The sequence below is a fragment of the Nesoenas mayeri genome (assembly GCF_963082525.1).
Source record: "Nesoenas mayeri genome assembly, contig: SCAFFOLD_151, whole genome shotgun sequence".
Taxonomy (NCBI): domain Eukaryota; kingdom Metazoa; phylum Chordata; class Aves; order Columbiformes; family Columbidae; genus Nesoenas; species Nesoenas mayeri.
Genome location: NW_027660031.1, coordinates 1 through 62,101, shown reverse-complemented (window position 1 = coordinate 62,101; position 62,101 = coordinate 1). Strand labels below are relative to the sequence as shown.

At 64.8% G+C, this 62,101-nt stretch overlaps 4 protein-coding genes across 4 annotated transcripts; 2 read left to right on the top strand and 2 right to left on the bottom strand.

The window, feature by feature from the left end:
* Window positions 1-5,402: 5,402 nt before the first annotated feature.
* On the top strand, window positions 5,403-20,308 carry LOC308052364 (cyclic AMP-dependent transcription factor ATF-6 beta-like). Its single transcript, XM_080364445.1, is given in 17 exon segments — window positions 5,403-5,514; window positions 6,156-6,232; window positions 6,368-6,449; window positions 7,519-7,598; window positions 8,725-8,899; window positions 11,493-11,632; window positions 11,635-11,658; window positions 13,434-13,619; window positions 15,231-15,313; window positions 15,407-15,452; window positions 15,455-15,595; window positions 16,805-16,887; window positions 17,545-17,662; window positions 18,333-18,406; window positions 18,591-18,720; window positions 19,294-19,378; window positions 20,050-20,308. Coding segments are annotated over 17 exon segments (1,743 nt in total). The 5' UTR covers window positions 5,403-5,429; the 3' UTR covers window positions 20,184-20,308.
* Window positions 20,309-24,899: 4,591 nt separating this feature from the next.
* TUBB (tubulin beta class I) lies at window positions 24,900-30,928 on the bottom strand. Its single transcript, XM_080364446.1, has 4 exons — window positions 30,776-30,928; window positions 28,538-28,646; window positions 27,595-27,705; window positions 24,900-26,086 (listed from the first exon to the last, which is right to left on the bottom strand). The coding sequence occupies exons 1-4, from the start codon at window positions 30,830-30,832 to the stop codon at window positions 25,029-25,031; spliced, it is 1,335 nt and encodes a 444-aa protein (XP_080220572.1). The 5' UTR covers window positions 30,833-30,928; the 3' UTR covers window positions 24,900-25,028.
* Window positions 30,929-31,286: 358 nt separating this feature from the next.
* MDC1 (mediator of DNA damage checkpoint 1) lies at window positions 31,287-36,747 on the top strand (the record flags this gene model as incomplete). Its single annotated transcript, XM_080364444.1, has 9 exons — window positions 31,287-31,292; window positions 31,559-31,595; window positions 31,703-32,242; window positions 32,324-32,454; window positions 33,179-33,253; window positions 33,881-34,066; window positions 34,897-35,022; window positions 35,822-35,932; window positions 36,559-36,747. The coding sequence occupies exons 2-9, from the start codon at window positions 31,562-31,564 to the stop codon at window positions 36,745-36,747; spliced, it is 1,392 nt and encodes a 463-aa protein (XP_080220570.1). The 5' UTR covers window positions 31,287-31,292; window positions 31,559-31,561.
* A 12,311-nt stretch (window positions 36,748-49,058) lies between these two features.
* On the bottom strand, window positions 49,059-60,930 carry GTF2H4 (general transcription factor IIH subunit 4). Its single transcript, XM_080364443.1, is given in 18 exon segments — window positions 49,059-50,203; window position 51,609; window positions 51,611-51,631; window positions 51,633-51,688; window positions 51,936-51,987; window positions 52,218-52,283; window positions 52,285-52,349; window positions 53,124-53,172; window positions 53,174-53,257; window positions 53,905-53,988; window positions 54,804-54,872; window positions 54,977-55,085; window positions 55,909-55,997; window positions 56,098-56,194; window positions 56,847-56,978; window positions 58,712-58,816; window positions 59,612-59,756; window positions 60,751-60,930. Coding segments are annotated over 18 exon segments (1,437 nt in total). The 5' UTR covers window positions 60,791-60,930; the 3' UTR covers window positions 49,059-50,030.
* Window positions 60,931-62,101: the final 1,171 nt, after the last annotated feature.

Sequence of the window (62,101 nt, the reverse complement as noted above, 5' to 3'; positions counted from 1 at the left end):
GGGGCCGGGGGGTGTGGCCTGACCCCCCCCCCCCAATATGTGACCCCCCCCCCAGGTGCGCACGGCCGTGGCGCGGGGGGACATCGTGTCGGCCGAGATCGCGTCGCGGGAGGCGCGGAACTTCTCGTTCATCAGCCTGGCCGTGGGCATCGCAGCCATCGTGCTCTGCACCATCCTGACCGTCGTCATCATCATCGCCGCCCAGCACCACGACAACGACTGGGAGCCGTGAGGCCGCGGCGTCGCCATGGCAACGCTGGGTGTCTCCTAGCGACGGCTTCCGGGGTCGCCATGGCAACGCTGGGGATGCTGGTGGTGTCCTAGCGATGGATCGGGTATTGGGGAGCCGAAGCGTTGCCATAGCGACCACCACGGGGACCCACCCACCACACCTTAACAACCCTCAGCGTCGCCATGGCAACGCTGGGTGACTCCGAGCAATGGGCTCGGGTGTCGCCATGGCAACGCTGGGGATGCTGGTGGTGTCCTAGCGACGGATTGGGTACCGGGGAGCCTCAGCGTTGCCATGGCAACCACCATGGGGACCTGCTCACCACACCTTAGTGACCCTCAGTATTGCCATGGCAACGCTGGGCAGCTCCTAGCGACGGCTTTTGGCGTTGCCATGGCAACACTGGTAATGCTGATGATGTCCTAGCGATGGATCGGGTACCAGAGCCCCGCAGCGTTGCCATGGCAACCACCCGCCCACGTCCCCCAGGCTCCCATTGGTCCAGCGTCACCATGGCAACGCTCTTTCCCTCCAGCCCCGCCCCTGGTTCCGCCCCCAGGGCTCCCGCTGGGCGGGGCCTCCCAGGATGCTTTGCGGCGGGGGCTCCGCCCCCTCATCTGCATGTCAAGCCCCTACCCCTCCCCCCGCCAGGCCCCGCCCCCCGAGACGCTGATGCCGGTTCAATAAATCTCTATATTGATACGGGGGAGGGGCCGCGCGGTACCGGAGGCGGGGGGGGGAAGGGGCTGTGTTTCCATGGCAACGGGGAGGGTGTTAATGAAGCGGGACCATCGTTACGGGCTGTTAATTGGGGGGGCAATTAACACGACGACACGCACAGCCCGTTTCCCCCATCCCCGTCTCCATGGCAACAGCATCGCAGGAGCCACATTCCCCCCCCAACCCCTTAATTAACCACTTTTAATTAATGTCACTTTATCTTAATGCACGGGGGGGACGACCCCCCATCGTCACCACCTCCTCGATCCTTTAATTAACCGCTTCTCATTAGCAATCCCGTCTATTAGCAACCCGAAACTTTCCCCGCCTGAATGCACCCATCCCGTCTCCATGGCAACAGCGTCCCCAGTGCCCTGAACCCCTTAATTAACCGTCATCACTAATGACCCGCTATTAACGGGCTGTCAGGCGAACCCGTTAATTGACCCCCCCTCACTAATGACCCCGCACATTGATAAGGGATCAGCGAACCCGTTAATTAACCCCCGTCACTAATGACCCCGCACATTGATAGGGGATCACGCAAACCCGTTAATTGACCCCCCTCACTAATGACCCGCTATTAACGGGCTGTCAGGCGAACCCGTTAATTGACCCCCCTCACTAATGACCCCGCACATTAATGGGCTGCCACGCAAAGAGCCACATCCCCAACCCATTAATTGATCCCCGTCACTAATGACCCCGCAGACTGATAAGGGATCAGCGAACCCGTTAATTGTCCCCATCACTAATGACCCCGCAGACCGATAAGGGATCAGCGAACCCGTTAATTGCCCCCGTCACTAATGACCCCGCAGACTGATAAGGGATCAGCGAACCCGTTAATTGATCCCTCTCACTAATGACCCCGCAGACTGATAAGGGATCAGCGAACCCGTTAATTGATCCCCCTCACTAATGACCCCGCAGACTGATAAGGGATCAGCGAACCCGTTAATTGCCCCCATCATTAATGACCCCGAAGACCGATAAGGGATCAGCGAACCCGTTAATTGCCCCCATCACTAATGACCCCGCACACTGATAAGGGATCAGCGAACCCGTTAATTGCCCCCATCACTAATGACCCCGCACACTGATAAGGGATCAGCGAACCCGTTAATTGCCCCCATCACTAATGACCCCGCACACTGATAAGGGATCAGTGAACCCGTTAATTGCCCCCCCCGTCACTAATGACCCGCTATTAACGGGCTGTCAGGCGAACCCGTTAATTGTCCCCCCCCTACTAACGACCCCACCCATTAATCATGCGAACCCGTTAATTGACCATGAACAGGCTGTCAGGCGAACCCGTTAACTGCCCCTCCCCCACTAACGACCCCACCCATTAATCATGCGAACCCGTTAATTGACCATGAACAGGCTGTCAGGCGAACCCGTTAACTGCCCCTCCCCCACTAACGACCCCACCCATTAATCATGCGAACCCGTTAATTGACCATGAACAGGCTGTCAGGCGAACCCGTTAATTGCCGCCCCGTCACTAATGACCCCGCACACTGATAAGGGATCACCGAACCCCTTAATTGATCCCCCTCACTAATGACCCCGCAGACTGATAAGGGATCAGCGAACCCGTTAATTGCCCCCGTCACTAATGACCCGCTATTAACGGGCTGTCAGGAGAACCCGTTAATTGCCCCCATCACTAATGACCCCGCAGACTGATATGGGATCAGCGAACCCGTTAATTGACCCTGTCACTAATGACCCCGCAGACTGATAAGGGATCAGCGAACCCGTTAATTGCCCCCCCCCCCCCACTAACGACCCCGCCCATTAACTCCGCGCCAATTCCCCGCGCCCGCCGCGTCACGCGAAGAGCCGGCCGAGCCGCCCCGCCAGCCGCCGGTCCCGCTCCCGCGCGGCCCCGCGCACCCTCCGCAGCTCCCGCCGCGCCCCCTCGTGCTCCGGCCGCTCCCGCAGCACCCGCGCCAGGTCCGCGGCCGCCGCCTCCAGGTCCCGCATGGCGGCCGCCGCCAGCCCGCGCCGGTACCGCGCGTCCAGCAGCCCCGGCCGCAGCGCCAGCGCCTTCCCCGCGCTCCCCGCGGCCGCGGCCGGCAGCCCCACGCGGAGCTGGCACCGCGCCAGCGCCGCCAGCAGCTCCGCTTTGGCGTGGGCGCGGGCGGGGGGAAGCGGCGGGGCCCCCCCCGCCAGCACCGCGTGGCGCAGCGAGCGCCGCAAAACACGCGCGGCCGCCGCCGGGAGCCCCCGCGCCAACAGCGCGGCCGCGCGGGGCCCCCCCGCCAGCGCTTCCGCCCACGCCGCGTCACCCGTGTCACCCCGCGGGGCGGGGGGGGTGAAGCGCGCCAGGAGCACGCGCGGCCCCGCCCCCGCCGGCCCGGCCCGCGCGCGCAGCTCCGCCCACTCGCCCGCCGCCATCGTCTCCAGCGCCGCCTCCAGAGTCTCCGCCCACCGGCCCTCGGCCCCGCCCACACGCAGCCAGCGCCAACGGCCCGGCAGAGCGGAGGCGGGAAGGGGGGCGGGGCCGAGGGGGAGGCGGTGACGACATAGCCCCGCCCCGGAACTGGACCCGCCCCCGAGAGTGGCTCTGCCACTGGCCCCGCCTCCGCCACTGACCCCGCCCCCGGACCTGACCCTGCCCCCAATACAGGCTCCACCCCCATCGCTGACTCCGCCCCTGAACGCGGCTCCGCCCCCAGCCCCGACTCCACCCCCAGCCCTGACCCCGCCCCTGAAGGTGGCTCCGCCTCCAGCCCTGACTCCGCCCCCAGCCCTGACCCCTCCCCCAGTATGGACCCCACCCCCACCCCTGACCCCGCCTCCGAGTGCAGCTCCGCCCCCTGCCGGCCTGTCTCCGCCTCTAAACCCAGCTCCACCCCCTCTCCTGGCCCCGCCCCCCCGCGCAGTGGGCGTGGCCCGTCCACCTTGACCCGGCACCACGACCCCGCCCCCGGGCGGTCCAGGCCCCGCCCCCTCCTCAGCACCCGTTTGGCGAAGGCGCCATCAGGGCTGAACCACCAGCCCGGGGGGGGCGGGGCCGACCAGGGGTCCCCGCCCCCCTCATCATCCTCCTCCTCCTCCTCCTCCTCCTCTTCAAGCCCCGCCCACTCCTCCACTAGCCCCGCCCCCTCGGCCCCAAGCTCCGCCCACTCTGGGGTCCACAGCCACGCCTCCTCGCACGCCCAGTCCCATGGATCTGCCGCCTCATTGGCTGGGCGCCAGGAGGGGTGTGTCCTCATTGGACGGCTCCGCCCGACGAGGCTTCGCCCCATTGGATGGGTCTCTGAGGGCTGCATGCTGATTGGAGGGTTCCACTGGATGAGGTGGCTCCTCATTGGTTGGTTCTCGGGGGGCTGGGGTAGCATTGGCTGCATCGTAGTGTCCTGCACTCTCATTGGTTGGGGTTTGGAGATTCTCATTGGTTGGGGTGTCAGGTGCTGTGTCCTTATTGGTTGGATCATGTGGTGTTGCTTCCTCATTGGCTGCGGCTTCCGGTGCAGCGCCCTCATTGGTTTGGGCTTCAAGTGCTGCGTTCTCATTGGCTGAGTGTTCATTGGTCTCATTGGTTAGGTTGGGAGGCTTCACCTTCTCATTGGCTGGCTCAGGGCATCCTGCAATCTTATTGGTCAGTTGTTGAGGCACAGTGTCCTCATTGGCTGGGCCCTGCAGGCCCCCGCTCTCCTCATTGGCTGAGTCTCCATCCACTCGCTGCCCATTGGCTGAGCCAGGGATCACCTTTCCCTCATTGGTTGATCCGCGCAGTGCTGCATTCCCATTGGATGACTCACTCTCCGCACAAGCTCCCCGGGGCTGTTCATTGGCTGGAGCTGGGCTCCCTCCTTCCTCACTGGACGGACCTCCAGGCTCTCGCTGCTCATTGGCCGGCTCCTCTACAGCGGCTGCTTCCCCATTGGCTGCTCCCTGGGCCGCTGCCTCTCTATTGGCCGATTCTCCCGCCTCCATTTCTGCCTCAGCCAATCACCTTGCTCACTGGCGACCTATGAGGGAGAGGGGGGGGCGGAACCTGAGCAGGGGGACCCAGGCGTCCGGGTGAAGGCCCTGGCGTCCCCTAACCCCGCCCCCTCGCGTCACTTCCGGCCACGCCCCCCAGCAACCCCGAGCGAGGCTGCCATGGAAACACCCGCTCTTTCCCCTCCCCCCTGAGGGCGGGGCAGGTCCTACCGGGGGCAGGGGACCCAGGCGTCCGGGAGGAGGGACCCAGGCGTCCCGGGGAAGGACCCAGGCGTCCGGGAGGAGGGACCCAGGCGTCCGGGTGAAGAGCCCCGGCGTCCTCCTCGTCGCGGTCCCTTTAAGACGCCGCCGCCGGGGCCGAACCGGAAGTGGCGGCGGCGCTCCCGCCTCCCTTCCGCGCGGTGGGCGGGGCCAGAGGCAGAGCCTCGCTGCTATTGGTCCTCGTCGGCGTCGCGGGGCGCTCGGGATTGGCTGCGGCGGCGGGGGGGGCGGGCCCGGGCGGGCGGCCGGGGCGATGGCGGCGCTGGCGCCGGAGCTGCTGGTGCCGAGCGACTCCGGGCGGTTCCGCGCCGACAACCTGCTGGGCGCCGAGGACTGGGGTGCGCAGGGGGCGGGGGCCGGCGAGGGGCGGGGCCTGCGAGGGGCGGGGCCGCGGCTGGGGGCGGGGCGGAGCCGCTTCCGCGTGCGGGCGGGGGGGGGGGGGCGGAGGGCGGGGCCGTTGCGCGGGTGGCTGCGGAGGGGCGGGGCTTAGTGGAGGGGGGCATGGTCTGCGCGTCGGGGCGGGGCGGGGGGAGCGATGAGGGGGCGTGGCTAAGCCCCTGGGGGGTGGAGCTAAGCAGGTTGGGGCGGGGCTAAGATGCTGGGGGCAGGGCTGATCTCTGGGGGTGGAGCTAAGCAGATGGAGGCGGGGCTAAGATGGTTTAGGGCGGGGCTACGCCTCTGGGGCGGAGCTAAGTGGCTTGAGGCGGGGCAAAATTGCTGGGGGGTGGGGCTATGTATTTTAGGGGCAGGGCTGAGCATTTTGGGTGTGGGGGAAGCCCCTGTGGGCGGGGCTAAGCCTCTTAGGGGCGCGGCTCAGCAGCTGGGGGGCGGGGCTAAGCCCCTAGGGGTGGGCTTAAGCCCTAGGGGGCGGGGCTCAGCCTCTAGGGGGTGGGGCTAAACAGCTGGGGGGGTGGGCTTTATGACCCGGGGGCGGGGCTAAGAAGCTAGTGGGCGTGTCTTCCCGTGACCCCGCCCCCAGATGCCGCCTTGTACCGTTGCCTTGACGACCCGCTGGACCCCGCCCTCCTCTTCCCCGCCCTGGACCCTGACCCTATGGTAAGCCACGCCCCCCTCGGGCAAGCCCCGCCCCCCAGCAAGCCCAGCCCCCTCGGGGGGGGGGATGTCCAGGCCACGCTCCCCGCTGGCCACGCCCCCCGAGGGGGTCCCTGATCTCCCCCCCATCCCCCCCAGTTTGACTGCGGGTTTGGGGGGGGCGAAGCCGCCAGCCCCCCTGACCCACCCTGGGAGCTGGAGCCCCCACCGCTGACTTCCGGTGAGGGGGGGGGACTTGGGGGGTGGGGAGGGATATAAGGGCTGGGGGGACATGGGGGGCTGGGGGGGAATGTGGGTTGGGGGGATATAGGGGGTGGGGGGGACATGGGGGGCTGGGGGGGAATGGAGGTTGGGGGGATATAGGGGGGTGGGGGGGACATGGGGGGCTGGGGGGGAATGGAGGTTGGGGGGGGGATATAGGGGGTGGGGGGGATTTGGGGGGCTGGAGGGGAATGGGAGGTGGGGGGGGATATAGGGGGTGGGGGGGATTTGGGGGGCTGGGGGGGAATGGGGGAGGGGAGGATATAAGGGGTGGGGGGACATGGGGGGCTGGGGGGGAATGGGGGTGGGAGGGGATATAGGGGTGAGGGGGACATGGGGGGCTGGGGGGGAATGGGGGGTGGGGGGGGATATAGGGGGTGGGGGGGGATATGGGGGGCTGGGGGGGAATGGGGGTTGGGGGGATATAGGGGGTGGGGGGGGTCTGGGGTGGATTTGGGGGGTGAGGGGGTGTTGGGGGGTCTGTGTTTTAATGGGGAGTCAGGGGTGGTTTTGGGGGGGGTCTGGGTGGTTTTGGTGGGTCAGGGGGTGTTGGGGGTCTGTGTTTTAATGGGGGGTCAGGGGTGGTTTTGAGGGGGTCTGGAGTGGATTTGGGGGATCAGGGGGTGCAGGAGTCTGTGTTTTACTGGGGGGTCGGAGGTGGTTTTTGGGGGGGTCTGGAGTGGTTTTGGGGGGTCATGGGGTGCTGGGGGGGTCTGTGTTTTAATGGGAGGGTCAGGGGTGGATTTGGGGGGTCAGGGGGTGTTGGGGGGTCTGTGTTTTAATGGGGAGTCAGGGGTGGTTTTGGGGGGGTCTGGAGTGGTTTTGGGGGGTCAGGGGGTGTTGGGGGGTCTGTGTTTTAATGAGGGGGTCAGGGGTGGATTTGGGGTGTCAGGGGGTGTTGGGGGGGTCTGTGTTTTAATGGGGGGGTCGGGGGTGGTTTTGGGGGGTCAGGGGGTGTTGGGGGGGTCTGTGTTTTAATGGGGGGGTCGGGGATGGTTTTTGGGGTGCTCACCCCCCCATCCCCCCAGAGCTGCAGCTGAAGGCCGAGCCCAGGTCCCCATCCCCCCCCCGCTGCCAGAGCCCCCCCGCAGAGAGACCCCCGGGCACGGTACGAGGGGCCTGGCACCCCATCCCCCCACATGGACCCCCAATGTCCCCCCATGTCCCCCATGTCCCCATGTCCCCCCATGTCCCAATGTCTCCATGTCCCCCCATGTCCCCATGTCCCTCCATGTCCCCATGTCCCCCATGTCCCCCCATGTCCCCCCCATGTCCCCATGTCCTTCCATGTCCCCCATGTCCCCATGTGCCCCCATGTCCCAATGTCCCCATGTCCCCCATCCCCATGTCCCCCCATGTCCCCCCGTGTCCCCCCGTGTCCCCCCATGTCCCTCCATGTCCCCATGTCCCAATGTCCCCCATGTCCCCCATATCCCCCTGTGTCCCCCCATGTCCCCCCATGTCCCTCCATGTCCCCATGTCCCAATGTCCCCCATGTCCCCCATATCCCCCTGTGTCCCCCCATGTCCCTCCATGTCCCCATGTCCCCCCATGTCCCCATGTCCCCCCATGTCCCCATGTCCTTCCATGTCCCCCATGTCCCCATGTGCCCCCAGGTCCCAATGTCCCCATGTCCCAAATGTCCCCCATGTCCCCCATATCCCCCTATGTCCCCCCATGTCCCTCCATGTCCCCATGTCCCCATGTCCCCCCATGTCCCCATGTCCCTCCATGTCCCTCCATGTCCCCATTGTCCCCATGTCCCCATGTCCCCCCATGTCCCCCATGTCCCCCATGTCCCCATGTCCCCATGTCCCCCCATGTCCCCCATGTCCCCCCATGTCCCAATGTCCCCATATCCCCCCATGTCCCAATGTCCCCCATGTCCCCCCATGTCCCCCATGTCCCCCCATGTCCCCCATGTCCCCATGTCCCCCATGTCCCTCCCATAGCCCCATATCTCCATGTCCCCATGTCCCCCCATGTCCCCCCCCATATCTCCATACGCTCATGGCCCCTTATCCTCTATGTCCTCATGTCTCTCTGTCCCCATGTCTGTCCCGTGATGTCCCCCTGTCCCCCCATATCCCCATGTCCCACTGTCCCCATGTCCCCCCATCTGTCCCCCTGATGTCCCCATGTCCCCCCATCTGTCCCCTGACGTCAATCTGTCCCCATGTCCCCCATGTCTCCCTGTCCCCCCATCTGTCCCTAACGTCCGTCTGTCCCCACAGGTCCCCCCCCCCGCATCCCCGGGGGTGAAGCTGGAGCCCCTCCCCCCGCGCCCCGTGAAGGGGGAGGGGCCGCCCCCCCGCCCCCCTCCCCCCATCCAGCCCCGCCCCCCGGGGGGGGCCCCCCCGAGCCCCCCCCAAACCATCCTGCTGCAGCCACTGCCCGCGGGGGGCGCCGGTACGGACGGGATATGGGGGGACATGGGGGGCACTGGGGATATGGGGGGACTAGGGGAATTGGGGGGCACTGGGGACATGGGGGGATATGAGGGGGATATGGGGGCACGGATTTGGGATATGGGGGACTGGGAGGGATATGGGGGACTGGGAGGACATGAGGAGATTGGGGGGACTGGGGGGTTATGGGGATATGGGGGGTCTGGGGGGACTGGGGATATGGGGGGACTGGGGAGACATGGAGGGACTGGGGGGATTTGGGATATAGGGGGACTGGGAGAACTGGGGGTCACTGGGGATATGGGGGGACTGAGGGGACTGGGGAGATTTGGGATATGGGGGGACTGGGGGGACATGGGGGGACATTGAGGGGACATGGCGGGGCACTGGGGATATGAGGTACATGGGGGGACTGGGGGGATTCAGGATATGGGGGGACTGGGAGGACATGGGGGATTGGGGGGACGAGGTTATGGGGATATGGGGGGAATGGGGGGGATTGGGACCATGGGGGGGGTTGGGGGGATCCTGGGGTTCCCCATTGGTTTTGGGGTTGGGGGGGTCACTGTTGTTTTGGGGTGAGGGGGTCACTGGTTTGGCGGGGGTCACTGTATGGGGTTGGGGAGTCACTGTTTTGGGACTGGAGGGGTCACCGTTTTGGGGTGGGGGTGGTCACATTTTGGGATTGGGGGGGTCACCGTTTTGGGGTGGGGGGTCACCTTTTGGGGTGGAGTGGTCACTGTTTTGGGGTGGGGGGGTCACCTTTTGGGGTGGAGTGGTCTCTGTTTTGGGGTGGGGGGGTCACCTTTTGGGATTGGGGGGTCACCTTTTGGGGTGGGGGGGTCACCGTTTTGGGGTTGGGGGGTCACCGTCTTGGGGTGAGGGTGGTCACATTTTGGGATTGGGGGGCCACCGTTTTGGGGTGGGGGGGGTCACCTTTTGAGGTGGAGGGGTCACCGTTTTGGGGTGGGGGGGTCACCGTCTTGGGGTGGGAGTGGTCACAGTTTGGGGAATTGGGGGGTCACCTTTTGGGGTGGGGGGGTCACGTTTTGGGTGGAGGGGTCACCGTTTTGGGGTGGGGGTGGTCACATTTTGGGGTTGGGGGGGTCACCTTTTGAGGTGGGGGGGTCACCTTTTGGGGTGTGGGGTCACCGTTTTGGGGTGGGGGTGGTCACATTTTGGGGTTGGGGGGGTCACCTTTTGAGGTGGGGGGGTCACTGTTTCGGGGTGGGGGTGGTCACCGTCTTGGGGTGGGGGTGGTCACATTTTGGGATTGGGGGGGTCACCTTTTGGGGTGGAGGGGTCACCGTTTTGGGGTGGGGGGGTCACCGTCTTGGGGTGGGAGTGGTCACAGTTTGGGATTGGGGGGTCACCTTTTGGGGTGGGGGGGTCACGTTTTGGGGTGGAGGGGTCACCGTTTTGGGGTGGGGGTGGTCACATTTTGGGATTGGGGGGGTCACCTTTTGGGGTGGAGGGGTCACCGTTTTGGGGTGGGGGGGTCACCGTTTTGGGGTGGGGGTGGTCACAGTTTGGGATTGGGGGTCACCTTTTGGGGTGGGGGGTCACGTTTTGGGGTGGAGGGGTCACCGTTTTGGGGTGGGGGTGGTCACATTTTGGGGTTGGGGGGGTCACCTTTTGAGGTGGGGGGGTCACTGTTTAGGGGTGGAGGGTTCACCGTTTTGGGGTGGGGGTGGTCACATTTTGGGATTGGGGGGTCACCTTTTGGGGTGGGGGGTCACTGTTTTGGGGTTGGGGGGGTCACCGTCTTGGGGTGGGGGTGGTTACATTTTGGGATTGGGGGGGGTCACATTTTGGGATGGGGGGGGATCACTTGGGGGGGGTCACTGTTTAGGGGGGTCACTGTTTTGGGGGGGTCACTGTTTTGGGGTGGGGGGGTCACTGTTTTGGAGGGTCACTGTTTTGGGGGGGTCCCTGTTTCGGGGTGGGGGGGGTCACATTTTGGGGGGGAGGGGGTCACTGTTTTGGGGTTGGGGGGGTCACTGTTTGGGGGGGTCACTGTTTCGGGGGGAGTCACTGTTTTGGGGGTTCTCCATTGTTTTTGGGGTGGGGGGTCACTGTTTTGGGGGGTCACTGTTTTGGGATGGGGGGGTCACTGTTTTGGGGGTGGGTCCCTGTTTCGGATTGGGGGTTCACTGTTTCGGGGGGGTCACTGTTTCGGGGTGGAGGATCACTGTTTTGGGGGGATCACTGTTTTGGGGTGGGGGGGTCACTGTTTTGGGGGGTCACTGTTTTGGGGGGATCACTGTTTCGGGGTGGGGGGGGTCACTGTTTGGGGGGTCACTGTTTTGGGGGGTCACTGTTTCGGGGTGAGGGGGGTCACTGTTTGGGGGGTCACTGTTTCAGGGTGGGGGGGTCACTGTTTTGGGGGGCTCACTGTTATGGGATTGGAGGGGGGTCACTGTTTCGGGGTGGGGGTGTCATTGTTTTGGGGGTTCCCCATTGTTTTTGGGGGTTTGGGGGGGTCACTGTTTTGGGTGTTCCCCATTGTTTTGGGGGTTTGGGGGGGTCTCTGTTTCGGGGGGGGTCCCCGTTTCGGGGTGCGGGTGCCAAGATGGGGGTGTCCGTGTGTCCAGCCCCCGCCGTCCTGCTGTCCCCGGGCGAGCTGCTGCTGCCGGGGCTGCTGTGCCTGCCCCCCCCGCGCGGCCCCCCCCGCGCCCCCCCGCCGCCCCCCAAGCCCGAGGCCAAAACCATCGTCCCGGCCCCCGCGCCCGCCCCCCCCCGCGCCCCTTGCAGCTGGACGTGAGTGACCCCCCCACCCCGGGACCCCCCTGAATCCCCATAATGCCCCTGGGACCCCGGAATGCCCCTGGGACCCCTGAACCCCCATAAGGTCCCTTGGACCCCCCTGAACCCCCTGGGACCCCTGAACCACCATAAGGTCCCTTGGACCCCCTTGAACCCCCTGGGACCCCTGAACCCCCATAAGGTCCCTTGGACCCCCTTGAACCCCCTGGGACCCCTGAACCCCCATAAGGTCCCTTGGACCCCCTTGAACCCCCTGGGACCCCTGAACCCCCATAAGGTCCCTTGGACCCCCTTGAACCCCCTGGGACCCCTGAACCCCCATAAGGTCCCTTGGACCCCCTTGAACCCCCTGGGACCCCTGAACCACCATAAGGTCCCTTGGACCCCCTTGAACCCCCTGGGACCCCTGAACCCCCATAAGGTCCCTTGGACCCCCTTGAACCCCTGGGACCCCTGAACCACCATAAGGTCCCTTGGACCCCCTGAACCCCCATAGTGCCCCTGGGACTCCCAGAACCCCCTGGGACCTCTGAACCCCCATAACCTCCCTGGGACCCCCCTGAACCCCCTGGGACCCCTGAACCCCCATAATGCCCCTGGGACCCCTGAACCCCTATAAGGTCCCTTGGACCCCCTGAACCTCCATAATGCCCCTGGGACCCCCCTGAACCCCCATAACCTCCCTTGGACCCCCTGAACCCCCATAATGCCCCTGGGACCCCATGAACCCTCATAAGGTCCCTTGGACCCCCCTGAACCCCCTGGGACCCCTGAACCCCCATAAGGTCCCTTGGACCCCCTAAACCCCCATAATGCCCCTGGGACCCCTGAACCCCCATAAGGTCCCTTGGACCCCCTGAACCCCCATAATGCCCCTGGGACCCCCCTGAACCCCCTGGGACCCCTGAACCCCCATAACCTCCCTGGGACCCCCCTGAACCCCCTGGGACCCCTGAACCCCCATAATGCCCCTGGGACCCCCCTGAACCCCCATAACCTCCCTTGGACCCCCTGAACCCCCATAATGCCCCTGGGACCCCTGAACCCCCATAAGGTCCCTGGGACCCCCCTGAACCCCCTTGGACCCCCCGGGATCCCCATAACCTCCCTTGGACCCCCTGAACCCCCATAATGCCCCTGGGACCACCCCCACAACCCCCTGGGACCCCTGAACCCCCACAATGTCCCTGGGACCCCCCTGAACCCTCATAATGCCACTGGGACCCCCATTGCCCCCATGGTCCCCACTGTCCCCATTGTCCCCATGTCCCCATCATCCCCATTGTCCCCATCACCCCCATCATCCCCATTATCCCCATCATCCCCACTGTCCCCATGTCCCCCATTGTCCCCGTCATCTCCATTGTCCCCATGTCCCCATTGCCCCCATCATCCCCACTGTCCCCATGTCCCCATTGTCCCCGTCATCTCCATTGTCCCCATGTCCCCATTGCCCCCATCATCCCCATTGTCCCCATGTCCCCATTGCCCCCGTCATCCCCATCATCCCCACTGTCCCCACTGTCCCCATCATCCCCATCACCCCCACTGTCCCCATTGTCCCCACGTCCCCATCGTCCCCATCACTCCCATCATCCCCACTGACCCCATTGTCCCCAATGTCCCCATCATCCCCACTGTCCCCATTGTCCCCATGTCCTCATCGCCCCCATTGTCCCCATCATCCCCACTGTCCCCATTGTCCCCATGTCCTCATCGCCCCCATTGTCCCCATCATCCCCACTGTCCCCACTGTCCCCGCGGCGCAGCCGCAGCAGCTGAAGCGGCAGCAGCGGATGATCAAGAACCGCGAGTCGGCGTCGCAGTCGCGGCGGCGCCGCAAGGAGTACGTGACGGCGCTGGAGCTGCGCCTGCGCGCCGCGCTCAGCGACAACGAGCGCCTGCGCCGCGAGAACAGCGCCCTGCGCACGCGCCTCGACGCCCTGCGCACACAGGTCACCGCCACCCCTGAGACCCCCCCAGACACCCCCCCAGACACCCCTGAGACCCCCCTGAGACCCCCGAGACCCCTGAGACCCCCCTGAGACCACAGGGACGTCCCTGAGATGACAGGGACACCCCAAGACCCCTGAGACCACAGGGACCCCCCTGAGACCACAGGGACACCCTGAGACCCCTGAGACCACAGGGACCCACAGGGACCCCCCAAGACCCCTGAGACCCCCCTGAGACCACAGGGACCCACAGGGACACCCTGAGATCCCTGAGACCCCCCAGAGACCACAGGGACTCACAGGGACACCCCAAGACCCCTGAGACCACAGGGACACCCTGAGACCCCCCTGAGATCCCTGAGACCACAGGGACACCCTGAGACCCCCCTGAGATCCCTGAGACCACAGAGCCCCCCATGAGACCACAGGGACATCCCTGAGATCACAGGGACACCCAGGGACACCCCAAGACCCCTGAGACCCCAGAGACCCCCCTGAGACCACAGGGACATCCCTGAGATCACAGGGACACCCCAAGACCCCTGAGACCACAGAGACTCCCCTGAGACCACAGGGACCCACAGGGACACCCTGAGACCCCCCAGAGACCCCAGAGACCCCCCTGAGACCACAGGGACCCACAGGGACACCCTGAGACCCCCCAGAGACCCCAGAGACCCCCCTGAGACCACAGGGACCCACAGGGACACCCTGAGACCCCCCAGAGACCCCAGAGACCCCCCTGAGACCACAGGGACCCACAGGGACACCCTGAGACCCCTGAGACCCCCTTGAGACCCCCCTGAGACCACAGACACTCCCTGAGACCCCTGAGAACCCCCAGAGACCACAGGGACCCCCCTGAGATCACAGGGACCCACAGGGACACCCTGAGACCCCCCAGACACCCCCCTGAGACTCCTCTGAGACCACAGGGACACCCAGAGACACCCCCGGGACCCCTGAGACCCCCCTGAGACCACAGGGACCCCCCTGAGACCCTCCTGAGATCCCTGAGACCACAGGGACCCGCAGGGACACCCTGAGACCCCCCTGAGACCACAGGGACCCCCCAGACCCCCCTGAGACTACAGGGACACCCTGAGACCCTGAGACCACAGGGACCCCCTGAGACCCTCCTGAGATCCCTGAGACACCCCAGAGACCCCCCTGAGATCACAGGGACCCCCCTGAGACCACAGGGAAACCCATGGGCACCCCAAGACCCCTGAGACCCCCCCGGGACACCCCCAGGACAGTCTGTGCTCCCCCCGCCTCCCCAATGGTTCAGCTCATGGTAGCGACTCGGGTTGTACCATTATGGGTGAAATTGGGGGGGGTGGTGGGGTGGTGCCTGTAGTTGGGGGAGGAGTCAGAACGTACCATTGGGGGGTGGGGGGGGGGTGTGTGGGATGTACCATTATGAGGGGGGGGTACATACAATGGCAGGCACTGGGGATGTCCCATTGCAGGGGGTTGTCCCATAGGTCTCTCCCATGGGCTGTACCATTATGGAACGGCCATGGAGGGGTTGGGGGGGATACCCCATTAAGTGGGGAGCACAGAGGGGCCCGATTCTGCCCCTCAACCCCATATTTCCCCCCCCCCCAGGTCCCAGCCCCCCCCGGGCCGCGCCGCTTGGCCTGTGTGGCCGCGCTGCTCCTCTTCCTCGCCTTCAACCTGGGCCCTCGCAGGTGCGTTTTAGGGGGGGGGTCGAGGTGGGGGGGGTGTGAAAATGGGGGGGCCCAACCCCCCCCCCTCACCCCCCCTCGCCCCTCCCCCCGCAGCCTCTCGCCCCTCCCCCCCGCCGAGCCCCGCGGCCCCGCCCCCCCCGCCCCTCCCCCCCCGCGGGGGCAGCGGCACCTCCTGGGGGTCAGTGGGGGGGGAACCCCCGGGGACCCACCAACGCAAACTTGGGGACCCCCCCGGGCCGGGCGGCGCCAACAGCAACAACCCCCCGCTGGGAACCAATTCAGGTAGGTGAACCCCCAAAAATGGGGGGGGGGGACCCCAGACACCCCCCCCTCCCGGACACCCCCTGACCCCCCCCGACCCCATTGGGACCCCCTGACCCCATTGTCCCCCCAACAGTGTCTCCCCCGACCCCCCCCCAAACGTCTTGGGACTCCCCAATGGACCCCAATGTCCCCCCCCCGGCCCCATTGGGATCTTCTGACCCTATTGTGTGTCCCCCCCAAAATGACCCCCCCGTGACCCCAGGGGCCCCCCCAGACCCATTGGGACCCCCTGGGTCTATTGACCCCTGACTCCCCATGACCCCCCTGGCACCCCAATCCCATGAACCCCCTATACCCCAATGTCCCCCCCAACACCCCTGAACCCCTGACCCCAATGGCCCCCTGACCCCGTGACCCCAGTGTCCCCCTGACCCCCTGGGACCCCCTGACCTCAATGTCACCCCCTGACCCCAATGTCCCCCTGACCCCTGTGACCCCCTGACCCCAGTGTCCCCATGACCCCCTGTGACCCCCTGTGACCCCAATGTCCCCCTGACCCTGTGACCCTGACCCCAATGTCACTCCCTGCCCCCCTGTGACCCCCTGACCCCATGACCCCCTGACCCCAATGTCCCCCTGACCCCCTGACCCCAGTGTCCCCATGACCCCCTGTGACCCCAATGTCCCCCTGACCCCAATGTCCCCCTGACTCCCTGTGACCCCCTGACCTACCCTGACCCCCCCCGAACCCCCTGTGACCCCCTGACCTCAATGTCACCCCCTGACCTCAATGTCACCCCCTGACCCCTGTGACCCGCTGACCCCAGTGTCCCCCCTGACCCTCTGTGACCCCTTGACCCCCCCGACCCTCTGACCCCCCCCTGACCCCAATGTCCCCCGGACCCCAATGTCCCTCTGACCCCCGGTGACCCCATGACCCCAGTGTCCCCCTGACCCCCCGTGACCCCCTGACCCCCTGTGACCCCATGTCCCCCCGACCCCCTGTGACCCCCTGAAACCAGTGAGCCCCTGACCCCCCCTGACCCCAATGTCCCCCGGACCCCAATGTCCCTCTGACCCCCCTGTGACACCCTGACCCCTGAACCCCCATGACCCCCTGACCCCAATGTCACCCCCTGACCCTCTGTGACCCCCTGACCCCCCCGTGACCCCCTGACCCCCCATGACCCCCTGACCCCCCGTGACCCCGTGCCCCCCGTTTCGCAGGAACGCGTCTCTGGGGCCGGTACCACTGGGGGGGCTGTTCCGGGGGGGCGACTGTCCGGCTTCAACCGAACAGAGTCGCTCAGGTGGGGGAGGGGCGGGGAGGGGGGGTGGGGGATGGGGGTTATAGGGGGTCAGGGGGGGTGGGGGTTGTAGGGGGTCAGGGGGGGTGGGAGTGGGGGATGGGGGTTATAGGGGGTCGGGGGGGTGGGGATGGGGGATGGGGGTTATATGGGGTCAAGGGGGTGGGGGTGGGAGATGGGGGTTATAGGGGGGGATGGGGGTGGGGGATGGGGGTTATAGGGGGTCAGGGGGGTGGAGGTAGGGGGGGAGTTTATAGGGGGTCGGGAGGGTGGGGGTGGGGGATGGGGGTTATAGGGGGTCGGGAGGGTGGGGGTGGGGGATGGGGTTTATAGGGGGTCGGGGGGGTGGGGGTGGGGGATGGGGTTTATAGGAGGTCGGGGGGTGGGGGGGGGGTTTATAGGGGGTCGGGGGGGGTGGGGGTGGGGGATGGGGGTTATAGGGGGTCAGGGGGGATGGGGGGGGGCGGTTTATAGGGGATCAGAGGGGTGGGGGTGGGGGATGGGGGTTATAGGGGGGATGGGGGTGGGGGTGGGGGATGGGGGTTATAGGGGGTCAGGGGGGATGGGGGTGGGGGATGGGGAGTTCCCAGGGGAGTGGGGGGTGGGGGTTATGGGGGTCATGGGGGGGTGGGGACCCCCTGACCCCCCCTCCCCCCCCAGGCTGGCGGACGAGCTGAGCGGGTGGGTGCGGAGGCACCAAATCGAGCGGCAGAAACCGGGGACCCCCCCCCGGCCCCCGACACCGACAGCAACTGCACCCACTGACCCCCCCGGGACGGTGAGGGGGGGGCGGGGGTCACTGGGGGGTCACTGGGGGGTCACTGGGGTCATGGGGGTCAGTGGGGTCACTGGGGTCATGGGAGGGATGGGGGTCATGGGGGTCTAGTGGGGAGCATGGGGGTCACTGGGGTCACCGGGGTCAGTGGGGGGGATGGGGGTCGCTGGGGCCAGTGGGATCATTGGGGTCACTGGGGGGGTCAGTGGGGGGGTTGGGGGTCACTGGGGGGTCACTGGGGTCATGGGGGGGATGGGGGTCATGGGAGTCAGTGGGGGGATTGGGGGTCACTGGGGTCACTGGGGGTCAGTGGGGAGCATGGGGGTCACTAGGGTCACCGGGGTCAGTGGGGGGAATGGGGGTCGCTGGGGCCAGTGGGATCATTGGGGTCACTGGGGGGGTCAGTGGGGGGGTTGAGGGTCACTGGGGTCACTGGGGGGGATGGGGGTCGCTGGGGTCACTGGGGGTCACTGGGGTCAGTGGGATCATTGGGGTCACTGGGGGGAGTCAGTAGGGGGGTTGGGGGTCACTGGGGGGTCAGTGGGGAGCATGGGGGTCACTGGGGGGGTCACTGGGTGCAGTGGGATCATTGGGGTCACTGGGGGGTCAGTGGGGGGATGGGGGTCACTGGGGGGTCAATGGGGGTCACTGGGGTCACTGGGGGCACGTTCAGGTCTCCCCCCCCAGGAAAGTCTCGAGCTCCCCCCGGATGCGGATGGTTCCGCCCACCCCCCCCCACCCCGACAGGTGAGACCCCAGACCCCCCAAAACCACCCCCCAGCCCCCCCATGTCCCCCCCACACCCCCCTGGACCCCCTGAACCCCCAAACCCACCCACAGCCCCCCCCCATGTCCCCCCCACATCCCCTGAACCCCCAAACCCTCCATTCCCCCCCCCCCCAATTTGACCCCTTATTCTCCCCCCACCCAGGGCCCCCCCGGGGCAGCTGCAGCTCTACGGGCGCCCCCCCCACAGCGACCCCCCATTTTTGGGGACCCCCCATGTCCTGGCCGCCATCGCCCCCCGACCTGACACCTTCTACGTGGTGTCGTTCCGACGGGTACGGGGGGGTTTGGGGGTACGGGGGGGGGGGTTTGGGGGTACAGGGAGGTCAGGGAGGCTCATAGACCTTCTATGGGGTTTGGGGGGCACATGGAGTTTGGGGGTACAGGGGGGTTTGGGGTCATGGGGGTTTTGGGGTATGGGGGGGGGTCCTTGGGGGAACCCCAAGTCCTGAGGGAGGGTCCCCAATATCCCATGGAGGGGGTCCCCAAGTTCTGGGGGGGGTCCAGGGGTGGATATGGGGTGAGGGGGAATGGGGGGTTTGGGGTATGGGGGGGTTGGATGGGAAATGGGGGGTTTGGGGTACAGGGGGGGATCAGGGGGTTTGGGGTTATGGGGGTTTTGGGGTATGGGGGGGGGGGTCCTTGGGGGGACCCCAAGTCCTGGGGGAGGGTCCCCAATATCCCATGAGGGGGGTCCCCAAGTTCTGGGGGGGGTCCAGGGTGGCGGGGTGGGCGGGATATGGAGTGAGGGGGAAATGGGGAGTTTGGGGGTATGGGGGGGATCACAGGGAAGTTTTGGGGGGCTGGGGGGGGTCAGGGGGGTCCCCCAATAATGTGCCCCTCCCCAGGACCACCTGCTGCTCCCGGCCACCAGCCACAACAAGACATCGCGCCCCAAAATGTCGCTGGTGATGCCGGCGGCCGCGCTCAATGGTGAGGGGGGGTCCCCAATGTCGGGGGGGTCCCCAATATCGGGGGGGGGTCCCCAATATTTGGGGGGGATCCCAAATATCCTGGGGGGGGTTATCCCCCAAGTCTTGGGGGGGTCACCCATGTCCTGAGGGGGGTTCCCAAAGTCCTGGGGGGGTCCCCAATATCCCAGGGGGGTTCCCAAAGTCTTGGGGGGGTCACCTAAGTCCTGGGGGGGTCCCCAATATCTGAGGGGATCCCAAATATCCTGGGGGGGGGGGGGGGGGGTCATCCCCCAAGTCTTGGGGGGTCACCCATTTCCTGAGGGGGGTTCCCAATATCCTGAGAGGGGTCCATGAGTTCTGGGGGGGTCCCCAAATTCCAGGGGGGGTCCCTAAGTCTTGGGGTTCACCCATGTCCAAGGGGGTGGTTCTTCGTATGTCGAGGGGGTCCCCAAGTCCTGAGGGGGGGTCCCCATATCCCATGGAGGGAATCCCCAATTTGGGGGGGGGGTGGGGTGTCCCATTATTCTTAGTGGGGGGGGGGGAGCATCATCTCCCTGGGGTCCCCAGTGTCCCCCCCCCTTTTCCTGGGGGGTCCCACATGTCCCGGGGGGGGGGGGGGGTGTGCGGGTGTCCCCTCATTTTGGGGTCCCACCCGACCCCCCCACTTTGTGTGTTCCCCCCCCCCCCCAGAGAGCCTGCCCGGGAGGGGGCGGGGCCTGGCCATGATGCAGGTGGATTGTGAGGTCATGGACACGCGCGTCATCCACGTGCCCCGCCCCCCCCGCCGCCCGCCACGCCCCCTTTACCTGGGGACAGGTGTGTAGCCCCACCCCCAAGCCGCAAACCCCGCCCCCCCTCCCGGCGGCAAACCACGCCCCCCGGCGGCAAACCACGCCCCCTTCCTTCCGGGATTCGCCCGTGGCTGGGAAGCCCCGCCTATTGGGAACAAGCCCCGCCCGCTCATGGAGGCCACGCCCCCAAAAGCACTTACTCCGGGAAGCCCCGCCCCCTTGTTCTCCCTTAAAGGGGCAGCGCCCTCGCTCCGGCCCCCCCCCCCCCCCCCAACCCGGGGCTGTTTTTTACACAGAATCATTAAAAAATGGGTAAAATTAAAACGGCTTGGGGGGGGCGGGGGGGGGTGACAACCCCAATTTGGGCTTATTTTGGGGTACAAAATGGCTCCAATTAGACACAGTGACCCCCACCCAGGGACCCCCAACCCACCCCCTGTGGCCCCTCAGGAACATGAGGGAGGGGACATGGGGACAATGGGACAGGACAAAGGGTCACACAGGGACACAAGAGACATGGGGGGGGACATGGGGGACAATGGGACAAAGGGACACATAGGGACACAAGAGACATGGGAGGGGACATGGGGGACAATGGGACAAAGGGACACATGGGGACACAAGAGACATGGGGGGGGACATGGGGGACAATGGGACAAAGGGACACATGGGGACACAAGAGACATGGGAGGGGACATGGGGGACAATGGGACAAAGGGACACACGGGGACACAAGAGACATGGGAGGGGACATGGGGGACAATGGGACAAAGGGACACATGGGGACACAAGAGACATGGGGGGGGACATGGGGGACAATGGGACAAAGGGACACATGGGGACACAAGAGACATGGGAGGGGACATGGGGGACAATGGGACAAACGGACACATAGGGACACAAGAGACATGAGGGGGGACATGGGGGACAATGGGACAAAGGGACACATGGGGACACAAGAGACATGGGGGGGGACATGGGGGACATTGGGGGACACAGGAGGGACATGGGGGACAATGGGATGGGACAGAGGAACACGCAAGAGACATGGAAGGGGACATGGGACACGGGGGACAATGGGACGGGACAAAGGGACACACGGGGGACACAGGAGGGACATGAGGGGACAATGGGATGGGACAAAGGGACACATGGGGACAAGAGACATGGGAGGGGACACAGGGGACAATGGGACGGGGACAAAGGGACACACGGGGACACAAGAGACATGGGGGGACACAGGGGACAATGGGACGGGACAAAGGGACACACGGGGGACACAGGAGGGACATGGGGGGGACAATGGGATAGGACAAAGGGGACACATGGGGGACATGGGAGACACGGGAGACATTGGGGACACAGGAGGACATGGGGGACAATGGGACAGGACAAAGGGCCATGAGACATGGGAGGGGACATGGGGGGACACAAGAGACACGGGAGGGGACACGGGGGACATTGGGGACACAGGAGGGACACAGGGGACAATGGGACAGGCCAAAGGGACACAGGAGGGGACGTTGGGGGCCACAGAACCCATGGGACACAAAGGAGGGGACACAATGGGGACTCAAGGGGGCACAGGAGGAGACAGATGGACCACAAGGGACAGGGGGACACAGGATGTGGGGGGGACGGAGAGGACGTTGGGACAGACAGAGGGACACAAGAGACACGGGAGGGGACACAAGGGACATGGGGGGACACGGGACAATGGGACGGGACACACGGGGGACATTGGGGGGACAATGGGAAGGGACAAAGGGACACAGGAGGGACACAGGGTGGGACAATGGGGGACAATGGGGGGACAATGGGGGACAATGGGACAGGACAAAGGGCCATTGGACATGGGAGGGGGACACTGGGGGGACAATGGGGTGGGACAGACAGAGGGACACAAGGGACACAGGAGAGGACACGGGACACAAGGGACATGAGGGGGACACAGGGGACAATGGGACAGGACAAAGGGACACGGGGGACATTGGGGGACAATGGGAAGGGACAAAGGGGACACATGGGGGACATGGGAGACATTGGGGACACAGGAGGGACATAGGAGGGACATGGGGGGACAATGGGACAGGACAAAGGGCCATGAGACATGGGAGGGGACACTGGCGACAATGAGGGGACAATGGGACGGGACATTGGGGGACACAAGAGACACAGGAGGGGACATTGGGGACACAGGAGGGACACAGGGGACAATGGGACGGGACAAAGGGCCATGGGGGGGACAATGGGGGACATGGAGGGACAATGGGACGGGACATTGGGGGACACAAGAGACACAGGAGGGGACATTGGGGACACAGGAGGGACATGGGACACAAAGGAGGGGACACAAGGGCCACACATGGGGACACAATGGGGACTCAAGGGGGCACAGGAGAGGACACAGGGGACACTCAAGGGGACACTGGGGGACATTGGGGGGGACAAAGGAGGGGAAACCCCCCAGGGAGCTTTGGGGACCCCAAGAGTGACACAGAGACCACCCCCCCCCCCCACCATGGGGCCGCCGAGGTGACAAAGGAGGTGACAAAGGTGACACTGTGGTGGCTTCAACCCGGTTTATTCCCCCAGGGGGCGGCGTTTTCCATATAAAAAAAAAAACCCACACGCAAAATGAGGCCAAAAAGGGTGAAAAATGAACCCAAAGGGGGACGGAGTGCGGGGGAGGGGACGCGAGGGGACACGAGAGCCCGGGGGAGGGGACACGGGGGACACTGCGAACCCCCCGCGGCCGGAGCGGCGGGTTTGGGGGCAAACGGGGGGAATTTGGTGCCGCGGGGCTGTTAATAATTTAGTGATGATGTCATCACCCCGGGGGGGGGGAGGGGCAGGGGTGACAACGGGGAGGGGACGATGATGAAGGTCAAGGGCTCTTGGGTGACCATGATGAAGGTCAACAGGGTCTTGGGTGACCATGATGCTCAATGGGGTCTTGGGTGACGATGATGAAGGTTTGGGGCTCTCAGGTGACGATGATGAAGGTCAATGGTTCTTGGGTGACCATGATGAAGGTCAAGGGCTCTCCAGTGATGATGATGATGAAGGTTTGGGGCTCTCAGGTGACCATGATGAAGGACAAAGGGTCTTGGGTGACCATGATGAAGCTCAATGGGCTCTTGGGTGACCATGATGGTCAATGGGCTCCTGGGTGACGATGATGAAGGTTTGGGACTCTCAGGTGACGATGATGAAGGTCAAGGACTCTTAGGTGACCATGATGAAGGTCAACAGGGTCTTGGGTGACGATGATGAAGGTTTGGGGCTCTCAGGTGACCATGATGAAGGTCAATGGGCTCTTGGGTGACCATGATGAAGGTTTGGGGCTTTCAGGTGAGGATGATGAAGGACAAGGGGTCTTGGGTGACCATGATGAAGATTTGGGACTCTGGTGACCATGATGAAGGTCAATGGCTCTTGAGTGACCATGCTGAAGGACAAGGGCTCTCCAGTGATGATGATGACGAAGGTTTGGGGCTCTGGGGTGACCACGATGAAGGCTCCGGGGTGACCATGATCAATGACAAGGGGTCTCGGGTGACTGTGACAAAGGTTTGGGACTCTCCAGTGACGATGATGAAGGTCAAGGGCTCTTGGGTGACGAAGGCTCTTGGGTGACCATATAACCACTTGGATTCTCTGGTGGCCATGAGAGACGCCAACGGGCTCTTGGGTGACGATGATGAAGGCCAAGGGCTCTCCAGTGCCACCGAGGATGATGTGACGAAGGCCACGAGCTTCTGGTGACGATGGTGATGGCCACTGACCTTCATCCCCCTTGGGGACCTTCAACCCAACCTTGGGTTGGGATGGACCCAAAGCACCACCAATCGTCCCCAAAACTGCTCTGGTGGTCTCCTCCCGGACGCCTGGGTCCCCTCGGAATCGACCCAGCGCTTCACCCCTCCCAAGGAGGAAGCTCCGCCCCCTGTGAAGATGATGATGATGAAGAGCGAGTGCTCTTCATTGAACTTGATGAAGACCAAGAGCTCTTTGAGGATGATGATGAAGACGAAGGGCTCTTCATTGACCCTGATGAAGACCAAGGGCTCTCCAAGGATGATGAAGACCAAGGATGACGACATCGAAGACCAAGAGCTCGTTAAGGATGATGATGATGAAGACCAAGGGCTCTTCGTTAACACTGATGAAGGCTGAAGAATTATGTCTCAGACCAAGAACTGAGGATGATGAAGACCAAGGATGACAACATCAAAGACCAAGAGCTCGTTAAGGATGATGATGATGAAGACCAAGGGCTCTTCATTGACATTGATGAAGACCAAGGGCTCTCTGAGGATGATGAAGACGACCAAGGGCTCTTCATTGACATTGATGAAGACCAAGGGCTCTCTGAGGATGATGAAGACCAAGCATGACGGCACTGAAGGCCAACGATGACCATTTTGAAGACCAAGGGCTCTCTGAGGACAATGACGAAGACAAAGGGCTCTGCGAGGATGATGAGACCAAGGGCTCTCCAAGGACAATGACGAAGACCAAGGGCTCTCCAAGGACAATGACGAAGACCAAGGGCTCTCCAAGGATGATGATGAAGACCAAGGGCTCTCCAAGGATGATGACAAAGGGCTCTCCAAAGATGATGACGAAGACCAAGGGCTCTCCAAGGACAATGATGAAGACCAAGGGCTCTCCAAGGACAATGATGAAGACCAAGGGCTCTCCAAGGACAATGATGACGAAGACCAAGGGCTCTCCAAGGACAATGACGAAGACCAAGGGCTCTCCAAGGACAATGATGACGAAGACCAAGGGCTCTCCAAGGACAATGACGAAAGGCTCTCTGAGGATGATGATGAAGACCAAGGGCTCCATGAGGACGCCGCCGGGGCCACCTCAAGCCTCCTCTTCGGCCTCCTCGCCGAAATCCTCCTCCTCCTCGGCCGTGGCGTCCTGGTACTGCTGGTACTCGGACACCAGGTCGTTCATGTTGCTCTCGGCCTCGGTGAACTCCATCTCGTCCATCCCCTCGCCCGTGTACCAGTGCAGGAAGGCCTTGCGGCGGAACATGGCCGTGAACTGCTCCGAGATCCTCTTGAACAGCTCCTGGATGGCCGTGCTGTTGCCGATGAAGGTGACGGCCATCTTGAGCCCGCGGGGCGGGATGTCGCACACGGCCGTCTTGACGTTGTTGGGGATCCACTCCACGAAGTACGAGCTGTTCTTGTTCTGCACGTTGAGCATCTGCTCGTCCACCTCCTTCATGGACATGCGGCCGCGGAAGACGGCGGCCACCGTGAGGTAGCGGCCGTGGCGCGGGTCGCAGGCGGCCATCATGTTTTTGGCGTCGAACACCTGCTGGGTGAGCTCGGGGACGGTGAGCGCGCGGTACTGTTGGCTCCCGCGCGACGTGAGCGGCGCGAAGCCCGGCATGAAGAAATGGAGCCGCGGGAAGGGCACCATGTTGACGGCCAACTTGCGGAGGTCGGCGTTGAGTTGGCCGGGGAACCTCAAGCAGGTGGTGACGCCGCTCATGGTGGCCGAGACCAAATGGTTGAGGTCGCCGTAGGTCGGCGTGGTCAACTTCAAGGTGCGGAAGCAGATGTCGTAGAGCGCCTCGTTGTCGATGCAATACGTCTCGTCCGTGTTCTCCACCAGCTGGTGGACGGACAGCGTGGCGTTGTACGGCTCCACCACCGTGTCCGACACCTTGGGCGACGGCACCACGCTGAAGGTGTTCATGATGCGGTCGGGGTACTCCTCGCGGATTTTGGAGATGAGGAGGGTCCCCATCCCCGAGCCGGTGCCGCCGCCGAGCGAGTGGGTCAATTGGAAGCCCTGGAGACAGTCGCAACTCTCCGCCTCCTTGCGCACCACGTCCAGGACCGAGTCCACCAGCTCGGCGCCTTCCGTGTAGTGGCCCTTGGCCCAGTTGTTGCCGGCGCCGCTCTGGCCTGGGGACGCCAAGGGGACGTTGTTGAGGGGTTGTCCAAGGGGGTTGGGGAGCTTGGGGGAGAGTTGGAGGGACCTGCGGGGACTTTGGGGACCTTCAGCCCAACCTTGGGGACCATTGAACCTTCATTGGGGACCTTCATCTGACCTTGGGGACCTTCAATCCAACCTCAGGAACCTTCATCCCAACCCTTGGGGACCTTGATCTCCTCATTGGGGACCTTGATCCTGATCTTGGGGACCTTCATCCGACCTTGGGGACCTTAAATCCAACCTTGGGGACCATTGAAGCTTCATTGGGGACCTTGATCCCAACCTTGGGAACCTTCATCCTAACCCTTGGGGACCTTGAAATCCTCATTGGGGACCTTGATCCCAACCTTGGGGACCATTGAACCCTCATTGGGGACCTTCATCCCAACCTTGGGGACCATCAAACCCTCATTGGGGACCTTCATCCGACCTTGGGGACCTTCATCCCAACCCTTGGGGACCTTGAAATCCTCATTGGGGACCTTAAATCCAACCTTGGGGACCATTGAACCTTCATTGGGGACCTTCATCCCAACCTTGGGGACCATTGAACCTTCATTGGGGACCTTCATCCGACCATGGGGACCATCAAACCCTCATTGGGGACCTTCATCCGACCTTGGGGACCTTCAATCCAACCTTAGGAACCTTGATCCCAACCTTGGGGACCTTGATCCTGATCTTGGGGACCATTGAACCTTCATTGGGGACCTTCATCCCAAGCTTGGGACCATTGAACTCTCATTGGGGACCTTCAAACCAACCTTGGAGAGCATCAAACCCTCATTGGGGACCTTCATCTGACCTTGGGGACCTTGATGCCATCTTGGGGACCTTCAATCCAACCTTGGGAACCTTCAATCTAACCATGGGGACCTTCAATCCAACCATGGGGACCACTGAACCTTCATTGGGGACCTTGGTCCCAACCTTGGGACCATCGAACTCTCATTAGGGACCTTCAAACCAACCTTGGGGACCTTAAATCCAACCTCAGGGACCACTGGACCCCCATTGGGGACCTTCATCCCAACCATGGGGACCTTAAAACCTATCTTGGGGACCATCAAACCCTTATTGGGGACCTTAGTCTAACCTCGGGGACCTTAAATCCAACCTTGGGGACTATCAAACCCTCATTAGGGACCTTGATCCTGACCTGGGGACCATCAAACTCTCATTGGAGACCTTGATCCCAACCTTGAGGACCTTTGAACCCTCAATTGGGGACCCTGATGTCACCTTGGGGACCATCAAACCCTCATTGGGGACCTTGATCCTGACCTTGGGGACCTTCAATCCAACCTTGGGGACCTTGAACCCAACCTTGGGGACCTTCAAACCCTCATTGGGGACCTTGATGTCACCTTGGGGACCTTCAACCCAACCTTGGGGACCCCAACCCAACCTTGGGGACCTACTGTGACCTCGGAGCCCCCATAGATGACATTTGGGGACAGGAAGTGACATCACTCACCGAATACGAAGTTGTCGGGCCGGAAGATCTGCCCGAAGGGTCCCGAGCGCACTGAGTCCATGGTCCCTGGCTCCAGGTCCACCAGGATGGCCCTGGGGACGTATTTACCCCCTGGGGACAATGGGGACAATGAGGGGGGCACCAGGACACCCCAAAAATGGAGCCGGTGCCCCAGAAAACCCCAAAATCGGCCAAAAAACGGCGAAAATCGGCCAAAAAACGGCCAAAATTGAGCCCCAAATTGCCCCCAAAGCTCCTCCACAATTGGTCCCAAAATGGACAGAATTGGCCCCAAAATGGCTCCGCAAACACCCCAAATTGCCTCATTTAAACCCAAAATCCCCAAAAGCTCAAAAGTGCCCCCCAAATTGGTCCAAAAATGGGGAAAATTTGCCCTAAAATTGCCCCAAATTGGGGTGGGGGATGTGGGGACATTTTGGGGGAATTTAGGGGGTTTTGGGCTAAAAATTCTGATTTGGGGCCAAATTCAAAGCCAAGATGGATTTTGGGAGCCAGGAGCAGATTTTGGGGGGCAATGGGGAGATTTTGGGGGAAAACAATGAGGATTTATGGGCAGATTTTGGGATGAAAAATGCAAATTATGGGGCACATAGAAACTCTGAGTCAGCAGATTTTGGAGCATAGAAGGTGGATTTTGGGGTGAAAAGTGGCCATTTTGGGGCAAAAAATAGCCATTTTGGGGTTCAATCAGCAAGAGGTTTTTGGGGTGGTATCAAGCGTTTTTGGGGGGGATTTTGGGGTGAAATGATGCGATTTTAGCCCGGCCGGACCCACCGGTGCAATGGAAGGGGTGGGGGGGGTTGGGGATTTGCTGTCATTGTCAGGATTTTGGGGGGAAATTTGGGGTTTTTGGGGGTGGGGATTGAGAGGGGACCCCCCGGGGGTTAGGGGGGTGTGTGATGATGTCATGATGACGTCATACCGGTGGCCTCGTTGTAGTAGACGCTGATGCGGTCGAGCTGCAGGTCGCTGTCCCCGTGGTAGGTGCCGGTGGGGTCGATCCCGTGCTCGTCGCTGATCACCTCCCAGAACTGGGCGGGGCCACAGAAGGGGGCGTGGTCAACAAGGGGGCGTGGCCAGCAAGGCTCCACCCCCTACCCTCCAGCCACACCCACCCTCAATGAATCCTTATTGGGGAATGTGCAACCAAACCCCTCGCGGTTACAAGTGGGAGGGGCTTAAAGGGGCAGGGCTGAGCGTGATTGGACAAACCCACCCACCATTGGTGCATGGGGAGTGAGGCCACGCCCCCAAAGGGGTGGAGCCTGCGCTGAAGTGGGCAGAGACTCATTGAGACCGAGCCTTGAATCTGATTGGGCGAGGCAGCCCAGTGGGCGGGGTTTTGAGGCCCGAGAGGCTGATGCGCTCTCGGGGTGGAGCCAACTACAGGAGAACCAATGGGAAGGCGGGACATGGCAAAGTGGGCGGAGCCAACCTGAGGGGGGCGAGGCCCCGCCCCTCAAAAAAGGGCGGGAACCGGAAACCGTTTGAATTTCAGCGACAGCCCCAAATTCGCCCTTTTTTCCCCCCCAAAAAACCCCCCCCCATCGGATTTTCCCCAATTTTTGACTTTCTTCACCCAAAAAAGGTACCGGGGTGCGAGGGGGAAGGAGGGACACGCCCTGAGTCAGAAAATGGGCCAAAACCGCACGATTTTGGGTTAAAATGTTGCATTCCGGCTTAAAATATTAATTTTGCACTGAAAAATGTGTTTTAGGGCAAAAAGCAGCGATTTTGGGGCTGGAAAAGCTTTTTTGGGGGTAAAAATGGTTGAAAAATGGGGTTTTGGGGTCAAAAAGCTGCTTTTTGGGCATTTTAGAGAATAAAGATGCTGCTTGGGGGCGGATTTTGGGGTCAAACCATCGATTTTAGGGACAAAATTGCCCCCGTGCGGCAAAAAAAAAAGGTGATTTTGAGGTGAAAAATACGAATTGTGAGGTAAAATTGAGAATTTGGGGCAAAAAAAGGGCATTTTAGGGCACAAAGAGTTGATTTTTGAGGGGAAAAAGCTGCATTTTGGGGCTGAAATAGCGTTATAAAGGGAAAAAAACCACATTTTAAAGCTGAAAAAATGATTTGGTGGTTCAAAAATTGTATTTTCCATCTAAAAATCCCCAACAAGACCCAAAATTCCGATAATTTCCCGTTTTAGGGCAAATTTCAGTGAACAAAACGTTTATTTTGAGGGTGAAAACTATTTTGGTCCCAAAATCCTTTATTTTGGGACTTTAAAACCTTTGGGTTTTAATTCCCGCATTTTTAGGTCTTGAAGAGAAAAAACCGCCATTTTGAGGCGTTTTTTGGGGTGAAAACGGCCAATTTTGGGACTAAATAATCCCACGGGGGCAACGCATCAGTATTTTGGGTCTAAAAACCCCTATTTTACCTCAAAACCCTTTTATTTTGGGTCGAAAAAGCCTCATTTTGTGTCCAATTCGGGCAGCACCACCCGATTCGAAACGCATTAAAAATAATGCTATTTTACGCTAAAAAACCGCATTTGTAGCCTAAAAAAAAGCTAAATAACCGAATTACGCGGCGCGAAGTCGTTTTTTAGGTGTAAAATGCTGCATTTTGGGGCGGTTTTGAGGGAAAAAAGCGCTTTTTGCGTTAAAACCCCATTTGGAGAAGCGGCGGGAAACAAAAAGCCGCATTTTGGTGGGGGGGGATCCGCCCTTTTAGGGTTGAATTTATGACTAAAAACCCCGCAATTGAGGCAAAAAATAGGGGGATTTTGGCACCGAGCGTCGCGCGAAGGTTTTTAGTGGGTGGGGGGGTGAGGGAAGTGGATTTTTGGTGCTAAAAAGGGCGATTTTGGGTGCGAAACGCGCGGCCCGGCGCCGCCATTTTGGCGCCGCGTGCGCGGGCGGGGCCGTCCCCATTTTGAGGCCGGAAACCTCCATTTTGGGACCGAATCGCTTCGTTTTTCACGCCGATCCCAATTCAATTCGCGATCCCGCTTCGGGATTTCACCCTTAAACCGGCGGAAAATGGGGAATTTTGGGTGAAAACCGCGCCGGTTCGCGGCCGCCTTTGTCTGAGCGCGGAGGGAGGGGCCTCTTAAAAGGGCAACGCCGCTTCGGGGAGGGAATAAGGAGGAGGGGGGGTGGGGTGGTCCACCCCCCGCCCCCCAGCCCGACGCCGCCCGCCCGCTGTTCACCTTGGCCCCGATCTGGTTGCCGCATTGTCCCGCCTGGATGTGGACGATCTCCCTCATGATGGCGGCGCTGGAGCGGTTGGGCCCCACTCGGGTCCTTTATCTGTTAAGGAAGGTGGCGCGGCCCCTTTAAGGCGAGATCGCTGCCGGCGCGGTGGCGGGAAACAATGGCGGCTCGCGCCGGCCGGCGCCGCCTCATATAGAGAAAGCGGCGGCGCCACGCCCCCCCCGCGCTCCCATTGGACGGTGCCGCCCGCTCCCCGCGCTGCCATTGGGCGGCGCGGGCGGGAGGCCACGCCCCCGCTGGGGGGCGGGGTGCTCTGCGCGCTCTGTGGTTAAAAAAAAAACGGTCCGCCGCCGCTCTGCCCCTCTCGGCGGACCGTCCCGCCCCTCCTCTCTATGCTCCCCGCCGGAAGGACGCGCGCGGCAGCCAATAGGAGCGCTCGCTGGGCGGTCACGGGAGGCGGTGGTGGCCAATGGGAGCGGGAGGGCGGGGCGAGGGGGCGGTGGCGCGGGACCGGTGAGTGTGAGGGGCATTTTGGGGGGTCCCAGGTGCACTTGGGGGTGGGGGGGGGTCGAGGGGCTATTTGGGGGCAACCTGGGGCCCTGTGGGGCAGTTTAGAGGGGTTAAAGGGGCAGTTTGGGGGCAATTTGGAGCCTTTTGGGGGTCCCAGGGGCACTTGGGGGGTTAAAGGGCATTTTGGGGGGGGTCCTTGGGGTAATTCGGGGGCTGGGGGGGCAATTATTGGTCCCCTGAGGTAACTATTTCTCCCCCTCCCCCCCCAGGTAATGAACGGAGGAATCGACCCCTCGGGGGGGACAGGTGGGTCCCTTCCCCAGACGCCTGGGTCCCTTCCCGGACGCCTGGGTCCCTTCCCCCAGACGTCCCCAAAACCCACCTTTTTCACCCCAAAACCTCCCCCGATCCAGCTGCAGGTGCAAACCCAGCGATTCCAGATGTTGCCGCCCCCCAAAACGGAGCCCGGGCCCTCGTGGAGAGCGATACAGATGTGGACTCCGATCCAGATGTTCCCGAGGACCTGGAGCCGCCGACTCCAGATGTTGGGCGCCCCAAATCCCGATATTTCCCCCCAAAACCTCCCGCAGACGTGACGCTAAAGAGGCCGAATCCAGATGTTCCGCCGCTATCACACGGTGACGAGGACAGCGATACAGATGTGGAGCTGGAGCCGCCGACCCCAGATGTTGGACACCCCCGAATCCAGCAAGTTCGACCCAAAAAGACCCAAAATCCAGATGTTCGACACAACAACGGGGGCATTGATGAGGACAGCGAGACAGATATCGAGGGCGACCCCCCAAATCCAGCTGTTCCCACCCCCAAAACGCCCCGGAACATCTGCACGGATCCCCCCGTGGTGCCGGAGACGCCGGATCCAGATGTTGCAGCCTCAAATTCGCCGTTTCTGGCCCCAAATTCGGGGGATGGGAAAGAGAGCGATAGCGACGGTGAGACGGCGCGGCCCCGGACGCCTGGGTCCCTCCCGGACGCCTGGGTCCCATCTCATGCCTCTTTGTCCCCACCCCCAGGTGACCCCTCCGTCTTCTTGGAGCCCACCCAGAACTTCCTGTCACCGGAGAATGACGGTTGGTGGCCCCGGACGCCTGGGTCCCCTTACCCTGGACGCCTGGGTCCCCCCCGGACGCCTGGGTCCTTTTCCGTAGGTTGGGATCCTGAGGAGCCCACCCAGCGCTTCGACCCCCCTGAGGAGGAGGAGAAGGAAACTCCACCCCCCGCTGCCCCGCCCTGCCCCGCCCCGGATGCCTGGGTCCTTTCCCGCACGCCTGGGTCCCCCCCGGACACCCGGGTCCCTTCCCAAACACCTGGGTCCCCCTCGGACGCCCGGGTCCCTTCCCGGACGCCTGGGTCCCCCCCGGATGCCAGGGTCCCCGCAGTGGTGACGGCGTCATCGAGTGAGGACGTGAGTGGACCCAGACATCCGGGGTGCATTCCACCCCCCCCATTCAAGGGGACCCAGGCATCCGGGAAGGACCCAGGTGTCCAGGTGCTGACCCCGCCCCCCCAGGAGGGGGCGGGGCTTCGCCGCAGCCAGCGATTGGCTCAGAGCCGAGGGGGTGGAGCTAAAGCAGGTGGGGCTTCAGGCCCCGCCCCTCCCAGCCCCGCCCCCCAACCGCGGCGCAGCGCCCGCCTCCAGCCCCACCCCCTTGCTCCGGAGCCGCCACTCACGAGGCACCGCCCACCAGCCAAGCCCCGCCCATCGGCCAAGCCCCGCCCCCCGAGGAGGAAAGCACCGGTGGGTGTGACCACAGCGGGGGGCGGGGCCGAGTGGGGTGGGCGGGTCCTGATTGGCCCAGGTGGGCGGGGGCTCATGGGGTGGGTGGGGCTTGTGGGGGTGGGACTGACTATGGCCCCACCCCCAGCAGGAAGAGGCGGAGCCTCCATTGGTCGCTGGGCCCAAGCTCCGCCCACGGGCGGGGCCAAGCGACAACCCCCCCCAGGTACTGTGGCCCTGACCCCCCACCCCGTGTCCCCAACATGTCCCCTACCTGTCCCTATGTCCCGTCCATCATTGTCACCACCCCTGGGGTGTCCCCAACATGTCCCCAAGTGTCCCCAACCTGTCCCATTGTCCCGTCCATCATTGTCACCACTCCAGGGGTGTCCCCAACCTGTCCCCAAGTGTCCCATCCGTCATCGTCACCACCCCAGGGATGTCCTCACTGTGTCCCCAGCATGTCCCCAAGTGTCCCCTTCTTGTCCCCAAGTGTCCCCAACCTGTCCCATTGTCCCGTCCATCATTGTCACCACCCCAGGGGTGCCCCACTGTGTCCCCAATATGTCCCCAAGTGTCCCCAACTTGTCCCCAAGTGTCCCATCCATCATTGTCACCACCCCAGGGGTGTCCCCAACATGTCCCCAAGTGTCCCCAACCTGTCCCATTGTCCCATCCATCATTGTCACCACCCCAGGGGTGTCCCCAACCTGTCCCCAAGTGTCCCATCCGTCATTGTCACCACCCCAGGGGTGTCCCCAGCATGTCCCCAAGTGTCCCCAACATGTCCCCAAGTGTCCCATCCATCATTGTCACCACCTCCGATGTCCCCAACATCCCCTGCTGTCCCCAGGTGCTGTTCACGGGGGTGGTGGCCACCCCGGCGCTGCTGGTGGCCCTGGGGACACTGGGGGGGTCGGTGGCCGCCGATGTCACCAGCTGTTCCCACCTGGTCACCGACCGCGTGCGACGAACCGTCAAGTTCCTGTGCGGGGTGGCCCGGGGGGTCCCCATTGTCACCCCCCAGTGGCTGCTGCAGGTGACACGGGGACACTGGGGACAAGGGGGACACTGGGGAGAAAGGGGACATTGGGGACACTGGGGACAGGGGGACACATTGGGGACCTTGGGGACAACAGATCCCCGTTGTCACCCCCCAGTGGCTGCTGCAGGTGACACAGGGACATTGGGGACAAGGGGGACACTGGGGAGAAAGGGGACACTGGGGACAAGGGGGACATTGGGGACAGGGGGACACATTGGGGAGCTTGGGGACAACAGATCCCCATTGTCACCCCCCAGTGGCTGCTGCAGGTGACACAGGGACATTGGGGACAAGGGGGACATTGGGGACAAGGGGGACACTGGGGAGAAAGGGGACATTGGGGACACTGGGGACAGGGGGACACTGGGGACAAGGGGACACATTGGGGACCTTGGGGACAACGGGTCCCCACTGTCAACCCCAGTGGCTGCTCCAGGTGACAGGGGGGACATTGGGGACAAGGGATGGGGACACTGGGGACAAGGAGAGGGGGTTCTGGGGACATCGTGGCCTTGGGGACAGAGGGGTGTTCAGGGACACAGTGGCTCTTGGGGACCTTGGGGACAAGGAGATGGGGGGTTGAGAACAGAAAAGGGGATTTGGGGGACGTGGTGGCCTTGGGGACAATGAGGGGCCCTTGGGGACATGGGACAAAGGCCTTGGGGACAAGGGAAGCGGCTTTGGGACCACGGTGGCTCTTGGGGACAAGGGAGGTGGCTTTGGGGACAGGGGGGTGTTTGGGAACAAAGGGGTGGGACGTTGGGGCCCAGGGGTGAGCGCGGTGTCCTCAACGTGTCCCCAACGTGTCCCCAACGTGTCCCCAGAGTGCGGCCGCCGGGCGGGTCCTGTCCCCGGGTCCCTTCCTGGTCAGTGACCCCGAGCGCGAGGGACAATTCGGGTTCCGATTGTCACTGTCACTGCGGAAGGCGCGACAGCGCCCCCTGCTGCAGGTCAGTGCCACCCGCTGTCCCCAGTGTCCCCAATGTCCCCAGGGGTCCCCAATGTCCCCAGGGGTTCCCAATGGTCCCCAATGTCCCCAGGGGTCCCCAAGGGTTCCCAATGGTCCCTAGTGTCCTCAAGGGTCCCCAATGTCCCCAGGGGTCCCCAGTGTCCCCAAGGGTTCCCAATGGTCCCCAATGTCCCCGAGTGGCCCCAGGGGTCCCCAATGTCCCCAAGGGTTCCCAATGGTCCCCAATGTCCCCGAGTGGCCCCAGGGGTCCCCAATGTCCCCAGGGGTCCCCAATGTCCCCAAGGGTTCCCAATGGTCCCCAGGGGTCCCCAAGGGTTCCCAATGGTCCCCAATGTCCCCGAGTGGCCCCAGGGGTCCCCAATGTCCCCAAGGGTTCCCAATGGTCCCCCAGTGTCCCCAGGGGTTCCCAATGTCCCCAAGGGTTCCCAATGGTCCCCAGTGTCCCCAGGGGTTCCCAATGTCCCCAAGGGTTCCCAATGGTCCCCAGTGTCCCCAAGGGTCCCCAATGTCCCCAGGGCTTCCCAAGGGTCTCCAAGGGTCCCCAATGTCCCCAAGGGTTCCCAACTGTCCCCAGGGGTCTCCAAGGTCCCCAAGGGTCTCCAGTGTCCCTAAGGGTCTCCAATGTCCCCAGCTGTCCCCAAGGGTTTCCAATGTCCCTAAGGGTCCCCAACTGTCCCCCAGTGTCCCCAACTGTCCCTGAGTGTCCGCGCATGTCCCCAAGTGTCCCCAATCCTCTCCAAGTGTCCCTCTTGTGTCACCCCCCCCGTCGCTGTCCCCAGGGCTACGAGATTCACGTCACCCCCGGGGTCCGTCCCCCCCCCGAGGAAATGAGGGACATTGTCACCTGCGCCGGGGGCACCTTCCTGCCCCGCCTGCCCCGAACATTCCGGGTGAGGGGACGTTTGGGGACAACGGGGACACTGGGGGCACAATGGGGACATGGGGGGGACGTTGGGGACGCTGGGAGGGGGACATTTGTGACAATGTAGGGGGGACACTGGGGGGTGTTAGGGACAATGTGGGTGACATTGGGGACACTGGGGGGTGTTGGGGACAATGCAGGGGACATTGGGACACTGGGGGGACATTGGGACACTGGGGGGGTATTGGGGACAATGTTTGGGGACCCAAAGCCACCAAGGGTGGGCTGGCGGGTCCCTATGGGAGGGGGAGGCCAAAATGTCCCCTCCCTCCATTGTCCCCTCATTGTCATCCCCTTCCCCGGCCCCACCCCCTCTTCCCCTGGCCCCGCCCCTTCTTCTCCTGGCCCCGCCCCCCTCTACCCTGGCCCCACCCCATCTGCCTGCTCCCTATGACCCCTCTCTGGCTCCGCCCCCTCTTCCCACTGGCTCCACCCCCCTTCCCCTGGCTCCGCCCCCTCTACCTGCTCCCTATGTCCCCTGGCCCCGCCCCTTCTGCCCGCTCCCCATGTCCCCTTCCCGGCTCCGCCCCCTCTTTTCCTGGCTCCGCCCCCTCTTTTCCTGGCCCCGCCCCCTCTGGCTGGCCCCGCCCGCAGCCCCGCCTCCTGGTGGTCACGTGTCCCGCGGACGCCGCGCGCTGGGGGCGGGCCCAGGCGCTGGATCTGCCCCTGAACTCCGCCGAGCTGCTGCTGACGGGCGTGTTACGTCAGAGCCTGGAGCTCCTCCCCTTCCGGCTGCCGGCCACGCCCCCCGCCCAAACCCCGCCCCCAACCCCGCCTCCCTGACCGCGGGCGGAGCCCGGAGCTCCGCCCCCTCCACAAACCCCACCCTCTGGGCGGGGCCGGTGGGTGGCCACGCCCCTTCCCGCTCACGGCCACGCCCCCTCCGGGCCACACCCCTTCCAGTAAACGCCGCCTTTGAGCCTTTAAAAAATGAGCCAATTCCGGGTGATTTAGGGGAGATTTGGGTGGGGTTTGTGGGTTTTATTTGGGGGGGGGGGATTTGGGGGTTTCTGGGGGATTTGGGTCGGGGGGGATTTGGATTTTTGGGGGGATTTGAGGGGTTTTGGGGGATTTGCGGGCGGGGGGGGAAATTTGGGGTTTTTTGGTGGAAATGGGGGGATTTTGGGGTGGAAATCCGTGAGGCTTCCCATGGTCCCCATGAGGCCATTGTCCCCAATGAGGCTGTTGTCCCCAACCATGGAATTGTCCTCATGAAGCCGTTGTCCCCAACGAGGCCGTTGGTCCCCAACGGTGCCACTTGTCCCCAATGAGGCTGTTGTCCCCAACCATGGAATTGTCCCCATGAAGCCATTGTCCCCATTGAGGCCGTTGTCCCCATTGGCGCCACTTGTCCCCAATGAGGCCATTGTCCCCAATGAGGCCATTGTCCCCAGCCATGGAATTGTCCCCATGAAGCCATTGTCCCCAACGAGGCCATTGTCCCCAATGGTGCCACTTGTCCCCAATGAGGACATTGTCCCCAACAATGCTGTTGTCCTCAACCATGGAATTGTCCCTATTAAGCCATTGTCCCCAATGAGGCCATTGTCCCCAATGACGCCACTTGTCCCCAGCTATAGAGTTGTCCCCATGAAGCCGTTGTCCCCATGATGCCACTTGTCCCAACGGTGCCACTTGTCCCCAATGAGGCCATTGTCCCCAATCATGGAATTGTCCCCATGAAGCCATTGTCCCCAACAAGGCCATTGTCCCCAATGGTGCCACTTGTCCCCAATGAGGCCATTGTCCCCAATCATGCCATTGTCCCCAACGAGGCCATTGTCCCCAACAAGGCCATTGTCCCCAATGGTGCCACTTGTCCCCAATGAGACCATTGGCCCCCAATGGTGCCACTTGTGCCCAACGAGGCCATTGTCCCCAATCATGGAATTGTCCCCATGAAGCCATTGTCCCCAACAAGGCCATTGTCCCCAATGGTGCCACTTGTCCCCAATGAGGCCATTGTCCCCAACAATGCCGTTGTCCCCAATCATGGAATTGTCCCCATTAAGCCATTGTTCCCATGACACCACTTGTCCCCAACAATGCCATTGTCCCCATTTATGGAATTGTCCCCAACGAGGCCATTGTCCCCAATGGTGCCACTTGTCCCCAATGAGGCCATTGTCCCCAACGATGCCGTTGTCCCCAATCATGGAATTGTCCCCATGAAGCCATTGTCCCCATGACACTACTCGTCCCCAATCATGGAATTGTCCCCAATCATGGAATTGTCCCTATTAAGCCATTGTCTCTATTGAGGCCATTGGCCCCCATTGGCACCACTTGTCCCCACCAAGGCCATTGTCCCCATTTACGGAATTGTCCCCAACGAGGCCCTTGGTCCCCATTGACGCCACCTGTCCCCCCCGCCCGTTGTCCCCAGCAGCGCCCCCTAGCGCGTCCCCCGCAGCAGCGCCGGGATGGCGGCCCTGGCCTGGTGACACCCCCGCTCCACCGCGGTCCCCCCGTGGCCACCCCCGCTCGCCAGTAGCCCCCGGGCCACCCGCAGCGTCCCCAACAGGTGACACTTCACCAAGCGGCCACTGGCGTCCCACAGCGTCTCGGCCACCGTCGCCGCGGCCACCAGCTCCTCGGCGGGGCCACCAGAAGCCACCGCGGCCTCCACGGCCTCCAGGAGGCGCCGCAGGTGACAATAGAAACCGGTGGCCCCGTGGCAAGCGGCCACCAAGCGGCCCAGCGGCCCCGCGGCCGCCGCGGCGCAGCGCCCCCTCTCCCGGGCCACCCCCGTGGCCACCGTGGCCACCGCCGCCGCCTCGGTGGCCTCGCTGGCCGCCCGCAGCCCCGCGCTGGCCCGGGCCACCCGCTCCCCGTGCGATGTCACCTCCGAGGCCACCGCGGCCACCTCGGTGGCCACCGGGAGCGCCCGGGTGGCCGCCAGGAGCCCGTGAAGCGCCGCCCGCTCGCGAGCCAGCGCGGCGCCCAGGTGGCCCTCGGGGACGGCGGTGGCCGCGGTGGTGGCCACGGCGGTGGCCACGGCGTCGCGCAGGCGCTCGGCGTCACCCGCCGCGGTGGCCCAGGTGGCCGCGGCCGAGCTCGCCGCTTCCCGCCACCGACGGGCCACGGTGGCCACCGCGGCGTAGGTGGCAGCCGCGGTGGCCTCGGTGGCCCCTGGGGTGAGTGCGGTGGTCACGGTGGCCCCGGGGGTTGTCACTGTGGCTCCAATGGCACTGTGGGTGATAGTGGTGGCCCCAGTGGTTTTGGTGGCCCCGGGGGTGACAGTGGTGGCCCCAGTGGCAACAACAGCCCCTATGGTGACTGTGGTGGCCCCTGTGGTGACATTGGTGGCCCCAGTGGCCGCTGGCGTGGCCCCAGTGGTCTTGGTGGCCCCATGGGTGACAGTGGTGGCCCCAGTGGCTTCAGTGGCCTCAGTGGCCCCATGGGTGACAGTGGTGGCCCCAGTGGCCCCAACAACCCCTGTGGTGGCCTCAGTGGTTCCAGTGGCCTCAGTGGCCCCATGGGTGACAGCGGTGGCCCCAACGTCCTTGGTGGCCCCATGGGTGACGGCGGTGACCCCAACGTCCTCGGTGGCCCCATGGGTGACAGTGGTGGCCCCAGAAGCCCCGATGGCCCCATGGGTGACAGCGGTGGCCCCAACATCCTCGGTGGCCCCATGGGTGGCCCTGGTGTCCCCCGCGGTGTCCCCAAGGGCGCGGAGGAGGCTCCCGAGGCCGGTGGCCCCGCGGGGTTGGTGGCCCATGGCCTGTGCTATGGTGGCCACCAGGGCCACCAGCCCCGCGCGCAGGGTCCCCGGGGCCACGGCCACCGGGACGTCCCCCGCGATGGCCCCCAGCTCGCCCAGCGCGGCCACCACGGCCACCAGCGGCTCCAGCAGCGCCGGGGACACCTGGGGACGGTCACTGTCACCGCGGGTGGCCCTTGGCCCCTCCCTCCTGTCACCTTCGTTGTCCCCAGATGCCACCCCCGGGGCACTTGTCCCCTTGGCACCCCCTGTCCCCATGATCCCCTGTCCCCATGTCACCCCCTGTCCCCATGTCACCCCCTGTCCCCCTGTCCCTCTGTCCCCATGTCCTCGTGTCCCCATGACCCCCTGTCCCCATGTCCCCCTGTCCCCATGTCCCCTTGTCACCCCATGTCCCTTCTGCCACCCCTATTTGTCCCCATGTCCCCCATCCCCTTGTCACCCCCCTGTCCCTTCTGCCACCCCCATTTGTCCCCATGTCCCCCCGTCCCCTTGTCACTCCCTGTCCCTTCTGCCACCCCCATTCTGTCCCCCTGTCCCCTTGTCACCCCCATTTGTCCCCATGTCCTCTCTGCCAACCCATCACATTGTCCCCTCTGTCCCCTTGTCACTCCCATTTGTCCCCATGTCCCCTTGTCACCCCCATCCCCATCACATTGTCCCCCCATTCCCTTGTCACCCCATCCCCTTGTCACCCCCTGTCCCTTCTGCCACCCCCATTCTGTCCCCCTGTCCCCTTGTCACCCCCATTTGTCCCCATGTCCCCCCATCCCCTTGTCACCCCCCTGTCCCATCTGCCACCCCCATTTGTCCCCATGTCCCCTCTGCCACCTCCATCCCCATCATATTGTCCCCCCTGTCCCCTTGTCACCCCCATTTGTCCCCATGTCCCCCTGTCCCCTTCTCACCCCCATTTGTCCCCATGTCCCCCCATCCCCTTGTCACCCCTCTGTCCCCTCTGCCACCCCCATTTGTCCCCATGTCCCCTCTGTCACCCCCATTTGTCCACCTGTCCCCTTGTCACCCCCATCCCCATCACATTGTCCCCCTGTCCCCTTGGCACCCCCATTTGTCCCCATGTCCCCCCGTCCCCTTGTCCCCCCCATCCCCTTGTCACCCCCATCCCCTCTTGTCACCCCCATCCCATTGTCACCCCCCTGCCCCCCCCGTCCCCTCTCCTTGTCCCACCTCGGGGGTGACAAGGACCCCGGTGTCCCCCGGTGTCCCCATGGTGTCCCTGGGTGTCCCCATGGTGTCCCCACGGTGTCCCTGGGTGTCCCCACGGTGTCCGGTGGCGTCCGTGGCCGCGGCCGCGCTCGGGCCGGGCGGGGGAGGGGCTGGGCCGGGCCGTCACCCGCCCCTGGTGACGTGTCCCCCCCGCTCCCCCCCAAAATGGGGCCCCGTGTCCCCCCCATGTCACACAGTGTCCCCTTTAGTGTCCCCAAGGGGGTCCCACAGGCCCCAGTGTCCCCCAATGTCCCCAAGGGGGTCCCACAGGCCTCAGTGTCCCCCAGTGTCCCCAAAACAGGCCCACGGCCTCCAGTGTCCCCCCTTATGTCCCCAACGGGGTCTCATGTCCCCCCCATGTCACACAGTGTCCCCTTTAGTGTCCCCAAGGGGGTCCCACAGGCCCCAGTGTCCCCCAATGTCCCCAAGGGGGTCCCACAAGTCTCAGTGTCCCCCAGTGTCCCCAATAGGGCCCCACAGCCTCCAGTGTCCCCCTGATGTCCCCAACAGGGTCCCGTGTCCCCCCCATGTCACACAGTGTCCCCTTTAGTGTCCCCAAGGGGGTCCCACAGGCCCCAGTGTCCCCCAATGTCCCCAAGGGGGTCCCACAGGCCTCAGTGTCCCCCAATGTCCCCAATAGGGCCCCACAGCCTCCAGTGTCCCCCCTGATGTCCCCAACGGGGTTTCATGTCCCCCCCATGTCACACAGTGTCCCCTTCAGTGTCCCCAAGGGGGTCCCACAGGCCCCAGTGTCCCCCAGTGTCCCCAAGGGGGTCCCACAGGTCTCAGTGTCCCCCAATGTCCCCAATAGGGCCCCCACAGCCTCCAGTGTCCATCAATGTCCCCAATAGGGCCCCACAGCCTCCAGTGTCCCCCCTGATGTCCCCAACGGGGTCCCGTGTCCCCCTCGTGTCACACAGTGTCCCCTTTAGTGTCCCCAAGGGGGTCCCACAGGTCTCAGTGTCCCCCAATGTCCCCAATAGGGCTCCACGGCCTTCAGTGTCCCCCCTGATGTCCCCAACGGGGTCCCGTGTCCCCCCCGTGTCACACAGTGTCCCCTTTAGTGTCCCCAAGGGGGTCCCACAGGTCTCAGTGTCCCCCAATGTCCCCAATAGGGCCCCACAGCTTCCAGTGTCCCCCCTGATGTCCCCAACGGGGTCCTGTGTCCCCCCCATGTCACACAGTGTCCCCTTTAGTGTCCCCAAGGGGGTCCCACAGGCCCCAGTGTCCCCCAATGTCCCCAACAGAGCCCTGTGTCCCCAAGTCCCTCCTGGTGTCCCCAGAGGGGTCAAGGGACATCGGGGTGTCCCCAAGACCCTCACGGTGTCCCCACAGGGGGTCAAGGGACATTGGGGTGTCCCCAAAGGGGACAAGGGACATTGAGGTGTTCCAAAGACTCTCCTGGTGTCCCCAGAAGGGACATCCCAGTGTCCCCAGATGGGTCAAGGGACATCCCAGTGTCCCCAAGACCCTCACGGTGTCCCCAGAGGGGTCAAGGGACATTGGGGTGTCCCCAGACGGGTCAAGGGGCATTGGAGTGTCCCCAAGACCCTCTCAGTGTCCCCAAGAACCTCCTGGTGTCCCCAGAGGGGTCAAGGGACATTGGGGTGTCTCCAAAGGGGTCAAGGGACATCCCAGTATCCCAAGACCCTCCTGGTGTCCCCAGAAAGGACAAGGGACATCAGGGTGTCCCCAGAAGGGTCATGAGACATCCCAGTGTCCCCAAGACCCTCCCGTTGTCCCCATATGGGCCAAGGGACATCAGGGTGTCCCCAGAGGGGTCAAGGGCCATTGGGGTGTCCCCAAAGGGGTCAAGGGACATTGGGGTGTCCCCAGAAGGGTCAAGAGACATCCCCATGTCCCCAAGCCCCTCCCGTTGTCCCCATATGGGCCAAGGGCCATTGGGGTGTCCCCAGGGGGGTCAAGAGCCATCGGGGTGTCCCCAAGCCCCTCCCGTTGTCCCCATATGGGCCAAGGGACATTGAGGTGTCCCCAGAGGGGTCAAGGGCCATCGGGGTGTCCCCATATGGGCCAAGGGACGTTGGGGTGTCCCCAGAAGGGTCATGAGACATCCCCATGTCCCCAAGCCCCTCCCATTGTCCCCATATGGGTCAAGGGCCATTGGGGTGTCCCCAGGGGGGTCAAGAGCCATCCCAGTGTCCCCAAGCCCCTCCCGTTGTCCCCATAGGGGTCAAGGGCCATTGGGGTGTCCCCAGGGGGGTCAAGGGCCATCGGGGTGTCCCCAAAGGGGTCAAGGGACATTGGGGTGTCCCCAGAAGGGTCATGAGACATCCCCATGTCCCCAAGCCCCTCCCGTTGTCCTCATATGGGCCAAGGGACATTGGGGTGTCCCCAGGGGGGTCAAGGGCCATCCCAGTGTCCCCAAGCCCCTCCCGTTGTCCCCATATGGGCCAAGGGACATCGGGGTGTCCCCAGAGGGGTCAAGGGCCATCGGGGTGTCCCCAAAGGGGTCAAGGGACATTGGGGTGTCCCCAGAAGGGTCATGAGACATCCCCATGTCCCCAAGCCCCTCTCGTTGTCCTCATATGGGCCAAGGGCCATTGGGGTGTCCCCAGGGGGGTCAAGAGCCATCGGAGTGTCCCCAAGCCCCTCCCGTTGTCCCCATAGGGGTCAAGGGCCATTGGGGTGTCCCCAGGGGGGTCAAGAGCCATCGGGGTGTCCCCAAGCCCCTCCCGTTGTCCCCCCACCGTCGCCGTCGCCGTCCCCCGGCAGCGCCCGCGCCGCCCGTCCCAATCGCCGCGTCCCCTCGCTGTCCCCCAGCGCCGTCCCCAGCGCCGCCACGACGTCCCCGAGCAGCGCGGCGCTGCCCGCGAAGCCCCGCGCCGCCTCCAGCTCCTCGGCCACGGCGCCCGCCAGGTCCCCCAGGTGCCCCGTCACCTCCTCCAGCGTCCCCAGCGCGGCGCTGGCCGCGGCGGCCTCGGCGCTGGCCACGGCGGCGGCCTCGGCGCTGGCCGCGCTGGCCCGGGCCAGGCGCCGGTACCGCAGCGCCTGGTGCCGCTGGTGGCCCACGGCGGCCACGAGGTGCCGCCGCGACGTCCCCAGCGCCCACAGCGCCGCCTGGCACAGCAGGGCCAGCGCGGCCAGGCAGGGCACCAGGTGACACTCCTGCGTCACCCCCAGCAGCTCGCGCACGGCGTCCAGGGACACTGCGGGGACACGGGGACGCGCTGCGTGGCGGCACCCGCCAGCGGCACCGTGGCACCGGTTGGCCCCGGTTGGCCCTGGTGGCCCTTCCCAGTGGCCCCCAGTGGCCCCAGTTGGCCCCAGTTGGCCCCAGTGTCCCCAGTTGTCCCCTGTGTCCCTTCCCAGTGTCCCCAGTGTCCCCTGTGTCCCTTGTGTCCCTTCCCAGTGCCCCCAGTGGCCCCACTTGGCCCCAGTGGCCCCTGTGTCCCTTCCCAGTGGCCCCAGTGGCCCCAGTTGTCCCCAGTGTCCCTTGTGTCCCTTCCCAGTCTCCCCAGTGGCCCCTGTGTCCCTTCCCAGTGGCCCCAGTGGCCCCCAGTGGCCCCAGTTGTCCCCAGTGTCCCCAGTGTCCCCAGTTGTCCCCAGTGTCCCCTGTGTCATCTGTGTCCCTTCCCAGTAGCCCCAGTGGCCCCAGTTGGCCCCAGTGGCCCCTGTGTCCCTTCCCAGTGGCCCCAGTTGTCCCCAGTGGCCCCAGTGTCCCTTCCCAGTGGCCCCAGTTGTCCCCAGTGTCCCTTGTGTCCCTTCCCAGTCTCCCCAGTGGCCCCAGTGTCCCTTCCCAGTGGCCCCCAGTGGCCCCAGTTGGCCCCAGTTGGCCCCAGTGTCCCCAGTTGTCCCCTGTGTCCCTTCCCAGTGCCCCCAGTGTCCCCAGTGTCCCCTGTGTCCCTTCCCAGTGGCCCCAGTTGTCCCCAGTGTCCCTTGTGTCCCTTCCCAGTCTCCCCAGTGGCCCCTGTGTCCCTTCCCAGTGGCCCCAGTGGCCCCCAGTGGCCCCAGTTGTCCCCAGTGTCCCCAGTGTCCCCAGTTGTCCCCAGTGTCCCCTGTGTCATCTGTGTCCCTTCCCAGTAGCCCCAGTGGCCCCAGTTGGCCCCAGTGGCCCCTGTGTCCCTTCCCAGTGGCCCCAGTTGTCCCCAGTGGCCCCAGTGTCCCTTCCCAGTGGCCCCAGTTGTCCCCAGTGTCCCTTGTGTCCCTTCCCAGTCTCCCCAGTGGCCCCAGTGTCCCTTCCCAGTGGCCCCCAGTGGCCCCAGTTGGCCCCAGTTGGCCCCAGTGTCCCCAGTTGTCCCCTGTGTCCCTTCCCAGTGCCCCCAGTGTCCCCAGTGTCCCCTGTGTCCCTTCCCAGTGGCCCCAGTTGTCCCCAGTGTCCCTTGTGTCCCTTCCCAGTCTCCCCAGTGGCCCCTGTGTCCCTTCCCAGTGGCCCCAGTGGCCCCCAGTGGCCCCAGGTGTCCCCAGTGTCCCCAGTTGTCCCCAGTGTCCCCTGTGTCATCTGTGTCCCTTCCCAGTAGCCCCAGTGGCCCCAGTTGGCCCCAGTGGCCCCTGTGTCCCCTCCCAGTGTCCCCAGTTGTCCCCAGTGTCCCCTGTGTCCCTTCCCAGTGGCTCCAGTGTCCCCCAGTGCCCCCAGTTGTCCCCAGTGTCCCCTGTGTCCCTTCCCAGTGTCCCCACTTGTCCCCAGTGTCCCCAGTGTCCCTTCCCAGTGACCTCAGTTGTCCCCTGTGTCCCTTCCCAGTGTCCCCAGCTGTCCCCAGTGTCCCCAGTGTCCCCTGTGTCCCTTCCCAATGCCCCTAGTTGTCCCCAGTGTCCCCAGTTGTCCCCAGTGTCGTCTGTGTCCCTTCCCAGTGCCCCTAGTTGGCCCCAGTGTCCCCTCCTGGTGTCCCCAGTTCCATCCCAGTACCTCCAGTTGGCCCCAGTGTCCCTTCCCGATGTCCCCAGTTCCCTCTCAGTGTCCCCAGTGTCTCCTGTGTCCCCTTCTGGTGTCCCCAGTTCCATCCCACTATCCCCTCTCAGTGTCCCCACTTGCCTCCCAGTGTCCCCAGTGTCCCTTCCCAGTGCCCCCAGTGGCCCCAGTTGTCCCCAGTGTCCCCAGTGTCCCTTCCCAGTGCCCCCAGTGGCCCCAGTTGTCCCCAGTGTCCCCAGTGTCCCTTCCCAGTGCCCCCAGTGGCCCTAGTTGTCCCCAGTGTCCCCAGTGTCCCTTCCCAGTGCCCCTAGTCTCCCCAGTTGTCCCCAGTGTCCCCTGTGTCCCTTCCCAGTGGCCCCAGTTGTCCCCAGTGTCCGCTGTGTCCCTTCCCAGTGGTCCGTGTTTGTCCACACTGGTCCGTACTGGTCCGTACTGGTCCATACTCACGCAGGGGGGCGCAGACGACCATGAGCCCGATCGCCAGGGTCCGTCCGGCCCAGAGCCCGCGGCGCCGGCGCCGGTTGCGCCGCAGCTCCCGCTCCAGCTGCGCCGCGGCCGCCTCGGCCGCCGCCGCCAGCGCCCGGTACAGCCCCTCGGGGTCCAGCCCCCGCGGCGCCGACGGCCCCGACGGCCCCGGCGCCGCCAGCGCCGCCACCAGCGCCGCCTGCAGCGCCGCCCGCGCCGCCTCCGCCGCCTCCAGCGCCGCGCGCGCCCCGGCCAGCGCCCGAGACACCGGCTCCGGCGGCCCCAGGGACTCGGCCAGGGTCACCAGGGCGTCCAGGGCTCGGCTGGTGGCTTCGGTGGCCGAGGCCACCGCCTGCGACAGCGGTGGAGAGGACATCCTGCAAGGGACCCAGGCGTCCGGGTGGGACACGGGTGTATGGGTACAGAGCCCAACCCGAGGACGTAATGGTGAGAAGAGGGACCCAGGAGTCCGGGAGGGACCCAGGAGTCCGGGAGGGACACGGGAGTATGGGTACAGAGCCCAACCCGAGGACGTAATGGTGAGAAGAGGGACCCAGGAGTCCGGGAGGGACCCAGGAGTCCGGGTGGGACACGGGAGTATGGGTATAGAGCCCAACCCGAGGACGTAATGGTGAGAAGAGGGACCCAGGCATCCGGGAGGGACCCAGGAGTCCGGGAGGGACACGGGTGTATGGGTACAGAGCCCAACCCGAGGACGTAATGGTGAGAAGAGGGACCCAGGAGTCCGGGAGGGACCCAGGAGTCCGGGAGGGACCCAGGCATCTGGGAGGGACCCAGGAGTCCGGGAGGCATCTGGGAGGGACTCAGGAGTCCGGGAGGGACCCAGGTGTCCGGGTGGGACACGGGAGTATGGGTACAGAGCCCAACCCGAGGATGTAATGGTGAGAAGAGGGACCCAGGAGTCCGGGAGGGACCCAGGAGTCCGGGAGGGACATGGAATTATGGGTACAGAGCCCAACCCAAGGACGTGATGGAGAGAAGAGGGACCCAGGTGTCTGGGAGGGGACCCAGGCGTCCGGGTGGGACATGGGAGTCCGGGAGGGACCCAGGCGTCCAGGTACAGAGCCCACCCCAATGCCATAATGGAGAAAAGAGGGACCCAGGCATCCGGGAGGGACCCAGGCGTCCGGGTGGGACACAGGAGTATGGGTACAGAGCCTGCCCCAAGGATGTAATGGTGAGAAGAGGGACCCAGGCATCCGGGTGGGACCCAGGCGTCCGGGTGGGGACCCTCTCCCCAAGCCCCTAATGCAGAGAAGAGGGACCCAAGTGTTCGGGGAGGGGGAACACAGGCATCCTGGAGAGGACCCAGGCATCTGGGCGTGGCCGCCATTGCGACTCAAAGGGACCCAGGCATCCGGGTGCAGGAACCCCCTTCACTTCCCTTTCTGCACCCACAGAGGGGACCCAGGCGTCCGGGAGGGACCCAGGCGTCCGGGAGGGGACCCAGGCGTCCGGGTCTAATCCCCCCCCAGCACTTACCTCCGTGTGCCCCTGGGGACCGTCCCCGCCAGCCGGTGACACCCACGTCACGTCCCCTCCCCCGCCCTCGGGTCACCCTGGCTTCCGGGCTGCGGGGAGGGACCCAGGCGTCCGGGGCCTCCAGTTACCCGCTTAGGCCCAGTTTTACCCCCTTAGGGCCAAATTTACCCCCTCAGGACTCCTATTTACACCCTTAGGCCTGGATTTACCCCTTTAGGCCCAGATTTACCCCATTGGGGCTCAGATTTAGCCCCTTTAGGCCCAGATTTACACTTCCAGGACCTGGAGATACTGGGATGCACTGGGAACATGGGGTGGGGACTGGGAGTCACTGGGAATACGGGCCAGTTACTGGACATCACTGGGAGCCATATAGATCTATTTAGACCAGTACAGATCTTACAGACCAGTTCAAACCAGTACAGACCAGTAGGGAGCTCGACTGATCTGCTCGGTTGAGTAGTCACCCTCATAGACCAGTATAGACCAGCAAGAAGTTCTACAAGCCTGTAGGTTTTGTCTTGCCCTGACCGGTGTAGACCAGCAGGGACCAGTTCAGACCAGTAGGGACCAGTTCAGACCAATAGGGACCAGTGTAGACCAGTAGGGACCAGTTCAGACCAGTAAGAAGCCCTACAGACCAGCAGAGGTCTCTACGCACCCCCGAGCGGACGGGCACTAGGACCCGGGGACCGCCAAACGGGGGCGGAGCCACTCGGGGGCGGGGCCACGCGGGGGCGGGGCCACGCGGGGGCTGTTCTGATTGGATCCCGCCGTGGGGGCGTGGCGAGTGACCGACCGCGTGCGCCCTCGCCCTATATAAGGCGGGAGGCGGCAGCGGGCGCGCCAGTCGCGCAGGTGCCGGAGCTGCCGCGTCACGTGAGTTCCGCCCCGAGCCCCTCACAGAAGCTCCATTCACTCCCTCAAAAGCCCCAAATCCCGCTTTTCTCCCCCAAAACGCGCCCCGTTCCTCGTCGCCAACCGCAAACCGCAGCTGCGAACGTCCGCCCTGCTGCTTTTTGCCCTTCAAAGTGACAATTTTCCTCAAATCCTTCGATTTTTCCTCCTCAAAACTGTTTCCCGCCCTCAGGTCTCTGTGGGCCCTGCAGGAAACATCACGATTTTACCTCAAAAATCGCGGTTTTCCCCTCAAATCCCCACCCTACCCCCCCAAAAAAGTTAATTTTCCCTCTCAGAACACCCCAAGTTTTGCCAGTAAATCAATTTCCCCAGAAACCTTTTCTTCAAAACACTATTTTATTATAAAAAACATCTCATAAAAAGCTTTTTTCATTAAAAAACCCTTTTCCCTACACATGAAAAACCCCCAAACAAACATTTTTCCCTCTCACGAACCTCCATTTATTACAAATCCCCCTTTTTTCCCCCAAAACCGCTGCAAAACTGACTTTAAAACACCTTTATCCCCTGGACCCCCCAATTTTTTCCTCACAACTCCCCAATTTTAACCAAAAGCTCCTTTTTCCTCCTCAGAACCAAAGGGTTGGGGTGTCTGCACCCCAAAAATTGGGGTGTCTGGTCACCCTGGAACTGGGGGGTGGGTTTGGGGGGGGGAGCGATTTTGGGGTCCCATTTTTGGGGAGCAATTTTGGGGTCCCAGTTTTGAGGAGCAATTTTGGGGTCCCATTTTGGGGAGCACTTTTGGGGTCCCATTTTTGGGGTCCCAGGTTTCTGGGTGCAGTTTTGGGGGTACGTTTCTGAGATGCAATTTTGGGGTCCCATTTTTGGGGCGCAATTTTTGGGGGCACGTTTCTGGGGTGTAGTTTTTGGGGTCCCATTTCTGAGGTGCAATTTTGGGGTCCTATCTTTTGGGGTACATTTCTAAGATGCAATTTTGGGGGTCCCAGTTTTTGAGGTTCCATTTCTGGGCTGCAATTTTTGGGGTCCCATTTTTGGGGAGCACTTTTGGGGTCCCAGTTTTGGGGGTCCCAGTTTTGGGGGTCCCAGTTTTTGTGGTGCAGTTTTGGGGTCCCAGTTTTGGGGTCCCAGTTTTGGGGTCCCAGTTTTTGGGGTGCAGTTTTGGGGTCCCAGTTATTGGGTCCTAGTTATTGAGTCCCAGTTTTTGGGGTGCAGTTTTGGGGTCCCAGTTTTGGGGTGCAGTTTTAGGGGCCCAGTTTTTGGGGTGCAGTTTTGGGGTCCCAGTTTTGGAGGTGCAGTCTTGGGGGTCCCAGTTTTGGTGTGCGGCTTTTGGGGGTGCGGTTTTTGGGGTGCAGTTTTGGGGTGCGGTTTTTGGGGTGCGGTTCGGGGGTCCCCCCATTGTCACCCGTTGTGTTTCTGCCTCTTCCAGAAGCGCCGCACGTCGGGGTGTCCCCCGGGTGTCACCACCAGCAGCCGCCGCGCCGGGTTCTCGAACAGCAGCACCCCCAGCGCCCGCGCCTGGTCCCGCAGCAGCGCAAAGTCCCCGGGGGACAGGAACTGGTTGTACAGCACCCCTGGGGACACGAGGGGACACCCACGGGTCAGTGTCACCCCCCTGGGGACATGGGGGTCACCAATGGGGACACCCACGGGTCAGTGTCACCCCCCTGGGGACATGTGGGTCACCAATGGGGACACCCACGGGTCAGTGTCACCCCTCTGGGGACGTGGGGACATGTGGGTCACCAATGGGGACACCCACGGGTCAGTGTCACCCCCCTGGGGACATGGGGACATGTGGGTCACCAATGGGGACACCCACAGGTCAGTGTCACCTCCCCCCAGGGACAGGGACTGGTTGTACAGCACCCCTGGGGACACGAGGGGACACCCATGGGTCAGTGTCACCTCCCCCCGGGGGACAGGGACTGGTGTACAGCACCCCTGGGGACACGAGGGGACACCCACGGGTCAGTGTCACCCCCCTGGGGACAGGGGGACATGTGGGTCACCAATGGGGACACCCACAGGTCAGTGTCACCCCCCTGGGGACAGGGGGACATGTGGGTCACCAATGGGGACACCCACAGGTCAGTGTCACCTCCCCCCGGGGGACAGGGACTGGTTGTACAGCACCCCTGGGGACACGAGGGGACACCCATGGGTCAGTGTCACCCCCCCTGGGGACATGTGGGTCACCAATGGAGACACCCACGGGTCAGTGTCACCTCCCCCTGGGGGACAGGGACTGGTGTACAGCACCCCTGGGGACACGAGGGGACACCCACAGGTCAGTGTCACCCCCCCTGGGGACATGTGGGTCACCAATGGGGACACCCACGGGTCAGTGTCACCCCCCTGGGGACATGGGGACATGTGGGTCACCAATGGGGACACCCACGGGTCAGTGTCACCTCCCCCCAGGGGACAGGGACTGGTTGTACAGCACCCCTGGGGACATGAGGGGACACCCACGGGTCAGTGTCACCCCCCTGGGGACAGGGGGACATGTGGGTCACCAATGGGGACACCCACAGGTCAGTGTCACCTCCCCCCGGGGGACAGGGACTGGTTGTACAGCACCCCTGGGGACACGAGGGGACACCCACGGGTCAGTGTCACCTCCCCCCGGGAACAGGGATTGTTGGGGGACATGGGGACACGGGTGTGTCACCGGGGGAACTGTCACCTCTTCCCAGTGCTGGCACCTCCCCTTGGGGACATCAGGGACTGTCCCCTCCCCTTGGGGACCTCAAGGATTGTCACCTCCCTTTGAGGACATCAGGGACTGTCCCCTCCCCTTGGGGACCTCAAGGATTGTCACCTCCCTTTGGGGACATCAGGGACAGCGCAGGGACCCCCAGGGCTGCCAGCTCCCCCCCCCCCATGAAATGTCCCCCTTGGGGACACCCCGGAGATGCCCCCCCCCCGTCTTGGGGACAGTAGGTGGCGGCAGGTGACAGCGCGGTGTCCCCTCACCCCTCGGTGAAGCGCAGCCGGTCCCCGCTCCAGCTCCCACAGCCGGATCTGGTCGGTGATGGTGGGCGGCAGCACCGGCTCTGCAAAGGGACCCAGGCGTCCGGGGGGACCCAGGCGTCCGGGGAACACCCCTCCCACCCACCATCAAGGGGGACCCAGGAGTTCAGGAGGGACCCAGGCATCCGGGGGGACCCAGGCATCCAGGGAACCCCCTTCCCACCCACCATCAGGGGGACCCGGGAGTGTTCGGAAGGGACCCAGGCGTCCAGGAGAGGACCCCTCCCCACCCACCATCAGGGGACCCAGGCGTCTGGGGGGTGGTGCCACCCACCTGCTTGGCCATGACAGGGTGCGCCCGGGTGCGCAGGAAGTGAATGATCTGGGGGGTGGGGGGGGACACACACATTAGTGGGGGACACCCTGATGTCCCCAGGGTCACCCCAATGTCCCCAGGGTCACCCCAGGGCCCCCCAGCCCCCTTGGCTGTGTCACATCCCCCCCCCTTCCCCATGTCCCCTATGCCCCCAGTGTGTCCCCCCTGTCACTTGTGTCCCCCATCACCTCTCCTGTGTCCCCGGTGTCCCCCCCGCCGTGTCCCCGGTGTCCCACCTGGTCGGCGGTGATGCCGTTGGCGATGGCCGCCTGGACACTGTCCCTTGTCACCTGGGCCACCACCCAGGTTGGGGAAGCGATAGAGCAGCTCGGAGAAGAGGGCGATGAGAGCCACCTGCAGCTCCGAGTCTGCGGACATGGGGACAATGGGGACATGGGGACAACAGCGAGACACGGGGGGACATGGGGACAACAGCGAGACACGGGGGGACATGGGGACACGGGGACAACAGCGAGACATGGGGGGACAAGGGGGACAATGGGGACACAGGGAACAGCGGAGACACGGGGGACACGGGGGACAACAGCGAGACACGGGGGACATGGAGACAATGGGGACACGGGGACAACAGCGAGACACGGGGGGACAAGGGGACAATGGGGACACAGGGAACAGCGAGACACGGGGGACACGGGGACAACAGCGAGACACGGGGGGACATGGGGACAATGGGGACACGGGGACAACAGCGAGACACGGGGGACATGGGGACAACGGGGGGACATGGGGACAATGGGGACACAGGGACAACAGCGAGACACAGGGGACATGGGGACAAATGGGGACACAGGGACAACAGCGGACATGGGGGACATGGGGACAACAGCGAGACATGGGGGACATGGGGACAACAGCGAGACACGGGGGGACAACGGGGACATGGAGACAACAGCGAGATACGGGGGACATGGGGACAATGGGGACAACAGTGAGACACGGGGGGGACATGGGGACAATGGGGACATGGATACAACAGCGAGACACGGGGGGACATGGGGACAATGGGAATGAACAACGGGGATACAAAGGGACAGAATGCAACAAGTGATCAGTGAAGGTGTGTGGGATGCCCGGGTCCCGCGTCACCCCTTGGGGACATTTGGGGACAGGTGGGGACAGACCGGTGTAGGCGTAGATGCGGTAGTTGGTCTCGACGACGACGAAGCCTGCGAGCGTCGGGTTCGGGGGGACACCCCGATGTCCCCGAGGCCAGCGCGATGGCCAAGCGCGTCGGGTAGAACCGGCGGGACTTGCGCTGCGGGGACACGGGGGGGACAACGGGGGTGACAACAACCGGGGGGATGGGGACGAGGGATGTGGTGACATGGACACAACCGTGGGGACCAGAATGAGCCCTGAGGGCCTCCTGTCAACATCCTGTGTCACCCCGCTCTCTGCTGTGTCACCCGCAGTGTCAGCCCCTGTGTCACCCACTGTCACCCCGCGCTGTCACCCACAGTGTCAGCCCCCGTGTCACCCGCAGTGTCACCCCCGGTGTCACCCCACTGTCACCCCACGGTGTCAGCCCCTGTGTCACCCGCAGTGTCACCCGCAGCAGTGTCACCCGCTGTCACCCGCAGTGTCACCCCCCCGTGTCACCCGCTGTTACCCGCAGTGTCACTCGCAGTGTCACCCGCAGTGTCAGCCCCTATGTCACCCCTCCGTGTCACCTGCTGTCACCCGCGAGTGCCACCCGCTGTCACCCTCAGTGTCAGCCCCGCAGTGTCACCTGCAGTGTCAGCCGCTGTCACCTGCAGTGTCATCCGCTGTCACCTGCGGTGTCACCCGCAGTGTCAGCCCCCCATGTCACCCGCAGTGTCAGCCCCTGTGTCACCTGCTGTCACCCACAGTGTCACCCGCAGTGTCAGCCCCGGTGTCACCCGCAGTGTCACCCGCTGTCACCTTCCTCTGGAAGACGAGCCCGAACTCGCGCAGGTGCTGCAGGAAGGTGAGCAGGGACTCGCTCATGGACTCGGTGGAGTAATCCTGGGGACCAGTTTGCACCAGTTAGCACCAGTAACCCCCCAGTAACCCCCCAGTCACCCCCAGTAACCCCCCAGTAACATCCCAGTGACATCCCAGTTAACCCCCAGTAACCCCCAGCCCTTGGTGGAGCGATCCTGGGGACAGCCCAGTTAGCACCAGTAGCCTCCCAGTAACATCCCAGTCACCTCCAGTAACATCCCAGTAACGTCCCAGTCCCCCCCAGTAACCCCAGCTCCCCATGCACTAATCCTGGTGACACCAAGTCCCAGTTAATCCCAGTTACCTCCCACCCTCCCCTTTCTGGGGAAGGGTCCCCTCCCCGGATGCCTGGGTCCCTCCCCGGATGCCTGGGTCCCCTGGACACCTGGGTCACCCTGAACTCCTGGGTCCCTGCCCGGACGCCTGGGTCCCCCGGACAATTGGGTCGCCCTGAACTCCTGGGTCCCCCCCAAACGCCTGGGTCCCCCGGACAATTGGGTCACCCTGAACTCCTGGGTCCCTCCCTGGACGCCTGGGTCCCCCCGGATGCCTGGGTTGCCCTAAACTCCTGGGTCCCCCCCGGACGCCTGGGTCCCCCGGAACTCCTGGGTCCCTCCCGGACGCCTGGGTCCCCCGGACACCTGAGTCCCCCTGGACTCCTGGGTCCCTCCCCGGACGCCTGGGTCCCCCAGACACCTGAGTCCCCCTGAACTCCTGGGTCCCTCCCGGACGCCTGGGTCCCCTGGACACCTGGGTCTCCCCCAAACGCCTAGGACCCCAGACTCCTGGGTCCCCGCTGGACGCCTGGGTCCCCCCGGACGCCTGGGTCCCTGTACCTTGCCCAGGGTAGAGAAGCTGAGCTGGAACAGGAAGGACAGAATCTCCACCAGGTCCATCCCCCGCGCCTGTTGGGGGGGGGGCAGAGATTTAGGGCGGGGCCCACGGATTTGGGGGGGGGTCCTGGTTTTGGGGACCCCCCCTGTGTTTTGGGGGCCCCTCCCGGACTCACCTCTGCCCCCTGCAGGTACTGGAGGATGAAATACCAGAGCTGGGCGGGGGTGTCGAGCAGCAGGAACTGGAACCCGGCCGAGGTGATGCAGGGGGCGTCCCCCCCCTCGCTGGGACCCCAAATTAGGGGGGGGGGTCCCCTAAACTTGAGAGGGTCCCTAAACTTGGAGGGGGTGCTGGAAACTTGGGCGGGGGGGGGGTCCCTAAATTTGGGGGTGGTCCCTAAGCTTGGAGGGGTCCCTAAGCTTGGAAGGGGATGGTAAACTGGGGTGGGGGGTGTCCCCCAGTGCCCCCCAACCCCCTGGGGAACTCCTGACCCCTCGTGGGGTCCCCAATTCCTCCCCATGACTCCCCCAAACCCCCTCAGGATCCCCAACCCCCCCCAATCCCCACTTGGGGAACCCCAAATTCCCCTAGTACCCCCTTAGGATGCCCCAAATCCCCCCAGGGAGCCCCAAACCCTTTGGGAAACCCCCCCCGAAATGCCCCAGGGACCCCCCCAAACCCCCAAGGGACCCCCCCAAAACCCCCCCTGGCCCCCCAGACCCCACTTGGGGACCCCCAAATTCCCCCAGTACCCCCCCAGGGAGCCCCCAAATCCCCCCAGGGAGCCCCAAATCCCCCCAGGGAGCCCCAAACCCTTTGGGAAACCCCCCCAAAATGCCCCACATTTCCCCCAGGGACCCCCCCAAAACCCCCCTGGCCCCCCAAACCCCACTTGGGGAACCCCAAATTCCCCCCGTATCCCCCCAGGGAGCCCCCAAATCCCCCCAGGGAGCCCCAAATCCCCCCAGGGAGCCCCAAACCCTTTGGGAAACCCCCCCCAAAATGCCCCAGGGACCCCCAGGACCCCCCCAAACCCCTCGGGGACCCCCCCAAAATGCCCCAGGGACCCCCAGGACCCCCCCAAACCCCTCGGGGCCCCCCCCAAACCTCCTCATGAGCCCGGCCTGCACCAGCAGCTGCGCCAGGTCCTGGCTCACGGCCGCGCTGGGCGACCCCACCATGAAGTGCAGGATCACCTGGCATTTTGGGGTGAAAACACCCAGATTTGGGGCCGGGGGGGTCTCCCCACATTTGGGGGGTGTCCCCCCTGGGTTTGAGGGGGTTTTGGGGTCCCACCTCCCAGCGCTCCTCGGCGTATCGATCCAGCGCCCGCACGTCCCGCGCGTGCCGGTCGGGGCCCAGCGGGCTCGTGGTGTCCCACCAGGGGGACCCCCTAAAATATGGGTCCCCATGTCACCCCCGGGGTCCCCAAACCCCCCCCAGGGGTCCCCATGTCACCCCCAGTGTCCCCAAATCCCCCCCCCCCCGGGGGGGCCCCATGTCACCCCCGGGGTCCCCAAACCCCCCTGGGGATCTCCATGTCAGCCCCAGTGTCCCCGTGTCCCACCAGGGGGACCCCCTAAAATATGGGTCCCCATGTCACCCCCAGGGTCCCCAACCCCCCCCCTGGGGGTCCCCATGTCACCCCCAGGGTCCCCAAACCCCCTTAGGGATCTCCATGTCAGCCCCAGTGTCCCCGTGTCCCACCAGGGGGACCCCCTAAAATGTGGGTCCCCATGTCACCCCCAGGGTCCCCAACCTCCTAGTGTCCCCATGTCACCCTCAGTGTCCCCAAACCCCCCCAGGGGGTCCCCAACCCCCCCAGTGTCCCCATGTCACCCCCATTGTCCCCAAACCCTCCCAGTGTCCCCAAAATCTCTCCCAGTGTCCCCACGTCCCACCAGGGGGACCCCATAAACAGGTCCCCGTGTCACCTGGTGTCCCCAACCCCCCCCCACCCGGGGGTCCCCTCATCCCACTGTCCCCCCATTGTCCCCCCACGTCCCCTCATTGTCCCCCCATCTTGTCCCCCCCGTGTCACTGACCCCCCCAGCAGGGCCACGCGCAGGTTCAGCCGGAAGTTGGGGTGCAGAGCGACCCCTGGGAGCCCCCCAGGCAGCGTGTGGGGGTGCAGGAGCCGCAGGGCCCGCAGCGCCCCTTGGCTGTCAGCCTGAGCACTGGGGACAGAACGGTGTGACCCCCCAAAACCCCCCCGTGACACCCCCAAACCCCCCCGTGACACCCCCAAACCCCCCGCAGCGCCCCCTGGCTGTCAGCCTGCGCGCTGGGGACAGCACCGTGTGACCCCCCCAAAACCCCCCCGTGACACCCCCAAACCCCCCCGTGACACCCCCAAACCCCCCGCAGCGCCCCCTGGCTGTCAGCCTGCGCACTGGGGACAGAACGGTGTGACCCCTCAAAACCCCCCCAAATCCCCCAGTGACCCCCAAACCCCCCGCAGCACCCCCTGGCTGTCAGCCTGCGCACTGGGGACAGCACCGTGTGACCCCCCCAAACCCCCCGTGACACCCCAAACCCCCCCATGACACCCCCAAACCCCCCAGTGACCCCCAAACCCCCCGCAGCGCCCCCTGGCTGTCAGCCTGAGCACTGGGGACAGAACGGTGTGACCCCCCCAAACCCCCCAGTGACACCCCCAAATCCCCCGCAGCGCCCCCTGGCTGTCAGCCTGCGCACTGGGGACAGAACGGTGTGACCCCCCCAAGCCCCCCAGTGACACCCCCAAACCCCCCGCAGCGCCCCCTGGCTGTCAGCCTGCGCACTGGGGACAGAACGGTGTGACCCCCCCAAACCCCCCCGTGACACCCCCAAACCCCCCGCAGCGCCCCCTGGCTGTCAGCCTGCGCACTGGGGACAGAACGGTGTGACCCCCCCAAACCCCCCCAGTGACACCCCCAAATCCCCCCGGCCCCCCCAAGCCCTGTGAGCCCCCAAACCCCCGGTGAACCCCAGACCCCCAAATCCCCCCGGCCCCCCCAAGCCCTGTGAGCCCCCCAAACCCTCCCAATGACCCCCAAACCCCTCCGGCCCCCCCAAGCCCTGTGACCCCCAAACCCCCCTGTGATCCCCCAAAACCCCCCTGGCCCCCCAAGCCCTGTGAGCCCCCAAACCCTCGGTGACCCCCAAACCTCCCTGGCCCCCCAAAGCCCTGTGAGCCCCCAAACCCCCCAGTGACCCCCAAACCCCCTGTGACCCCCAAACCACCCCAGCCCCCCCAAGCCCTGTGAGCCCCCCAAACCCCCCGGTAACCCCCAAACCCCCTGTGACCCCCAAACCCTGTGAGCCCCTCAAACCCCCCTGGCCCCCCCAGGACCTGTGAGCCCCCAGCCCCCCCAAGCCCTGTGAGCCCCCAAACCCTCGGCAACCCCCAAACCCCCCCGGCCCCCCCAAGCCCTGTGAGCCCCCAAACCCCTGGTGACCCCCGAACCCCCCTGGCCCCCCCAAGCCCTATGAGCCCCCCAAACCCCCCGGTGACCCCCAAACCCCCTGTGACCCCCAAACCCTGTGAGCCCCTCAAACCCCCCTGGCCCCCCCAGGACCTGTGAGCCCCCAGACCCCCCTGTGACCCCCAACCCCCCCAGCCCCCTCAAGCCCTGTGAGCCCCCAAACCCCCGGTGACCCCAAACCCCCCCAAGCCCTGTGAGCCCCCAAACCCCCGGCGATCCCCCAAACCCCCCCGGCCCCCCCAAGCCCTGTGAGCCCCCAAACCCCTGGTGACCCCCAAACCCCCCATGACCCCCAAACCCCCCTGGCCCCCTCAAGCCCCCCGGTGACCCCCAACCCCCCCGGCCCCCCCAAGCCCTGTGAGCCCCCAAACCCCCCATGACCCCCAAACCCCCCTGGCCCCCCCAAGCCCCCCGGTGACCCCCAACCCCCCCGGCCCCCCCACCTCTCGTGCTCCTTCTTCACCCAGAGCCCCAGCGCGGCCTGGGGGAGGGGCAGCTCCAGGAACAGCAGCCGCAGCACCAGCGACTGCGCCAGGGGGGGCAGCTCCCTGGGGGGGCACCGTAAGTACCCCCCATGGCCCCCCCAAACCCCCACCCGTGGGTGCCCCCCCACCCCAGCCCAGGGGAGCAGGGGGATGGGGGGAGTCAGGGGGGTTGGGGTGTCTGGGGGGGGTTGGGATGCCCGGGGGGGTTCTGGGTGCCCCATGGTGGGGTCGGGGAGCCCGATGGGGGAATTGGGGTGCCCCGGGGGGGTGGGGGTGCCCCATGGGGGGGTCAGTGTGTTTAGGGGGGTCAGGGGGTCTGGGGGGAATCAGGGAGTCCCATGGGGGGTTGGGGTGTCCCATGCGGGGGGTCAGGGTGTCCCATGGAGGGTCGGGGTGTCCCATGGGGGGGTCAGGATGCCCCATGGGGGGGGTCAGGGTGTCCCATGGCAGGGGGGGTCAGGGTGCCCCATGGGGGCTCGGGGTGCCCCACGGGGGGTGTGTGTTTGGGGGACAGGGTGTCCGGGGAGGGTCGGGGTCCCCCATGGGGGGGGTCGGGGTGTCCCGGGGGGATTAGGGTGTCCTGGGGGGGGGTCGGGGTGCCCCGCGGCGGGGGGGTGTTTAGGGGGTCAGGGTGTCCGGGGGGGTGTCGGGGTGCCCCACAGGGGGGTAGGTTTGGGGGGTCAGGGTGTCCGGGGGGGCGTTGGGGTGCCCCTTGGCGGGGGCGGTCAGGGTGTCCCGGGGTGGGGGGGGTCGGGGTGCCCCGGGGGGGGTCGGGGTCCCCCATGGCGGATGTCGGGGTGCCCCGGGGGGGGTCGGGGTGTCCCGGGGTGGGGGGTGTCAGGGTGCCGGGGGTCTCACCGGAACACGGCCAGGCAGGGCGCCGGGTGCCCGTAGAGCCGGTCGAGCAGGGGGGGGCTGAGCCCCCGCAGGAACTGGTGCAGGTTCTGGCACTGCAGCTGCGCGCGCGGCGCCCGCGGGGCGGGGCCCTCCATGGCCCCCCCTGCTGCCCGCGGGCACCGGAGACCCCTCAGTGTCCCCCAATGTCCCCTCGATGTCCCCTCAGTGTCCCCCCCAGTGTCCCCGCAATGTCCCCTCAGTGTCTCCCCGATGTCCCCACCGTGGCCCCAGCGCCACCCGCCCCGCGCCACGTGGGGGCGCTGCCGGTGCCGCCCCCTCCGCCGCCAGGCCACGCCCCCTCTCTCCAGACCACGCCCATTCCCCAGCGTCTGCCCACGCCCCTCTCCAGACCACGCCCCCTTTCCACCGCTCGGTCACTCCCCTTCTCCAGACCACGCCCCTTCCCAGCGTCCGGTTACGCCCCTTTTCCAGACCACGCCCTCTTTCCACCGCTCGGTCACGCCCGCTCCCTCCAGACCCCGCCCCTTTCCCAGCGCCTGGATACGCCCCCTGTTGAGACCCTGCCCATTCCCAGCGCCTGGACACGCCCCCTCCAGTCAGACCACGCCCACTTTCCAACTGCTCGGTCACGCCCCCTGTTGAGACCACGCCCCCGTCCGGCCCACGCCCCTTCCCAGTGCCTGACCACGCCTCTCCTCGGCCACGCCCCCTCCCGCCGCCGCTCACGTGACGGGCCCGCCCGCCATGGCGCCCCCACGCGGGTTCGCGCCCCCAGCGGACCCCCCCGGGGACCCCCCCGGGTTGGGGGATCGGGGGTGGGGGGGGTTGGACCCGGTGGGGCCTCCCGGGAGAGAGCGGGAGCAGGTTCGGGGACTGGGGGCACTGGGGGGGACCTGGGGGGCTGGGAAGCCACTGGGGGGGACCGGGGGGCACTGGGAGGGACTGGGGGGCACTGGGGGGGACCGGAGGGCACTGGGATAGGGGCTGGGGGGCGCTGGGATAGGAGCTGGGGGGCGCTGGGAAGGACCGGGGGGCACTGGGAAGGACCGGGGGGCGCTGGGAGGGACTGAGGGGCACTGGGGGGGACCGAGGGGTGCTGGGCGGGCGGGCTGTGGGACCCTGGGGGTCTCCGCACTCACCCGCGCTCCGCAGGGCTTCTCCGGAGGACCGCTGGGCCATAGAGTGCGACTTCCGGCGAGCTGGAGGACCGCCGGGCCATAGAGCGCGGCTGCCTGCCGGGCACTTCCGGGCGGCGCCGGGGCCGCGCTGGTTGCCGCAAGGAGCGGGCGGCGGCGCCGGTTAATTAACACAATGAGCGGCTGGAGGCGCTAATGAGGTACCGGGGGGGCCCATTATGGCGTCGGTGATGAGCGAACCGAGGTGATGTGATTGGCGGTGTTTAATGGGGGGGGGGGGGGGGGAGGTGCGGGCCGGGGGTCGCGGGCCGGGGGCGGCGCTTCCGGGGTCAGCGGCGGCTCTTCCGGCCCCGCCCGGCGGCAGCGGCGGCTCCGGGCGAGCGGGACCGACCGGAACCCGCTCCCACCCCCCAGAGACCCCCCCGGGACCCCCAGAGACCCCCCCGGGACCTCCAGAGACACCCAGAACCCCCCAGAGACCCCCCGGGACCCCCAGAACCTTCCACACCCCCCGGGACCCCCCAGAGACCCTCCCAGAGACCCCCCAGGACCACCAGAACCTCCCAGAGACCCCCCCGGGGCCCCCCAGAGACCCCCCCGGGGCCCCCCAGAACCCCCCAGAGACCCCCTGGGGCCTCAGAACCTCCCAGAGACCCCCCAGAACCCCCTGGGACCCCCCAGAGACACCCAGAGACCCCCCGGGACCCCCAGAACCTTCCACACCCCTCGGGACCCTCAGAGAGTCCCAGGACCCCCCCGGGGTCCCCAGAACCTTCCAGAGACCCCCCCAGGACCCCCAGAACCTCCCACATCCCCCAGGACCCCCCAGAGACCCCCCGGGACCCCCCAGGATCCTCTGAACTCCCCACACCCCCAGAACCCCCCCTGGGACCCCTGAACCCCCCAAAACCCCCCTGGGCCCCCCAGAGCCCCCTGAACCCCCCAGGACCCCCTGGGACCCCTCAGGATCCCCTGAACTCCCCACACCCCCAGAATCCCACTGGGACCCTCAAGGACCCCCCCCAGGACCCCCTGGGTCCCCCTGAACCCTCTGGGACCCCTGAGCCTCCCAAAACCCCCCAGGACCCCCTGAGCCCCCCAGGACCCCCCGGGACCCCCGCGCCCCGGCCGCAGGTACCGGCTGCCCCGGGTTGGGGGGCCCCCCCCGCTGGAGCCCCCCGGGGGGGTTGGGGGGTGAGGGGGCTCTGGGGGGGCCCTGAACCCCAATTCCCCCCCAGGCGCTGCCGGCGGCGAAATGCAGGAGAGCTTTGAGGCACTGATGCTGCTGGGTGAGACCTGCGGCCTCCGCTTTGTCCTCCTCATCTTCATCCTCCTCCTCATCTTCATTAATCTT

Excerpts from the sequence above, each read along its gene's own strand:
- TUBB (XM_080364446.1), bottom strand. The coding sequence starts at position 30,832 with ATGAGGGAGATCGTCCACATCCAGGCGGGACAATGCGGCAACCAGATC. Across the intron at positions 28,647-30,775 it reads GCAACCAGATCGGGGCCAAG|TTCTGGGAGGTGATCAGCGA; the intron begins GTGAACAGCGGG and ends GGCCCCGCCCAG. Across the intron at positions 26,087-27,594 it reads GCCCGACAACTTCGTATTCG|GCCAGAGCGGCGCCGGCAAC; the intron begins GTGAGTGATGTC and ends TGGCGTCCCCAG.